The sequence below is a fragment of the Populus euphratica genome, unplaced genomic scaffold (genome assembly GCF_000495115.2).
Source record: "Populus euphratica unplaced genomic scaffold, PopEup_1.0 scaffold153.1, whole genome shotgun sequence".
NCBI classification, from domain to species: domain Eukaryota; kingdom Viridiplantae; phylum Streptophyta; class Magnoliopsida; order Malpighiales; family Salicaceae; genus Populus; species Populus euphratica.
In genome coordinates this window covers 200,049-271,638 of record NW_011499953.1, presented here as the reverse complement: position 1 = coordinate 271,638, position 71,590 = coordinate 200,049, and the positions used below count along the sequence as shown (strand labels likewise).

The 71,590-nt window shown below is 32.9% G+C and overlaps 5 protein-coding genes and 3 long non-coding RNA genes across 12 annotated transcripts; 6 read left to right on the top strand and 2 right to left on the bottom strand.

Annotated features, from left to right (window-relative positions):
- The first annotated feature begins 2,840 nt into the window (after positions 1–2,840).
- On the top strand, positions 2,841–3,769 carry LOC105138148 (dynein light chain 1, cytoplasmic-like). The gene is made up of 2 exons (XM_011044160.1): positions 2,841–3,234; positions 3,452–3,769. Exons 1-2 carry the CDS (start codon positions 2,923–2,925, stop codon positions 3,629–3,631), a joined length of 492 nt encoding a protein of 163 aa, XP_011042462.1. The 5' UTR covers positions 2,841–2,922; the 3' UTR covers positions 3,632–3,769.
- Positions 3,770–12,488: 8,719 nt separating this feature from the next.
- LOC105138141 (laccase-17-like) lies at positions 12,489–15,093 on the top strand. The gene is made up of 6 exons (XM_011044149.1): positions 12,489–12,675; positions 12,790–12,941; positions 13,045–13,289; positions 13,418–13,546; positions 13,638–14,609; positions 14,729–15,093. Exons 1-6 carry the CDS (start codon positions 12,559–12,561, stop codon positions 14,857–14,859), a joined length of 1,746 nt encoding a protein of 581 aa, XP_011042451.1. The 5' UTR covers positions 12,489–12,558; the 3' UTR covers positions 14,860–15,093.
- A 19,536-nt stretch (positions 15,094–34,629) lies between these two features.
- Positions 34,630–38,608, top strand: LOC105138140 (protein LONGIFOLIA 1-like). 2 transcript variants are annotated; one of them, XM_011044148.1, is made up of 4 exons: positions 34,630–34,958; positions 35,060–36,502; positions 36,606–36,792; positions 37,842–38,608. In XM_011044148.1, exons 1-4 carry the CDS (start codon positions 34,812–34,814, stop codon positions 38,390–38,392), a joined length of 2,328 nt encoding a protein of 775 aa, XP_011042450.1. In that variant the 5' UTR covers positions 34,630–34,811; the 3' UTR covers positions 38,393–38,608. The 2 variants fall into 2 exon arrangements, with proteins under 2 accessions (XP_011042450.1, XP_011042449.1); XM_011044147.1 differs by having other exon boundaries at positions 34,631–34,958; positions 36,600–36,792.
- A 3,769-nt stretch (positions 38,609–42,377) lies between these two features.
- Positions 42,378–46,431, top strand: LOC105138136 (uncharacterized). Of its 2 annotated transcripts, XR_844723.1 has the most exons (4): positions 42,378–43,193; positions 44,600–44,806; positions 45,312–45,425; positions 45,510–46,431. It is a non-coding gene; the product is annotated as an uncharacterized LOC105138136 (long non-coding RNA). The 2 variants fall into 2 exon arrangements; XR_844722.1 differs by having other exon boundaries at positions 45,312–46,431.
- A 175-nt stretch (positions 46,432–46,606) lies between these two features.
- On the bottom strand, positions 46,607–52,082 carry LOC105138138 (beta-carotene isomerase D27, chloroplastic-like). Of its 2 annotated transcripts, XM_011044146.1 has the most exons (7): positions 51,113–52,082; positions 50,884–51,023; positions 50,271–50,363; positions 48,351–48,412; positions 47,991–48,097; positions 47,129–47,221; positions 46,607–46,887 (listed from the first exon to the last, which is right to left on the bottom strand). In XM_011044146.1, the coding sequence occupies exons 1-7, from the start codon at positions 51,381–51,383 to the stop codon at positions 46,847–46,849; spliced, it is 807 nt and encodes a 268-aa protein (XP_011042448.1). In that variant the 5' UTR covers positions 51,384–52,082; the 3' UTR covers positions 46,607–46,846. The 2 variants fall into 2 exon arrangements, with proteins under 2 accessions (XP_011042448.1, XP_011042447.1); XM_011044145.1 differs by having other exon boundaries at positions 46,607–47,221; positions 51,113–51,761.
- On the top strand, positions 47,177–47,856 carry LOC105138137 (uncharacterized). The gene is made up of 2 exons (XR_844724.1): positions 47,177–47,527; positions 47,607–47,856. It is a non-coding gene; the product is annotated as an uncharacterized LOC105138137 (long non-coding RNA).
- A 3,259-nt stretch (positions 52,083–55,341) lies between the features above and the next one.
- On the bottom strand, positions 55,342–57,325 carry LOC105138134 (histone H2A variant 1-like). Of its 2 annotated transcripts, none has more exons than XM_011044143.1 (3): positions 57,220–57,325; positions 56,676–56,805; positions 55,342–55,996 (listed from the first exon to the last, which is right to left on the bottom strand). In XM_011044143.1, exons 2-3 carry the CDS (start codon positions 56,796–56,798, stop codon positions 55,700–55,702), a joined length of 420 nt encoding a protein of 139 aa, XP_011042445.1. In that variant the 5' UTR covers positions 56,799–56,805; positions 57,220–57,325; the 3' UTR covers positions 55,342–55,699. The 2 variants fall into 2 exon arrangements, with proteins under 2 accessions (XP_011042445.1, XP_011042446.1); XM_011044144.1 differs by having other exon boundaries at positions 56,676–56,810; positions 57,220–57,322.
- A 4,370-nt stretch (positions 57,326–61,695) lies between these two features.
- On the top strand, positions 61,696–62,735 carry LOC105138133 (uncharacterized). Its single transcript, XR_844721.1, has 2 exons — positions 61,696–61,820; positions 61,906–62,735. It is a non-coding gene; the product is annotated as an uncharacterized LOC105138133 (long non-coding RNA).
- The last annotated feature ends 8,855 nt before the right edge of the window (positions 62,736–71,590 follow it).

Genomic DNA, 71,590 nt, shown 5'->3' with positions numbered 1-71,590 from the left:
TTTTTCATGCGTTTTTCATTGTAGTCTCATATCTTTGAATATTGGCTTTTCTTAATAAATGTGCCTTAAGTAACCATTAATTTAGGCCTATAATGATGTAATAAAAACATAGAAAAAGAGTACTAAAAAAGAAAAATCATGTGGCAATCCACAATGATTTTTCATTGGTACACAGTGCCATAAGGAATAATATTTTCCTCCTATCTTTTAGAGTATTTCTTAATGAGGTTATTTCATGTGCTTTGTCGCATATCACTTAAAATTTATTTTTTTGCAAAAAAAAAAGTTAAAGGTGTAGGGAACTCTTAATATTATTAATAAACTCGATTAAAGAGCTTGTTTGTTACTGTGGTTTGACCATGTTTTTAATTTTTTATAATTTATTTATTTTTGTTATTATTAGATTATTTTGATGCGTTAATATCAAAAATAAATTAAAAAAAATATTATTTTGATACACTTCCAAAATAAATTTTTTTTTGAAAAGTAATCACTATCGCAATATCAAATACTATCTAAATAGGTTAAACTTGAAACTTTTTGACAAATTCTTTATCTAACCTAGGTTTTAAAGTGTTATAATACATTTTTCTCTCTCTACAATTAATGATAGATTATAGTATTTTGAGATGTATAAATTAAATAATTAAAATAAGAGGATGACAATGGTTATTCGAAGTGTGAGTATTTTTTTCTTATTCTATTGTGTTTGGTCGAGCTGCACTTGAGGCTAGCTAGGCCATTTTATTTTATTCTTTTTTCATATCATAATCAGGCTTTTATTGAGCTAAAATTTAGGATTAAATTGAAGAGTTATTAAAAAATCATGGACAAAATTGAACCAAAAGAAAAAAGATATTAAATAATCAACATTTAGATTGAAAAGATATTAAAAAATCAGGGACTTAGTTGAATGAAAGGAAAAAAATTATTTAGCATGTGTAACATATCCTCCATCATGTGAGAAAGGCCGCACATTATGGTGGCACATGGAGCTTACTCTAAGCTCTAACAGGGACCATCTTTAGTGCTATAGGAATTGTCTTGGCAAGGTCTTTACTTTATAGTGGCGTGTGGTAAAAGGAGTAGCTTCAATAACTATTTTTTTCTCTTTTTTCTTTCCTTATCTTTCTTCTTTTTTGTTGTCTTGGTTTCCGTTCTTGATCTATTAAAATTTCAAAGGATACTTTTCATTTTTTTGAAATATAAACTTTGAGTTTTATTTTTTTAATGGTTATTTTTACAATAATTATACTTTAATTTTGCAAAATTGATGTCTGATAAATAATGAAACGGTGTCCAAAACTATAAACATGCTAGAAAATATATAATGAAATAAATTCTTGAAATGAAAAAATTGAAAAATATAACATTGAATGATGAAATTGAAGAATAAAAACTTTAAAAGATAAAAGATAAAATAAAAAAATTAAAAAAATAAAAAATATCATAACAAAACAAAGATAAAAGATTGAGATAGAGATAATTTAATAAAAGAAAGTGGAATAAAAATTGAAGTCAATGACCTAATAACTAAATGTCAAATAATGAATTTAAAAATAATAATAATAAATGAACCCAAAAATAAGCCAAACTTAATCAAGTTTTAGTTATGAGATAAAAATTACCTCATAAATTTTTTTATAAAAAATGATAAAGTAAAATTTATAATCATAAAATAATTTTAAACTCAAACAATATGGTATAAAAACAAAATGAAAAAAAATAATTAGGGGCAAAAAAAAAAAAGGAATAACACAATGTAATTGAAAGAACGAGGACAAGAATCATATATATATATATATATATATATATATAATCAAATATAATGTTGATTTTATATAATAAATAAAAAAAGATAAATCAAGAAAAATGGTAAGAAAATAGCAATGAACCAAAATCAGATTAAAAAACAAATGCATTAAAATAATAAGGGGTAGAATTAAAAAGATAATTATAAAAACTATGTAAAACATTAAAAAAATAGAGAAATCAAAAGAAAAAAAAGCAAAATACTTACAAATAAAATTAAAATAAATAAATTAAACTTTTAAAAATATCAAAAGTAAAATAAACAAGTATTAACAAAATAAGAGCTAAAACTGATAAAATTATAAATTGAATGATATAATTTATTTTTCATGATAAAATTAAATATAAAAATTCTTAAAAATATTTTCTTAGCATCATTAACCTCGATCTTATATATCATAATTAAATTGATACAAGTCCAATTTGATGAAACTCTTAATTAAAATTAGTGACATATAATAGCTTGAAATAAATTTAAAATCAGATGCCACTTGAAAATTACCCTCATCCTTTCTTCAAAATTGTTTCAAACCTAATTTTGACAGAATTTCTAAGGCAACTTTCCCATCGATTTCTACAGGCAAAAACATCAGCATAGAAAGATTCGTGATTAATATGATTGATTTTGTTCAACGGTGGTCAACAAAGAACTTCAAACCTTTCGCCGTACCCTTTCCATGCCTTCCCCGTGTCGGCATGCATACCCAGACTGGTACAGTGACCTTGACTACAACCACGCCCTGTGACTCACATGAAAGAACTGTCCAATCACACAACTCGAACGTACCTAAACTTCAACACTTGTACACGTACTATTGGCCAATGCTCAACTAAACTCTGCTCATGACATTCACAATCAATCATTATTGTCTGGATCTGACGTTTTATTAAATTTTAATTTTCTTATTTTAAATTATAATATTTTTGTATTATTTTAATATATTAATATAACAAATAAAATTGTGAAAAATAAAAAATATTATTTTAATATATTTTTAAATAAAAAAACCTTTTAAACACCAGCACTGCAAGCAAGCTAGCACAGCTTATTTATTCTCTCCGCAGAGCTCCATTCTTTGTCTTCACACATATTCTCTTTGTTTATTATTCATGGATATCATTAAATCCCAAAGACAGAAAGAGGAGCGAGCTACTGGCTTGAAACAACATTTTTTCACTGCTCAAAACAGGCAAGAAGAAGAGACATTAATAATGGCCCAAGATAGGTCTCCGACAGAGGAAGTCATGAAGCTAGCTGCCATTGCATTAAGCTTAAATGTAAGGCTAAGATCTTCCGACATGCCAGTCGACATGCAAGAACGTGCCCTTCGCTATGCAAGATCATTTCTCGACGACCCATCAATATCATCAGCTCCCAAACACCGCCCCAATCCTACCCTCCTTGCTCGAGCCCTCAAGAAGGTCTATCTCATCTCTCCATCTCCTAATAGCACTTATTTATGTTTAGTTCAATAGCTCTTTGGTACTCTTACAGCATCAGAAGATTAATTATTGATTAATTAGATTATCAATTGCTAATAGCTAATAAGTACTGATTACAGTGGTTATATTTATTTATAAACTGGTTTTAGCCAATGTGTTTTGAGTCTCCAGAACTGAGATGGGTTAATTTGGACAGGAATTTGACTCGGTATATGGGGTGGCCTGGCACTGTGTGGTGGGGAAGAGTTTTGGGTCGTTTGTGACTCACTCACCTGGTGGGTTCATGTACTTCTCTATCGACTCGCTGTTTATTGTTCTCTTCAAAACAGAGGTGAAGTTGGTCACGGAAATGGAACCTTCTTCCCAGATCAGCTGACTCGATTTGAAGGCTGAAAATGCTGTGTAGTTGCTGACTTTGACTGCCACGGGCCATCTCTTGAGAAACGATACCTGTCTTGAATTTTTGCTTGTTTTTGCCACCTAATTAGAAAGAAACAAGAACACCATTTTCTTTTCTTGTGTGTTTTCCCTCTTCTTTTCAATGGAAAAGATGGATTCTTTAATACAACTCGATGCTATTAATCCTCTTGATTAAGTTAGACCCCCACTTAATAGTGAGAGATGTAAGAAAACACACAAAATGGTATTAATAGATATTTTAATTTGGAATAATAATGAGTATTCTCAAGATAGATTTTTTAAAATTCATATTCTATCTATTATTTTATAAATAAAAAAAATAGATATATATAAATTATGTCACTGGATCTCAAACGGGTATCCATTTTTTACTGTTATTTATTAATCAATAAAAAATAGTTATATATATATATATTAAATAATAAAATGATAAATATTAATTGTATGTGTGTTTTATGTCAATATAAAAGGATATATATATATCATATTGTATTAAAAAAATCTAAATATTTCATAAATATATTTATATAATATAAATATATATTTGGGATGAGTTTCGAATCAGTTTTAATAATATTTATATTTTATTTATAAATCTAAAAAACTTACTCATTTAAAACAAATTCATCAACTTCCGATTCATCAACTTCAGAATTAAAAATCTCTAATTTTAATCAGGTGGTTATTTTTTCTCCGTTAATATCTCTATAGCAAGATACCACATAAAAAAAACTTCAAATTTATAGATTATTAATAAAAAAATAAGTGGTAGAAAACATAACTTCAACATCATGTCTTAAATAATGTTTTCAAACTTCTGGATGTCAATTTTATCCAGATAGCTATCCATTTCGATAGAGTAACCGACAATCTATTTCAACTTCGAGTCCAGCTTTTGCATATGAACAACAAATCCATTTCATTTGTTTAGAGCCACGAGTTATGCTAAGTGGAATTCCTCTAATTAAAAAAAACTTGGACTTAATAATGTTTTTTTCAATTCAGCCCTTCCCTTTTATTTTCAATCCCTCGTTATTTTTTGAATTGCATTATTTTATTTTCAATTTTATTATTAATTTGTTTTTAATAGTCTGTTGAGTTGTTTTTTAACAGACCAAGTTAATTAAATTATCTCAAAACAACTTTCATATATTTTAATTTCAAATCTAGACTAATTAATGTATTAGGTCAATAAGTTTTTTTTGTCATTTTTTTTTGTAAATTTTGTTCTCAATTGTTTTTTAATTTATCATTTTTAGATCAATCAAGTTAATTATATTTTAGAAAACTCTCATAGAATTTGATTTTAAACCCGAGTTACATATCAAGCTGTGTTTTTATTAATTTTATCTTTAGAATTCCTAAGTTGCTTTTGCAAAGATAAAATTAGTTTGAGTTTAAAACAATTAAGGAACCGGAAAATATCCTTATAAATATATAATTTTGATAATGAAAGAGAATTTTTTTTAATCTTAATGTACAAAAACTGATATAAGAATATTCATTATTAAAAACAAAAAAGTTATTTTTTCTCTTGTATTTTTTTTTATGTTAGCATTAAGCTGATAAAGGTAGTATTTAAATCATGTTCGTAATTAATTATTTTTTTTACTTCCGGATGATCTTGTCATGATACTTGAATCCTGATATAAGAAAAGACACCCTGCTTAAATTCTGAAATGGAAACACGAACAAAAAGAGAGAGAAAGAAAATTTCAAGAACACTCTCAATAACCACAATTACCTTGTGGTTTACCGACATTCTGATATATCCAATCATTGATGATTTTGTCTTGCAGAAACAGATCAAAATGATGTGAACACCTTGCATAGATACAAGATTATGTTGGGAATCCATTGAAAAGCCTCACCGAACAAGTTTTCCTTGGCAGCCACTTCTTGTTTGTTCCATCCATGAAGACACGCAAACATATATGGACATCAAGGCATTGATGAACACAGATGGTTTTGTCTATTGGGTAGCATTTCAGACCTGTCTTATATGTTCTTCCAGATCTTGATATCTCGGCTTCTTTGTTGATATCTTCAATGTGGGGCAGGTGAGTTTCATTGAGCCCGTTTTAGCCTTTCTTCTTCTTCTTATCGTGTCTCCTTCACCACCATCCATACATATTCTTCTACTACTGTCATTTTTCTTCTTTCCATTTTGTTAATTTCTCTTCAAAGCTGGCAATGTGACTGTGGGCAATGGAGGATATGCAGCGAAGCTCTTGTCCCTACATGACTGATACAAATTTAAATGACTATCACGATCAAGTGAGCTCCTATCTTCCCTGTGTTTGTGATTTTTTTTTCAAGCCACTTATATGCTGAATTGATAGTGTCAAGGAAGAAAATGACGTTTTTTTTGCGAAGGTTTTTTGAAATTGTCTTAAAAAATTTCCTATTTATTTAGTTAAATGTTTTTTTTTCAATAGTTTTTAAAACCTGGTTGGAACCAAAAAATGACCTTCTGACCTGGTATTTAACTTAGATATTGTTTATTCACTATAAATTTGTTTTATTTTGAAAAATAATTTTTTTAAAAAATAATTCTTAAAAAGTGAATTACTTTTTGATATGGGATAGTATTATGAAAAATAAGTTAAAATCACTTTCTATTATTTAGTTATGTCATGAAAAATAAACTAGAAAATAACTTATTAATGTTTTATTTTTTTAAGTTTATTAAAATAATGAGAAACAAATTTTATAAATTAAAAGTTGTATGAGAATGAAATTAAAAAACTAATTTCATATTTTATCTCAAATAAAATAAATAACAATTAAAATAATAGAGATTAAATCTAGTAGATAAAACAAAGTAGAAAAATGATGAGATTAAAGGAATTATAATTTCATAAATTATTTTGAATAAAATAAATAACATTCAAAAGATTAAGAACTAAATTTGATAGATAAAAAATTCAATTACAAATGATAAGACAAAATCAAATAACAATTATAAAAATAAAGACCAAAGTTGATATAAAAATCAAATTAAATCAAATTCTAAGGGATAAAATTAAAGAAAAAAATTCAAAATAAAATATATAGTAATCAAAAGTTTAAAAATCAAATTTGATATAATCAACACATAATGTGATATTTCTAATATTTTTATAATTTCTCTAATGTGTTTTCTATCCAAAATAAAGAAAACCACTTTTTGTGGAAACTAAGTCATTTTTTTACTGAAAAATGCTTTCTATTAAATAAATTTTCTATTGACTATTTTTTTATTAAAAAAATAGAAAACATTTAAAAAATAATTTTTTAAAAACTATTTTTCAAAAAAATAAATGAGATATTAAACTATATTTTATTTTGAGTTATTTTTTATATTAAACTGGTTAAATTTGAAAGAGTTATAAATAACATGATAGAACTCAGCTACAAAATTAATAATTTTTTTTTAAATAACATAATTTTAAACAAAAATAAAAAGACTAAGTAACCATTATGAAAAAAATAAATATTTTCCTTTGGATGCAAAACCTTTTGAAACCATTCAGTAGTGCAATAGCAGCCCATTAGTATTGTTTAGTATTAAGATTAGATCTTGTTTTATTTTTTAAAAAATATTTTTAGCTTTAAATTAATTATTTTTGGTATTTTAGGATTGTTTTGATGTGATGATATCAAAAATAATTTTTTTAAAAATAAAAAAAATATTATTTTGATAAATTTTTAAGCTAAAAATACTTTTAAAAGTAACTTTTACCACACTTTTAAACACATGATTAATAGTCTGGTTGAGAGTATGATTATGATTGCTTTTCACAGTACTTTTCATGTCAAAATATATTAAAATATTTTTTTTTTATAAATTATTTTTAAGATCAGCACATCATAACAATTCAAAATCATAAAAAAATTAATTTTTAGAGAACATAGTTTACACCACATTCCTAAATATTCTTAAATCTTTATGGTTCAATTGAATCATTCATACAATCATTGTGATTAAATTTCCTAATCATGAACTCATCACATTACAAATTAACGCATCATAACATTTTATTATGGTTCAATTGAATCATTCATATAATAATTCAAACATGATAACACATAATTTAAACTAAGAATCATTTACCTATGAAATTAAGAATTTAATACAAACATTATCAAAATAAAATCTATATAAGATAGTCATGGATTTAATTAATATTTAAGTGTAACATATCATAAGATCCTAGAATAGTAATTACAATAATTAATTAACATTCATATTATAATCCCCAAAATTACACATAATATGTAACATTATTAATATTGTTATCATAAAAAAAAACTATACATAATATGCAACTTCTTTAATATTCTTATAAATAAAAAATGCAAGGGTTATATTATCAACTAGTCCCGATGAAGCTACGAGGATCTTGAATTTATTTTATATGATTAATCAATTGATATGACATAAAGTTTTCAATGTAAAATAATAAATTTATTGAATTTATTTTATATCATTAATGAATTGATATGACATAAAGTTTTCAATGTAATATAATAAATTTATTGAATAACTTAAAGTATACACATCTATTGAAATCAAGTTAACAATTAACTTAGTTCCTCTTTATCTTTTTTCTCGTATTAATTAAAACAATCCATATTGACCTAGACACAAGTAATAAACCCCATTCAATGTAATCTTCATAGTACCTAGAAATATAACATTAATCTTATTTAAGATATCTAGATTTATAACACAAAACAAGGCATTAGAAGAATTAGTCATTCAACCTAGAATATGATAGCAATCCTTAAATCAAGAATTAGATAATACGACACTAGTTCTTAAATCAAGAATAAATTATCTAGATTAAAACATGACAACAATCTCATGTAATGTAATAATATCATTGAACAATCAAGAATTTTATTATAATGTTTTAACAATTTTAAATAAAATATAATTAATAAAGTGCTGGGCACTTACTAGACGTTTGAGTTCTATATTTAGGATTCTATATTAGTACCTGCACAATAATTTTTTCTGTAATTTTAAGAGCTCAACATTAAATGTCTCTTACCCTCGTATTAACTTTATTTCACACAAACAAGTTAATGCATAAATAATTATTACTATAATACAATTCATTTTATCTTTTAACTGAATATACCAAAAGTAGAAGGATATGTTTTCTTTGAATTTTCTTTTTCATTAATCCTTCACCCATTCTTTTTATTGTTTTGGCTGAAACCTTATAAAAATAAATGATAATTTTTCTTATATTAAAATCTTAATAATTTCTTATTCATCCAATTAACCACCAATTCCTCATCAATTATACATTTAGCCTATCACAATAACACTACAAGCATTAATACAACTAAAACCCACTTTAATTTCATTAATTTCCCATATAAACTATTATTCATGTATTTAGTTATCACAATTTCTATATAATTTACAAGAGTAACATAAATTCATCAAACCTCTTTTTTTGTCTTTTAATGGCCGGCCCTCGAGCTTCATTACCCATCCAAATTTCTTTATTAATTCAACATGTTTCCACCCCCACAACAACCTATAAGGATTTTAGAAACCTAATTTTTAAGAATTTCACTTTTCCCTAAAATTTCATCTTACAACCCTAACTTAATTTTGATCAATTTTTTTTTTAAATCACTAAAATATCGATCAAATTGATATAAATGGGTTTCAAACACCTTACTCGATTTCCAAATGTATTTTGAAAGTTGATTTGTCAAAATTTTCTCAAAGCTTCTCTCTTTTCATTTTCTTTCTTCACTTTTTCTCTTTATTTCAATATTTCATCTCATTAATCTTTCTAAATTTCTAGTATAGATGTGTTTTTTCTATCAGAAGACTCTCTTTTACTTCTAAATATCAATTTCTAGTCATTCAAGGTGAAATAAAAGAAGAAAAAATGAAATTGTCATTTCCTCTCTAACTACAGACCATTGAGTTATAATAAAGACAGTAGCTAAAATAGTCTAATCATTTTTAAAAACTAGTTTGACTAGTTTATATAAATTGGTCTAGCTATTTTTCAAAATAGCTACACCGTTTTCACTATTGGAAAAATAGGTGTTTTCAGCTATAAACTCTTTTTCTTTATCTCCTTTACACCATTTTCTTTTTCTTTTCTTATGATTTACACCTTAATTTTTATTATATTATTATTTTCAATTTATCCAAGATTTTATAGGTTGATTTGAATTATTTTTTTAAATTGTTTTTTTTTACTTCTTCCTTCGCTATTAGTAATGTTAAGGATTAAACTTTCTAATTTTGTTTTATTTTTTTCTATAGGACTAGTACAATCTCATGACCTAGATCATGATTTAATAAGTTTGACTGGGGTTTCACTCAAGTCTTTTTTTTTTTTATCATTCTTTTAAAATCTTTTTTTATTTTATCCTTCAAATTTGGTTTGGTTGGAAATTTTGCTTTTTTTTTTTAAATTTATTTTTTATAAGATTATCACATTCCTATAATTTGAGTTGTGAGCTAACAGGTTTACTCATGTTGATTTTATTTTTTTCTATCCTTTCAAATATATATATATATATATATATTATCATTTTTGTGCTTTGACATTTGAGTTGATTAAATATTTGACTTTATAATTTGTTTGAATTTGTTTTTTTAAATATAGCGGAGTAAAATATTTTTATTACTATAAAATAAAATAAATTAGAGCTCAAATATGATCAAATATTTTAATATATATTTTTATCTTAGTTTATTGACTTAATCTTTGATTTTCTTTAAAAGAATATTTATTTTCCTGTGATGTAGTGGTGAGGGCATATAGCCACTCCTCATTCTGTCAATTTATCCCTTACATAAATAATTTGCTCAATCGACCCCATGTTTTCCAATTATAGTCAATCGAGTACAATACATAATTTCCTTCGAATTACTATGTGAAATGAGCTGGAGTTGGGGATCTTTAAGGTCAAACAGAGCAAACATAAAAATAGAAATACAAAAGCAAAATTGAAGAAGGTAGTTTCATGTTAAGAGATAAAACTTGAAAAAGAAAAAAAAAAATTTAAGTCCATACCAAGGTCCCGTACAAATAGAGAAACATGCCCCACAGTCCACTTAACGGACCAATCAGATTAAGTTGAGTATTTGACTCAATTGACTGCTATTTTAAAATGTGGGATTCAATTGAACTAATTATATACAAGAGCTGAATTGCCTAATTGACTAGGTATTTAGGACTTGATTGATAGTGTAATTAAATTTATTTTTTAAAGTGTATTTTATTGGAAATATATTAAAACAATATATTTTTTTTATTATTTTTAAAAAATTATTTTTCATATAACCACATCAAAACAATTAAAAAAATAAAAATTTATAAAAATATAATTCCGAAAACACACCATTAACAGGTTAGTGTAACTATTTGGGTCGGTGAAGCATGGAGACAGAACCAGCCACGGAACAGTGTCGGGTTTTTTTACACATTTGTAGAACACCAGAAATGCGAGGCTGTGTTTTTTTAATCGAATTAAAATGCATCCCTTTAAAGAGAGAGAACATTTGTCAGGGTATTGATGCTTTTCAACAACCACAGCTCCAACAGAAGGTGATTTTTATTGTATATTAATTTCATAATTGCTTTTGAGAATGTTGGGATGTACCCATCAAAGAACAACTCATTCAAGATACTCTATGGTTGATATCGATATCTTTACAAAAATATATTTTAAATTTGAAGATTTAGTATTTTTTTCAGTTATGTCTTAAGATGGTTTTGACATTCTTATATCAAAATCAACATAAATATCAATTTATTTATTTTTTCAGTCCAAATAGCTGCAATATACGCTTCCATGGCTGTGGAGGCCAACGAATATTTAAAAAATCACGACCCAGAGAGATCAAGGGTAGTTTGACATAATTGTGAAGATGAAATTCTCAGCTATAGGCTCGATTTATGCCCATCACAATCAAACATCATTTTCCACCTCAAAATGTAGAAATTCTCTGGGAATTATATTTATATATTCCCACGGTAGTTAGTGTGTTTGCTTGAGATAAAATTGCTTCAGGTGCGGTCTCCCCCCTGTTCATCTGTAGCCTGTACTTCATTACACACATCTAACACTGAAATAGACTTTCTTTGATAGAAACACCAATCTTGGTTAGCTTTGTCAGCAAGCACTGCGCTGTTATCTTACATACGTGGTTAAACTTAGTTTTTTTTTTTCTTTTCCCTCGGTAACCGTGCCAGCAAGTTTTAATGGCTATGAGAGATTTATGATACTTGAAATGATTATCTCTAAGTACTAGAATCTCAACAGGATTATAGTTAAACTTTCTTGATGTTGGCTAAGATTGCTCTTTCAAAAACTGAATGCAATTAGTATTTCGACCAACTGAAAATACCATCTTAAGTTTTGATGATGGCGGGGAGCTAGCTAATCAATGCATTGCTGTTATGGTACGTAGCAGGATTGATACGCAACAAAAAATGGAAACCCTATCACTGTTACACCAGTATGACCATGGATGGGTGGAATGCTTGTTGCTGAAAATGGAAGTCTTTTTTACCCAAGACAGAAAATGCATGTAAGAAATCTGGAAAATGGCATGCCAGTAAAATTGGGATAATATTATTTAAGTAGGGAAGACAGGTTTTTTACTTCAAAAGGAAGGACACAAAGGCAATTGGCTTTGACTGCACTCTAAAGCTGTTAATAAACTGAAAATTATGCATAGTTTCATGTAGCTTGTTCTGGTTTTCTTTTCAATTTTAAACTATACAATTTCTGTCACCTAATCAACGAAACACCCTGCCTTCAACTCTCTATATATACTGGTTTCTAAGCTTTGATGTACATTCAGTCCCAAAAGAGCAGCTCCTCTCGAAAAGAACGAAACAGATAAAAATGGGTGCTTCATTTCTTCCATCACCAGCATTTCTTGCAGTTTTTCTCATCTCATTTGTCACCTTGTCTATCCATCCAGAGCCCGCACTTGCCATTACTAGGCACTACAAATTTGATGTATGTGTGTGTTACATGCATATCATTGTCTATAAGTACCTAAAACTGCTCAAATTTTTTATCCTCTGTTTTTAACTTGATTCCTAACAGTCTAAAGAAAATGAAATTTTGCAGGTTATGTTACAAAATGTGACCCGCCTTTGCCACACCAAGAGCATTGTAACAGTCAACGGCAAGTTCCCGGGGCCTCGCATTGTTGCTAGGGAGGGTGATCGTCTTATTATTAAAGTGGTTAACCATGTCCAAAACAATATCTCTATTCACTGGTACATATATGTGGACTGGTCTCCTTCAATTCCCTCCAAATATAGTGAACCTTATATAGAAAAAGCTGAGTCTAAATCTCTGTCGACGATTTCATTGATACAGGCATGGAATTCGGCAGCTTCGAAGTGGGTGGGCTGATGGACCGGCATACATAACTCAGTGCCCTATACAAACTGGACAGAGCTATGTGTACAACTACACCACTGTAGGGCAAAGAGGCACTCTTTGGTGGCATGCCCATATATCATGGTTAAGATCAACTCTCCACGGTCCACTTATCATTCTTCCCAAACTCGGCACTACTTATCCATTTGCTAAACCTCACAAGGAAGTTCCGATCATCTTTGGTAATCTATTATAAGAAACTAATTAAGCTACTTTGAATAAGAGCTCGTTAAAACTTGAATCAATTTTTTTCCCTGTTGATGTAGTATTATGTCTGCTAACACAAACGATAATGCAAAATAAATTGCAGGAGAGTGGTTCAATGCAGATCCAGAGGCAATCATTACGCAGGCAATGCAAACGGGTGGAGGCCCAAATGTCTCTGATGCCTACACTATCAATGGATTTCCAGGGCCATTGTATAACTGCTCTGCCAAAGGTATAACATGTTAGCGCAGTAGGCCTTCTACAACCATGCAGAGCATTTTTTTTTTTTCTCTCATTGACCTTGTATGCATGGTGCTTGGCAGATACTTTCAAGCTGAAGGTAAAGCCAGGAAAGACTTACCTTCTTCGCATGATCAACGCCGCACTCAATGACGAGCTCTTCTTCAGCATAGCAAACCATACACTCACCGTTGTTGATGTTGATGCTATTTATGTGAAACCATTTGATACCGAGACACTTCTCATTGCTCCTGGACAAACCACAAACGTTCTTCTAAAGACCAAGCCCCACCACCCAAACGCCAGTTTTTTCATGTCTGCGAGACCTTACGTGACTGGTCAAGGAACTTTTGATAATTCAACTGTTGCTGGAATCTTAGAATATGAAGAATCAAACAAAACCATTAAATCAAGCCACTCCCCTAAGAAACTGCCGCTCTATAAACCAAATCTACCACCTCTAACTGACACTTCATTTGCTACAAATTTCACCAGCAAACTCCGCAGCCTAGCAAGTGCAGAATTCCCTGCCAATGTGCCGCGAAAGGTTGACAGACAATTTTTCTTCAGTGTAGGCCTTGGAACAAACCCATGCTCCAAAAACCAAACCTGCCAGGGACCAAATGGAACAATGTTTGCAGCTTCAGTTAATAATGTATCATTTGTGATGCCAACCAAAGCTCTACTCCAAGCCCATCATTTTGGTCAATCAAAGGGCGTTTACAGCCCTAACTTTCCAATCAATCCACCAATCCCTTTTAATTATACCGGCACCCCACCAAACAATACTATGGTGAACAATGGAACAAAGCTAGTTGTGCTTCCTTTTAACGCCAGCGTGGAGCTCATTATGCAGGACACCAGCATCCTTGGTGCTGAGAGCCATCCTCTTCATTTGCATGGTTTCAATTTCTTTGTTGTTGGTCAAGGATTTGGGAACTTTGATGCAAAAAAGGATCCTGCAAATTTCAATCTTGTTGACCCCGTTGAAAGGAATACCGTGGGAGTGCCCTCTGGAGGCTGGGTTGCTATTCGTTTTCTAGCCGACAACCCAGGTTGGTAATTAATTATAAGTAGTGCTAAGTAATATCCTGGCTTAGATAATTATATTTATGCAAGTACGCAGCACCATGTTTTGCTGAGTTGTATCATTTGTGGACGATGGCATCATCAGGTGTATGGTTCATGCATTGCCATCTAGAAGTGCACACAAGCTGGGGCTTGAAGATGGCTTGGGTTGTCCTGGATGGAAAGCTTCCCAATCAGAAGCTGCTTCCCCCCCCAGCCGATCTTCCCAAGTGTTGACATTCAAGGCTTCGAGCTGCTTCTTCACTACACTGAGACCAGTAACTGCCCTGATGATTTTTTTTCTTCGGATTTTCTTTGCAACTAGTCAATTTATTTCCTTTAAACAATTGTTTTTTTGAGCATTAGTCTGCCGAGATTATCTTTATTACCCATGTCGGAGTTGAGGAAGGAAACGAATGTACTATCTTTTTTTTAACCTATTAATTATTTAATTTGCAAGGAAGATTTTGCCAAGGGTTAAGAACAAAGAACAAAGAACAAAACAATAAACGTGAGCCAGTGAACAAAGAGCAAAGAATAAAACAATAAAAGTGAGCCAGTGAACTGATCAAAACTAACAAAGCGCAAGAGAAAATGATGAGTGAGCCTGTCCAAAACCAGCGCAGAAGACTCATTTAACCACAACTTTTAACTTTGAAAATGTACAATTTGGCCAGTGATTCAAATCCCCCATCTCTAAAATCCACACTAGCATTATCACCAGAAGGCACTTTCGAACAAACTTAGCTACTTGTTGAAAAAGATTGTAAGGAAACAAACATAAACTAATCAATTTAGGCAATCGACAACAAGACATTATGAACTCTACTAATCCATTCAAGGAATTAGAAGAAAAACCACCATCGCATTGCTTATGCTCAATTCAAACTTCTGCTTCAAGTCCACTGCTATCTGCCTCATCTCCCCCACTTCTTTGTCCACCATTAGTTTTCTTACAGCTCTTTCTATCTTCTCTCTCTCCACTTCAGGCTCAAACTCGAAGCCTACTCTCCATACATGACTCACATATCTTGCATCCACTCTTTGATCCCCAAAGTATGTTAGTTTTGCATATCGCTGGAACTCATTCGGATAAACTTTCCTTTGTGGGATTCCAGCCACCATCCAACTGCAGAGTGTGCTAACACCTCCATTTGTGCTTTTCATTTCACAATGCAATCTCTATCCCCTACAGTGTTTTTTTTTTTTTTCCTTATACCTACCATCAGGAAAGTCAGTCCTAATGCACCACAAGAAAGGCTGCTTGCTGCTGGCTAGGCCCCAAGCCATTCCTACTAGCTCTTTCTCCTGCATGGAAACTACACTTCCCACGCTTACATAGATAACTGATTTAGGAGTTTGCTTGTCACGCCATGCTATGCAGCTATTATCCTCCTTGAGTACGCTGCCAGCGGAGGGTGGAATTTTTCATAAAAATTGCAATTGTTTAGTGTAAAGTGAAATAACCAGAACTAATAATTAGAAAATAAACGAAAGGAAAAAAAATTGAAGAATTATTATAAGCATAAGACATCCAAACACAACCAGGAACACAACCAGAATTTTTTGATTTATCGATGAAATTCTATGTTGATATTTATGCTCACCAATAAACTCCCAGATAGAGATAATCCGTTGAATAAACTTTCATCGGTGACTTATGATCTATTAATAATAATTTTATTGATAGATTTACAAACAAAAAAAAAAACAGGCCAAAATGTTTTTTACTTGTTTCATTCCGTTAGTATTTCCATCGATGAATATAATATATCATTGAGAAAAATTATATGTCATTTAATCGATGCTTTTTTTTTTCTTTCTTTGGTATTTTCTTATGTGAATTTGACATATAAATGTTAAACAAGCTATCTGTTATTCCATCGGTAAGTAAATAGTGGCAATAACATTTACAATAATTCTTTTTTAACTCTTTGAATATATTGACAAACTATGTCATTTTTATTGCAATCTTCTTCTATGTTGATTTTATCTTTATCATCATCTCTATCAACTTCTATATGTTCATTGGTTTTCAAAATATCATTTAAATCCTCAATATCAACATCAATCAAAATATTCTCGGTGACATAAAAATTTGATTTTTTTTTAAATCATTAGATAGAACAACTCGATATGAATCAACTAACTAATTAATTTGAAAAACATCATCTCCCACAATTAATTCATCATTGTCATCCTGAATAACCTAGACATGACCTTTAGGTTTTGATTTTCACTATAGATAACTAATCATCTCTTGAACAAATCTTTTTAGAGGAAGGAGTGAATGTGTAATAAACTTATTAGCATTACTTGGTAAAAACAAAGACATCATTGACATTGCAAAGTCTAGTCTTTGTATTAATTTCGATCAAACCATGATGGAGATCTATTCTGATTTCTTTATCGGTGGTATCATACCAATAATATTTGAATAAAAAAATTATATTTTGCTCGCTATGATATTGTAATTCAATGATCTTTTATGACCTTTTCTAACTTCTTATAGTAGTCAACTTCAAACTCATTAAAAATCAATCATTTAACATAGACCCCACTATTATATATCTTTTTACCCTAACCATTCTCTTCAGTATGAAACACAAGTCTATTAACGAAATACCTGTTACAACATTTAACCTTTCTTTCATAATCCAAACTTATTAAATTCAAAGTAATATTAGCATTCCCTTCCAATTGATAAATCTAGTACATGGATAACACCTTCATCATAGTTAATGAGAAATGTGTAATGAAATTAAATATCTTGAAAGATAAGAATAATTAAATAGTCTTTACATGTGTTCTAAACCACATGAAAATTTTATCACCTTATAAATGAAAGATTTGAGATTCGGTTAACTATAAATTTTTGGAATGTAAAAATTAATGTTGTTGCCTACGAGAAATTCAACACTCTATCAATTTGATAGTATAAGAGATAAATTGTTCAAAAGTAACAATAATTGGATTATTACACTTACTGAATAAAATATCTCAGTTCATCATAGTTAAATAACACATAATTATGTGCTTGTTTGAATTATATTTTTATTAATTATATTTTCCTCACAACATGTTTTGGCACGGGCCATCCATGATAGAAAAGTATAGACATGTTCCCCCTTAAAGTCACTTCCCCACCATCATTATGTCTTGGATCACGATTGATTTTTATTGTTAAATACGGCTCAAAATAGTGTGATTAATGTTTAAAAATATATTTTTATCAAGGTTTTATATTATATTATCATTTTGCACTTGAAGTATCAATAACTCTTTAAGTTAAACATGTTTTATAATAATAAGTTTGATAATATAAGATAGCTTTAATTTATCGTAAATGTTCATCTAAAATGCAGGCCTATCACATAAATCAAAAGATTGATTGATGAGTTCAACTAATGAAATTGAGAAGACAATGAGAGGGTTAAGCTTAGAAAAGAGATGCTGGTTTAGTCTAAACTAGAACATTGTTCAGTCATTGGGCATATCCAGAGCTGTAGAACTTGGATTTGGGTATGCTCTATATGGATGGAAAGCTAAAGCACAGGCCTAAAACTTTCATGCAGAGTCCAAATTCAAAAAGGTGGTTTTCAAGTTCAAATTGTAGCAACAACGAAGAAGTCAAAATTTGTCCTGCAGCCCAGATATTATTTAGTGTTTAACTTATATCTCGAGTTCTAGAAGTCTAAATGACCTCAATTCTTTTTTTGAAAAGTTGAGATAATTTCCTTGAACTCTCATGATGCAAGTTTGTTTAAATTTTGATGTTAGCAATGATGTTTTGTTCATACAAGAAGATAAGAATTGTCACCAAGTTAAGATCTGGCCACCCACTCAACAATTAGTCAACAAATCAATAGTTTCTAATTTTATCCTATAAAATGAGGTATTTACCATACATTTAGGCATCTTAATTTTTAGATCAAGATTATGTTCTTGCTCTTTCTCTCTTTATATTTTTGTAATGCTTAAATTTTACTTATATTAATCTCTTGTTTATGATTCTCATTTCCTTTCCTTTACTTAGTTAACTTATATCTTATTTATGTTTTTATCTTGTTTATTTATGTTTCTCTCTTTCATTATGTTTAGTTAAGTTTATCATGTCAAGGTGAAAAAGGTTACACTAACGGTGTAAGAATAAGTATAGTGTAAACTTAACATGAAATTTAATGTTTAATACTAACATGTTTTGTATTTGTTATCTTGTTCACTTTTAATACTTTACTTGTTAAATGATTAATCTAGATTTATGTTGTATAACATTTGGTACAACAAATACTTGACACTTTTATAGTCCAACCATATGGTATAACCTACACTTGTGCTATGAAAGAAACTTGATTTGTTGTTAACATAAGTTATGATTATGAATATCTAACAACATTTACAAGTATTAGCATTATTCGAATAAGATAACTAATGTAATCATATTAATCATTTATAATCTGATTGGAACCTCTTTTATGTGTGGTTTCCAGTTGAGTCATAAAAAGAATTTATATTATACTTGTTTGAAATACCATTAGTGGATCCTCTAACCTTGACATTTGTTTTTATCATTGTTTAATCCTCACATTAATCTTATATCTTAAAATTCTTTTTAGCTTATTATTATTATTATTATTGTTATTGTTATTATTATTGTTATTGTTGTTGTTGTTGTTATTGTTGTATTATTTATAATTTATATTGATAATCTCCTTATGGTTCGACCGTAGTCTTACTGGGTTATTTATTATTTCAACATTCCTATACTTGGAAAAAGATATCAATTTTTTGGTCGTATCAAGTTTTTGGTGCCGTTATCAGGGAGGTAAATTTTTGTATAAATTATAATATTTATTTTATTTTATCTTTTCACTTTTCTTATATCTAACTTTGTTTCTTTTGTATTGTTTTTTTTTTCTTCCTTTTATTCTCTTCCTATATGTGCATGAGAATGTGGTCACGTATATTAAATGCTAGAGTTTATAAGGTATCCTCATTATTTTCAAAAAATATGCCCGAAGAAGATAATCAGTCACTTCATAATAAGAACAATCTAGTTAGAATACTTAAAGACTACATGAATCTCACAAAAACAAATGCACTATCATGCATAGTTTTTTCCTCTTGATACATCTCATTTTAATTTTAAGCAATATATTATCCAACTTTTATCTTATTTTCATAGCTTAAATCTAGAAAATCCATACTTACATTTGAGAGAATTTGAGGAGGTTTGTAACACTTATAATAACTCAAATTATAGTATGAACACAATCAGATTAAAGCCTTTTTCTTCTTCATTTAAAGATAAAGCTAAAACATGGCTATAAAATTTGAGACTAGAATCCATTTGTGTTTGGGATGAAATGCAATAATAATTTTTAAAAAAGTTTTTTCTATCTCACAGAACAAACTCTTTCGAAAGATAAGTCACCATTTTCACTCAAAAACCAGAAGAAACATTTTATCAAGTTTGGTATAGGTATCGAGACATGCTTAATACTTGGCCTCATCATGATTTTAAAATATAGAGATTAGTTCACATGTTTATGAAAGGCTAACACCTAGAGATAGACAAATGGTTGAATTGATGTGTAATAGAACTTTTGAAGATAAAGACCCTAATGAAACAATGAAAGTACCTAGATTTCTTGGTTGAAAATGCTCAAAATTAGGACACTGCAAGTACTTATAAGGCATCGAATAAAACTCAACCTTATATATCTAGTAGAGGTATGTACAACCTTAGAAAATATCATGACCTCGAAGCCAAGTTTGTATCTTTAACTAGAAAAATTGAGGCACTAGAATTAAAAATGAGTGGTCAATTAAATTATGTTCAAAGCATTGTATGTTAAATTTGTGAAACTAATAAACACTAAACCAATGACTGTTCAACTTTGCCTTCTTTTAAGGAATGCCTCTATAAACAAATTCATGTTTTAAACAGTTTCCAAAGCCCCAATCATAACTCGTACTTGCAAACATACAATCCTGATTGGAGAAATCACCCAAAATTCAATTGAAAGAGTAATAACAATAATGCATAAACTTTAAAGTCATTGTTTAAAACGCACTATAATTTTCATTAAAAAAATCCTCTTTAACTTCTTCTTATTGTTATTATTTATAATTTATATAGATAATCTTCCTGTGGTTCGACCCCGGTCTTGCCGAGTTATTTATTACTTCGACACTCTTATACTTGGAAAAAGACATCAATTTTTTGGTCGTGTCATAGTACGAGATAAATATTGAGATTTCTTTAACAATATAAGCCTACTATATAACAGTCTTAACATGCACCTTGTTTTTTTTTTTTTTACTTTTATTTTAAGGTTGAATAAGTACGTGCATGGAATTAAATGAATGTTTTGAATTTAATAAAAAAAACTAGAATTTTAATTATAAGACATGTGTAATCCTTAACCCCTTAAATGGATACATCTATCTATATTGGACTAGGCCTCCAACGTTTGCCTCAAATGGTATATATATGTGTAGATGCTCTATTAAGTTAAAGAACGATGCAACAAATATAATCTCAAGTTTGTAAATTGTCAAGACAATATTCATTTCAAGTCTCTCTATGTGTTGTGTTTACAACTAGTTAGAGCATATATCTCTAAAGAAGTAATTGATCTCTATGAGTGTATCCTATGTTCTTTTTAGCAATAAATCTCAGTAAGCTAGTAGAATGAGTAAGTCATATATGGACACGTAGTGTAATAGGACATCAAGATCAAGTAATCACCACCTAGACATACTTCATGCTATAATGTCTAAATTAAAACATTCTTGATGAATGATAATAATTACACTGAGAAACTAGTTAATAAAAAGTCAAGTCGAATCACCTATGACTTTATAAATACTTAAGGGATCGTGACAAGTTACTAGACTTTATATTTATTCTTCAAATATAAATCAATCAATTGTTGAACTGATAATAAATTAAATTATTTAATTTATCTAATCATATTTTATTTAGGATTATAATTTATATTTGAGTCATCTTTAATGGGTCACACATAAAATAATTATTAGTCAAAAAATAAAATAGGATGATTAATCAAGTGTGATTTGATTGTAATTATGTTTTAAAAATTAAAAACTATAATGTAATGAATACAAAAGATTACAATTCTAATCTTAGAAAAAAAAAATCAAATAGGAACTTGATTGAACAAATTTTTAAAATTATTCTCAAATAATATATGTGATATTATTTAAAGGGTGAAATGATATTTTTTGCATTTACAGGGTTTTTAGGTTTCCCTATAAATATAATATTATGCTACTTATTTTCTATATAAGATAGCACAATAAAAAAATATTTAAACATGAAAGAAAAGAGTTAACACCCAAACATATAGAAATTCCTCTCTGATAATTTATATGGATTACCATTAAAGGCGAGACACTTGAATAACTTGTGGTTTGCAACAACTCAACCTTGAAGAAATTATTTAAAGCCAAAAAAACATATGATCTTTATATAAACCTTAAACATACACATATGAGAATCATTATAGTTTGAAAAAATCAAACCCTTTCTTAATGTAGTGTATGATCAATTATATCATTTATAAAGGTGATGTATTAGGATCTTTTTTTTTTAACACAAATTCTTATTCTTATAAATTCAGTATTAATATTTATATTTTTCTAAATAGTGATATAAATAATACAATTTTTGTATTATATTTATAAAGGGTACCTTTAAGAATGTGAAATTTTACAATTTTATAATCTAATCATGTGCAAAAGTTATTTTAAACAAGTTTTAAGGAAGTACAAAGATTATATTAAAAAACCAATTTAACTCAAAAATTTAAGCTATTAAGTGAAGTCTCAAGTTATGATTTATATTATTTTCTAATACAATCTCTTAAGTGAAAGTTTTTTAAATTTAAAACTTGCTTCAACTCACACTACCTTATGCTTATTTTTTATTAAATAAGTAAGAATAATGAGATTTAAACTCGTGATTGTTTGGTTATCAAGACTATGATATTATGCCAAAAAATTAATTTAACTCAAAAACTTAAATTGTTATGTAAGATCTTAACCTATAATTTATATTATTTTCTAACACAACGTCATCTTAACATTCATACTTTCTTAACCTTTCAAGCAATAACCTACCTTTCACTTGCACATCGGAGGTTTTGTATAATTACAATGAGGTATAGAATACTTTAATAAATAAAAATTATATATTTTTTTGTCTTTATAATTGTGGTATTTTTAATGTTTGAACGATTTAACTGGTAACAAATCTTTGATTTCTGACTGGTAACAAATCTTGTTTATCCTTTGATTTCTGACTGTGACAACACTTGTTAGATTGTAACAAAGCATGTGTAACGAGGAGATCAAGGATTTTAATAAGACTTTCAAATAAAAACTAGATAGATAAAACATTATTGCAAAAATTAAAATTTTCTCAATCAAAATAATACTTGGACATTCATTGTACACGAGTATAAGAAGTATTATTGCTAAATTTATCTCAAGGAGTAGGTTGCCATCTTTGCAGCAAGATTGGTGATTCTAGAAATAAATGTCATTAAGTATGAATTTAATAGCTTACGACAAGTGTGGATTCGCCATTCAATATCACAATCTGATTCCTTAATAATATATGCTACTCTCTAAGATTCGATGAACATATAGCTAAAAACAGCATTCAAGGATTACAAATTGGTGCATCATCTAGCCTTATTGGAAAGTAAAATCTGACAAGAAAAATGGGTGTCTATCTTCTTCCATCACCAGCATCTCTGGCGGTTTTTCTCTCCTCTTTAGTCACTTTGTTTGTCCATCCTCAGCCTGCAATTGCCATTACCAGGCACTACAAATTTGATGTATGTATTACATACATGACTCTGTCGAAAGTACTTAAAATTGTTCAAATTTTCTCTCTTCTTCTTCTTCTTTTTTACCCTCGTTTTTAACGGTCTATAGAAAATGAAATTTTGCAGGTTATGTTACAAAATGTGACACGCCTTTGCCACACCAAGAGCATGGTAACAGTCAATGGCAAGTTCTCTAGGCCTTGTATTGTTGCTAGGGAAGGTGATCGTCTTCTTATTAAAGTGGTTAACTGTTAAGGCTCTAGACGCGGGGATGCGCGACTCTTCTAGTGGGGGTGGTTTGTTAAGGCTCTAGGCGCGGGGATGCGCCAACGAAGGCACATTGCCTAGAATTCGGCAGCGATGGACAGCGGCAGCCTTGCGTAGGCAGAAACGAATTCGGCAGGCAGCGTGCAATGGTCTATGCGAGTCGTTGAGCTTGCGACTTGGCATGGACGTGGGAGCTTTGGTGATGGACCTTCTAAGTCAGCAGCTGACGCAGCAGAATAGGCAGTAGGGACTGCCATGCGGATAGGCAGAATATGGTTGTATCATTGGGGGAAAATGTGGGGAAGTGGCAGCTGAGTGGGGAAGGAAGTGCTCCACTATGTAAGCCACTAAGTTAATGGGAGAGCAAATGCTCCACTATGCCCCGAAAATGAGAGATCATGGAGATCATGGGGAGTAAGTGCCCCATTATGGCCTGAAAAATAGGGATTATGGGTGAGCCTAGCAACTCACACTTGTCTATAAATAGGCTGCCAAGCCTCTGCTGTGTAGCATGCGATTTTGTGCATAGCACACACACTTGTATTGTGTAATCCTTTGTTGATGAGATAAATAAAGGTTGAGAGGTATTCTTGTAAACTTGTGTGCTTGCTTGTGTTTGTTCCTTATTATACGACTTGGCAATTGTGGGAACTTCGTTGGGTGAGCGAAACACATAGTCGTAGGAAACACGAGCGAAAAGGGGAGGCAAGGCTGAGTTTAGTTGGGACTAGACTGCCGCATTGGGTTGAATTGTGTTGCGAAAAATTTAACCCTGTGACAATTGGTATCAGAGCACGGTTGATTTTAACGTGCAGCAGAAGTCATGGAAAGTATTCGGGAACGGTTGATGCGTCTTGAAACCTTGATAGGGTTGAATGAGGAAGAAGACGAGGAACGTTCCATCATGGATCGCTTGAAGGATGCTATGGAATGCGCTGAAAGGGCTGAGAGCTTGTACATCTCTCTTGCGGCAGAATCAAGTGAAAGATTGGAAGCTGCCGAAGAGGCGATTGCTCTTCTGAAAAGGGCAGTGCGAAACACTCCGATTGGGGTAAGTACATCTAAACCTAAGTTGCCTGAACCGAAGTCTTTTGGTGGGGCAAGAAGTTCCAAAGAACTTGAGAATTTCTTATGGGACATGGAGCAATACTTTAGTGTTGCTAAGATCAGTGTGGCTGAACAAGTGGATCTTACCGTGATGTATCTCACGGGTGATGCGAAACTTTGGTGGCGGACGAGAACCAAAGATGACTTAAGTGCTGGACGTCCAAAGATTTAGACATGGGATCGTCTCAAGCAGGAGCTAAAGGAGCAATTCCTTCCCAACAATGCATCGTGGATGGCACGGGAGGAATTGAAAAGGCTCAAACATGAAAGGTCAGTTCGTGAATATGTTAAATCTTTCAGTTCTTTGATTCTCGACATTGAGAATATGTCCGAGGAGGACAGGCTGTTCAACTTCATGTCTGGGTTGCAAACTTGGGCGCAAGCGGAACTAAGACGATAGAACGTGAAAGATCTGTCCTCCGCTATTGCTGCTGCGGACAGTTTGGTTGATTTCAAATCAACCACTAGAGAGGGCTATACATCTGCCTCCTTCAAGGCTAAGGGAAGGAACAAGGAGGATAAGATGAAGAAGAAATTTGGTGGGGGTGCATCGAAGACTGCTGCCGTAGAGAAGGGCAAGGCCAAGTTTATGGGTGCACAAGGTAAGAGTCCGAAACCAAACTTTAGTTGCTTCATTTGTGATGGACCTCACTTTGCGAGGGAATGCCCGAAGCGGGAGAAGTTGAATGCTATCCGGGCTGGGGGTAGCGATGAGGATGAGGGGGTAGTTACGCATGTCAATCCCATGCGTGTGATAAACTGCCTGGTAGCTGAATCGGGGGATGCGGCTGCCGAAACCTGCCCTGTCGAGGAAGACTTGGCGAGGATTGATACACTGCGGAAGGGAAAGTCAGGGGCTACGGATAACCTGATGTATATGAGGATTGGGATAAACGGCAAAAACGTGAATGCTATGCTGGATTCAGGAGCAACCCACACGTTTGTGGCAGATCGGCTGGTGAAGGAACTTGGCTTGCGGCTGAGTGATAGCCATACATCCATGAAGGCAGTAAACTCGAAGGCACAGAGAATTGCTGGGATGTCTTATGATGTGCCGATAATACTGGATCAGTGGAGAGGTAAGCATGATGTGTTGGTCGTAAATCTTGACGATTACGATATTATTCTTGGTCTAGATTTCTTACGAAAAGCCAAGATAGTGTTGATGCCATATCTCAATGGAGTCATGATTGCAAGTGAGGGATGCCCATGTTTCATCCCATGTTGCAATATCACAGCTGTGAAAGCGGTGAAAGGGGGGAAGAGCTTGGTCTCGGCAATTGCTCTTGACAAAGCATTGCGGAAAGGAGGGGAAGTGTTTCTTGCGACAATAGTTGATGAGAAGGCAGACTATTGTGGGGAGGTGCCAAACGAAATTGCTAGCATGCTGCAGCAATTCGAGGATGTGATGCCGCCTCAGCTACCGAAGAAACTCCCACCTAGGAGAAACATCGACCATCGAATTGAGTTGGTGCCGGGGACAAAGCCACCATCTCAAGCCCCTTATCGAATGTCGCCAATGGAATTGGCAGAACTGAGGAAACAATTGGAAGAGCTGATTGACTCGGGATTTATCCGCCCTTCCAAGGCTCCATATGGTGCTCCTGTGCTGTTTCAAAAGAAGGCGGATGGAAGCCTTCGCATGTGTGTGGACTACCGAGCACTCAATAAGGTAACAATCAAAAACAAATATCCTATCCCTTTAATTCAGGATTTGATGGATAGATTGTGCGGAGCCTCTATCTTCACGAAATTGGACTTGCGGTCGGGGTATTAGCAAGTGCGGGTTGCTGATGGGGATGAGCATAAAACTACTTGTGTGACGAGGTATGGCTCATACGAGTTTCTAGTTATGCCATTTGGCCTAACAAATGCTCCAGCAACATTTTGTAATCTAATGAATGATGTGCTATATGATTTCTTAGATAATTTTGTTGTAGTCTACTTAGATGACATTGTAATCTATAGTAGAAGCATTGAAGAACATGTAACTCATCTCTCTAAAGTCTTAAGTAGATTGAGAGAACATGAATTGTATGTAAAGAGGGAAAAGTGTGAGTTTGCAAAAGAGGAAATTATGTTCTTAGGCCATTTAATTGGCGAAGGACAGGTGAAGATGGATCCACGGAAGATTCAAGCCATCGTTGAATGGACAGCACCAAAATCAGTCCCGGAATTGAGGTCATTTTTGGGGCTTGCAAACTACTACAGACGATTCATTAAGGGCTATAGCAAGAAAACAACTCCTCTCTCGGATCTTCTCAAGAAGAATCGGAGTTGGGAATGGACGATTGACTGCCAACTAGCTTTTGAGAAGCTGAAAACAGCGGTAGCGTCAGCTCCAGTTTTGGGGCTGCCTGATTTTGAGAAGCCATTTGAAGTGCATACGAATGCTTCGGATAGGGCCATTGGGGGAGTGCTAGTACAAGAGGGACATCCAGTTGCTTTTGAGAGTCGGAAGCTAACTGATGCGGAACAGAATTACTCGACGCATGAGAAAGAGATGACGGCAGTGGTGCACTGCCTAGGCATATGGAGAGTATATCTGTTGGGGCCAAAATTTGTGGTCAAGACTGATAATGTGGCGAACACATTTTCCAGGACACAGAAGAAATTGTCACAGAGACAGGCTCGGTGGCAGGAATTCTTGGCCGAATATGACTTTGTATGGGAGCACAAACCGGGGAGCCATAATCAGGTTGCGGATGCACTCAGCAGACGCGAGGTAATTGCTACTGTTCTTGCCATTGTTCAGGTGGAGTCGGACATGCTGGGACGACTTCGTCTAGCTGCTGGGGAAGATGCAGCGTACAAGAAAATGGTTGAGCTTGTACGAGAAGGGACAATACGGAGGTATTGGCTGGAACAAGACCTACTCTATGCAAAGGGGGGTCGAATCTTTGTGCCAAAGGGGGAGCTGCGAAAACACTTAATGACGGAGACTCATGATCCGCAATGGGCAGGACATCCAGGTAGAGAAAGGATGGTTGCTCTCTTGTCGCAGACTTATTATTGGCCGAAGATGGAAGACGATGTAGAACTTTACGTCAGGACTTGTCTTGTGTGCCAACAAGACAAGATTTTGCGGCAGCGAGAAGCAGGCTTATTACAGCCGCTGCCGATTCCAGAGAAGCCTTGGGTGTCAGTTTCGATGGACTTCATTGTTGGCTTTCCAAAGGTGGATGGCATGAACACAATCATGGTTGTCGTGGACAGATTCACCAAGTATGCGGTGTTTGTAGCTGCCCCTATGGTGTGTACAGCCGAAGTGGCCGCTAATTTATTCTACCGCAACGTGGTGAAATACTTTGGAGTACCCTCAGACATTGTAAGCGATCGCGATGTGCGATTCACGGGTAGATTCTGGACAGCATTGTTCAACATGATGGGAACAAGGCTGAAGTTTTCGACTGCCAACCATCCGCAGACTGATGGGCAGACGGAAAGGATAAATGCTTTGCTAGAGGAATATTTGAGACACTACGTGACAGCAATGCAGCGAAACTGGTTGGAGTTGCTAGATAGTGCGCAGTTTTGCTATAATCTTCAAAAATCCTCGGCAACGGAAGCAAGTCCATTTGAGCTGGTTTTGGGGGCACAACCCCAAACTCCTGCCGAGATTGCAGTGCAGATATCTGGTGGGAAGAGTCCAGCAGCATACAGATTTGCGATGGAGCAACAGGAGCTGGTTGAGCAAGCTCAAGATAGTTTGCGAAAGGCCAGGAAGCGGATGCTCAAATATGCAAATCAAAAGCGAAGAATGCTGGAATTCAGTGTGGGTGACAAGGTGTTGCTCAAGTTAACTCCTCAAATTTGGAAGAAAATTGTGGGGACGTCAAAGCACCGAGGGTTGGTGCCAAGATATGATGGGCCTTTTGAAGTCATCGAAAAGGTTGGGGCTGTTGCCTATAGATTGAAGCTGCCCGAACGGCTGAAGCTTCATCCCACTTTTCATGTAAGTTACTTACGGCCATTTTATGAAGACAATGAGGATCCTAAAAGAAGTAAGTCGCAACGAGCCCCTCCTACGATTCACAAGCAATTTGACGATGGTATCGTCAAGATCATGGATCATCGTCGACTTGGCCAACACAAAAAGAATCGGCGGACAGAATTCTTAGTGAAATGGAAGACGAATGAAGAGGTTTCGTGGGAGAAGGACACAGATTTGTGGCAATTTGAGGATCAAGTGCAAAACTACCTCACATCTATTCCGACGAGGACGTCGGACTCTTCTAGTGGGGGTGGTTTGTTAAGGCTCTAGGCGCGGGGATGCGTCAACGAAGGCACATTGCCTAGAATTCGGCAGCGATGGACAGCGGCAGCCTTGCGTAGGCAGAAACGAATTCGGCAGGCAGCGTGCAATGGTCTATGCGAGTCGTTGAGCTTGCGACTTGGCATGGACGTGGGAGCTTAGGGGATGGACCTTCTAAGTCAGCAGCTGACGCAGCAAAATAGGCAGTAGGGACTGCCATGCGGATAGGCAGAATATGGCTGTATCATTGGGGCAAAATATGGGGAAGTGGCAGCTGAGTGGGGAAGGAAGTGCTCCACTATGTAAGCCACTAAGTTAATAGGAGAGCAAGTGCTCCACTATGCCCCGAAAATGAGAGATCATGGGGAGTAAGTGCCCCATTATGGCCTGAAAAATAGGGATTATGGGTGAGCCTAGCAACTCACACTTGTCTATAAATAGGCTGCCAAGCCTCTGCTGTGTAGCATGCGATTTTGTGCATAGCACACACACTTGTATTGTGTAATCCTTTGTTGATGAGATAAATAAAGGTTGAGAGGTATTCTTGTAAACTTGTGTGCTTGCTTGTGTTTGTTCCTTTTATACGACTTGGCAATTGTGGGAACTTCGTTGGGTGAGCGAAACACATAGTCGTAGGAAACACGAGCGAAAAGGGGAGGCAAGGCTGAGTTTAGTTGGGACTAGACTGCCGCATTGGGTTGAATTGTGTTGCGAAAAATTTAACCCCGTGATCGTCTTCTTATTAAAGTGGTTAACCATGTCCAAAACAATATCTCTAGTCACTGGTACACCGTAGGCCTCGGAACAAATCCGTGCTCTAAAAACCAAACCTGCCAGGGACCAAATGGAACAAGGTTTGCAGCTTCTGTTAATAATGTATCATTGGTGATGCCGACCAAAGCTTTACTCGAAGCCCATCATTTTGGTCAATCAAATGGCGCTTACAGCCCCAACTTTCCAATCAATCCACTAATCCCTTTTAATTATACCGGCACCCCACCAAACAATACTATGGTGAGCAATGGAACAAAGCTAGTTGTGCTTCCTTTTAACTCCAGCGTGGAGCTTATTATGCAGGACACCAGCATCCTTCGTGCTGAGAGCCACCCTCTTCATTTGCATGGCTTCAATTTCTTTGTTGTTGGTCAAGGTTTTGGGAACTTTGATCCAAAAAAGGATCCTGCAAATTTCAATCTTGTCGATCCTCTGGAGGCTGGGTTGCCATACGGTTTTTAGCAGACAATCCAGGTTGGTAATTAATTAAAAGTATATAATGCTAAGTAATATCCTAGCTTAGATAATTAAATTCATGTAGTAATACCATGGTTTCCTGACTTTGTTCCATGTGGATGATGGCTGTCATCAGGTGTATGGTTCATGCATTGTCATGTAGAATTGCACATGAGCTGGGGCTTAATGATGGCTTGGGTTGTCTTGGATGGAAAGCTTCCCAATCACGAGCTGCTTCCTCCACCAGTTGATCTTCCTAGGTGTTGACATTCAAGGCTTTGGGCTACTTCTTAACTACAATAAGACCAGAAAATCCTTGATGACTTCTCTTTTTATCCTTATTTCCTTGCCCATTTCTGAGCACTAATGCTCTGAAATTATTCTGATTACCCATGTTGGAGTTGAGGAAAGGAACCGAACGTATCTGTTTCTTTTTAATGCAAGGAAACATTTCTCTATTCTTTTCCTTTTTTTTTCAAAAAAGGATTGAGCTAACACCACAATAACTCCAGATATCACAATGGAGGACAAGCAAGACTAATTTCTATGTAGAAAGCAGGTTTCGCTCATTTCAGAAATGTTTATCACTGGGATCGTTTGCCTTTCTTCCACTAGAAATCTCGAAGGCCACCACTCCAAAGCTACATAAATCAGATCCCTTTTGTTTCTCCTATCCAAATCCTATAAAAAATTAAATTATGAAAAAAAAATTAAAAACATTTGACAAAGGGAGATACATTTACTTTCAAGTTTTCACCACTAGAAACACAATCACCAATAATTTTTTTTATTTATTTTTAACGTTAAGACATTGCAGTCATAAATCAACATTAAAAAAAATATCAATATTTTTCAAACCAAAATAACACTTTAAAACAAAAATAAAAACAAAATTCCTGCAAAACACCACCATGCCTCTCGTGATTCGCGTTAAAATGAGCACCCTGCTGTCTCTCTCTTGGCGGCATTAGAGTGCTTTGAAATACACGTGCACTCCACCAGTGATTGGTCAGAAGTTCTCAAATCCATATAGACCGTCGGATCCCTGCACCAGGCTCAATTCGGGAGAAGGATCCTTAATTAAATTTCAACTGCACTTGAAAAAAAAAAAAAAAAGGAGCTCTTGTTGTTTCTGTATTCTGCAGTTCACATGAATTGAAGTCCTGAGAGGTTAAAAAGATAGCAAGTGAATAATAATTGCAAGGGGACAAAAATTTATTACTTTCTTTCAGCCGACATCCTATATAAGTAGTGAATCGCCTAGGTTTTCTTATATTATTTTAAGTTTTTTATCTATAATTGAATCTTTTTATAATTTAATTAGATAATTGGGTGGAATTAAGCTTGAAATTATAAAAAAATATTAAATTAAAAAATATAGGACTGTCATGTTAATATGTATATATATAATCCTAAATTCTCAAGAGTTTTTATTTTAATAAAAAAAATATTTTTTTTTGTTTTTCAGTCTTCACTTTGAGAAAACAATAAAAAAAATTAATCTAATAAAATAATCTTAGATATTTAAGTTTAGATTGTTCAAGTTTAATTCATTATACTGAATTTAATAATAATATTTAAGAAACTTTACAGTATAAATATTATTTAATTACATTAAAAGATTTTTTTAGTTCAAGTTGCATAGTAGCGCATGAGGTAACCTATTGATACCCAACAATAGGTTAAATTGATATCAATATATACTGTATAGTTTATAAGAGTTTTATGAAAAACATACGAGATACATGAAAATAATTAAAGTGAGAGAATAAAACAAGTGATGTATAAAAAAGAAGTGTAAAATTTTCCATTTATAGAAGTGATTCCGAATACAAAAACCAATATGAGATTTTGTTTACAATCCAACTTAGACGGACGACTTCTTGATATATTTACTCTATTATTTATTGTATAAAGTATAATCGAACAAATTTTAGATTTAAGCATTTTAAATTAATGAATTATTTATTGCTCCACGTTTTGTTTTAAGAGCTGATATTTGAAGTCCAAATTTGAGTAATAAATTCCAATCTCAGCTTAAAAAATCATATTTTTAAAATAATTATTTTAATATATTTTATGCACCAAACAGTCAAATGAACTAAGATGTCACGGAGTTCTCCATGAATTTAAAAGGGTAGTTAAGCTACTTTTTTTAATATTTTTTATTTAGAAATATATTAAAATAAATTTTTTTAATTTTTAAATATTTATTTTTAATATTAACAAAATATCAAAAAAATATTAATTTAATAAACTAAAAAAATTAAAAATTTTAAATATTTTTAAAATATAAAAACAAACCCGATAAAATATACGGATTGAATTCATGATGATGAATACTTAACAGTCTCGTTTTGGTGAGACGATGGGAGGATGATAGGTTATTTTCCATTGTTCATGGGCTGCTTTTTTACTTTCAAGTTTTCACCACTAGAAACACAATCACTATGATAAATAAAAGTTAAAACCACTTGCAAACGAGTACTTGACCTAGTGATCCATTCCATTATATCTGGATTCGAGCCCTAGCATGTATATTTATCATCTCCGTGGTGCCTTACATGTCTACTGGGTTTGCAGGATATTCAGTGGGTCATGAGAATTAGTCGTGGTGCGTGCAAGTTAGTCCGGACACCCCCACATAAATCATAAAAAAAAAAAAAGTTAAAACCACCTGTATTTTTACTTTCTAGGGGGATGTTTCCAATTTTGCTACAAGTAATTTTTTATTAGAAAATATATTAGAATATCTTTTATTTTAATATTGATATGTCAAAAATATAAAACATTAACAAAATTCAATACTTTTCAAGTCATAAGTATTTTTAAAAAGCAACTAAAAAAAACATATAAAATACATGAACATGATTAAAGTGAAGGAATAAAATAAGTGATGTACAAAAAAGAGATATAGTTTCCCATTTATAGAAGTGAATCGAAATAGAAAAACCAACATGAAATTCTATTTACAGCCAAACTTAAACGGATGACTTCTTTGATGTACTTATACCGTTATTTATTCTAAACAAATAAATTCGATCAAATTTTAGACTTTAGAATTTTAAATTAATAACTTATTTATTAGTCTAAATTATTTTAAAAGCTGATTATTGAAACTTAAATTCAAGTCATAAATTTATAAAAAAATGTTAATAAGATGCGAAAGTCTTAAAACCAACTAATTTTATTTCATGGGTTCAAAAATCATAGTCCTAGTCAAGAAAAAACAAACCGTTATAAAAAGAAGAAGCATGTACAATAGTCGAATGGATACTTAGTAAAGCGATGTAAAATATTTTTTACTTAAAAATATATTAAAATAATATTTTTTTTTAATTTTAATATATTTAAATTTAATAAAAATAATTAAATATTCTTTCAAAAAATATTTTAAAAACAAATTATATCATAATACCTAATACACCGAAAGGGTCTAAGATTATACAATACACACACAAGTGTCGTTAGATACGGTAAAACCTCAGCGAAAACGTTGTCTCAAGCATTAAAAGGAGGAACGAACTAAGTTGGGGTTAGTTTAGGGGAAAAGGGAGTCAATCTATGAGTCATCGTTCAAACTCTCGATGCTCTAGACAATGGGTTATCTGACACGTAGAGTACATTGCCGACGGAAGCTGACCAGCTTATTGCTGGGGGATACAAGTGGAAATAATAGTAATAATTGCTAATCCCGCTCAAATTCATTACCAATCCGAAGGCTCTGGTTTTAGGTTACTCGTACTAACTTAAATTAATTAAAAAGGCATGTTTTAAGATTTTTATTTTAATAAAAAGTAAAAAAGTTTTTTTTTTTAAATCAAACCCATTAATTGAATTGGTTAAGTTATGAATGGATATGTTACGCTAACAAAATCCAACAGAATCAATTTTAATTTGGTTTTTTTAAAAATAAAACATGATTTATAAGCTAAACCATCAAATTAACCATAAAGCTGGCATCTTGAGTATGAGTATACTTGTTTTTCTGTTAAAAATATTGGTAAATTATTTTTTTATAATTTTAAATAATTCTAATATTCAAAATAAATTCGAAAAAATAAAAAATTTAATATATTTATAAATAAAAAAACCTTTTAAAAAACAATTCGATGCTGAGTTGCATTGCCAAGAATTGAAAACGCCAATTTCAAGCCCCGTTCTTATTAGAGGACCCAAGTGCCATTTCATGATAAGGCACAAACGGCTAAAAACCAATTTGGCCTTTCTAGTAATTAAAGGGTAAATCTTGTCATTTTGTCTTGCCCTTCCTTTTAACTTTACCCACTCTTTTAAAGACCAGAAAAGCGGGAGACGATGATATAGGCGCAGTCTCAGAGAGAAATACGCACGGGAAATAGAGAGAGAGAGAGAGAGAGAGAGATGAAGTCTTGAGAGTGAAATGTTTTCTTGAGAAAGAAGAGAGTTAACGAGAAAGTGAGTCAATATTCAAAGAAGGGAAAAACAAAATGATGGGAATGGTACAAGAGCAAAATATGGAGAAGCACATAGAGAAGCAGATGGGTTGCATGGCGGGCTTCCTACAGATCTTTGATCGTCAGCAGATTATCACCGGAAAGCGCCTCAATGCCACCAAACGTCTCCCTTTATCTACGGTAAGTTTTAATAATCCTTTTCAATCTTCATTCTCTGTTCTGTTGATATGTCTCTGTTTAGTTCTTAATTTTAGTGTGTAATTATTTGTTGGAATTTTCAGGGTGTTGATTCTACACCGGATCCAGAGAATTCAATTGGATCACCAGCTATGCCAAGGGAATTGGAGAAACCGGAGCATACAAGATCAATGCCTTCTCCGGACAGGTTTAAGCAATCTCCGGTGACGGAGCTCAGTTCACCGGCAGCACCGCAGTCTCTATTATCGGTTGATATTCAATCAAAATCGCCTCCTCTTCTTCCTGTTCTGGAATTAAAACAAGGCACTAAATCATCTTGGAAATTCTGCAAAGAAGCTCCAAGATTGTCTCTTGATAGTAGAGCAACATTTGATGCAAAAGGTAGCCTTAAGCCGAGAGAAAATCGTACAAACGCTGCAATCTTGTCAGTCAATCGATACAACGAAGAGCGAACGGACGATAATGACAAACAACGCCGATCGCCAAGTGTGATTGCGAGGCTTATGGGCCTGGAGTCATTGCAGGATTCGAGTCCGGATCCTTCTGAACAAGTGAACAAACCTGAACTCAGAAGATCTGCTTCTGAGTCTAGAGCCTCCAGAGATCTGTTTCAGTATCGATTCATTGATGGAGTCAATTTTCAGTTGAAGCAAACGCTGCAGCAAAACACTCAAACCAGTGTTTCAAGAAACGGAGGTAAGAATCTGAATCCAAATGGCAGAGCAGTAGATCCAAAAGCGTACAATGCGGTGCGGAACTTGAGAGCTGAACCAGCTAGAGCTCAAAACAAAGGCGTTGGACAGAGAAAGAGCTTCTTCGATTCAGCTGATTTCTTTCCCGAGCCAAAACAGACTATTTCTATATGCGGTGAGATTGAGAAGAGGCTGAAAATGAGAGGAATTGATGAACCATCGAAAGATCTTGAAACCCTTAAGCATATCCTTGAAGCTCTCCAACTCAAAGGCCTTTTGCATTCTAAGAAACCAAGAAATCAAAATAACCAAAGAAACTTCGTTTATGAAGAAACTCCAGTAGTCCTGATGAAGCCAGCAAAATCACCAGCTTCAATGAACAGGCCAGATGTAAGAATCATTAGCAATTCGCCTCCTTCAAGTTTTAGACAAAGACCAGGTGTTCGTCGAGATCCATACTACTCCGCTGAGACATTGTCTGGTATGAGCCCAAGGCGCGAGCGACCGGAGATTGAAAGGAATGTGAGGGGCCAAGTCAGAGGTAAGAATACGAGTTCGCCAATGGCAAATGAGAATGGTGGTAGAAGTCCCAATAGAAGGAGACCTATGAGTGTTGAAACGCAGAGGAGAGTTAGTAATGATTCATTGGAGCAGAGAAGAGAGTCTCCGGTTCAGTCTCCAAAAATTAGTTCGAAGACGACAAATCGGTCACCAAGAAGAAAACCAACGGTTGAGATTTATCACAAGGATGATAAAGTGGCGGTCCCTGCTGAGGATGAATTATCCACTGTCTCTGAGAGTAGTCTCAGCACCTCTACTCGCGCAGATATAGAGGTGAATTTTCAGTATTTTTTTTAAATAATTAAGGGATTAATTTAATTTAATTTGTTGATTAATTTGTGCTAAATGTAATAACATTAAGAATTTGCAGTTGCAGAGGTTGAAACTGGAGGATTATAACGAAGGAAGAAATCTCTTGGAGAGGTGTGATAAGCTGCTTCATAGCATAGCAGAGATAACTGCAAACGAGCTGCAACCTAGTCCAGTATCAGTGCTTGATTCCTCGTTTTACAAGGAGGAATCTTCTCCTTCACCTGTCATGAAACGTTGCGTTGATTTTAAAGGTAAGGGGACTCCCTGTCTTTGTCGCATTTTGTTCTAATTTTTTTCTTGCTTGGTAAAAAAGTTCCAGAGGAAGCTTCAAAAGCAGGTGACGTAGTTTCTGATCCCTTACTTTAGGGCTGGAATTTGAGGCCAGTAGATTCTAGGCCTGCTTGTAGTTAGCGTAGGAGTCCTCCGCTCCTCCTCCTACAGTGCAGCAGTCAAGTAAGATCCATTAAAAACTTGCCATGTCAGTGGCTAATAGGATGCCTAAAATCTGGATGTCGAATTAATAGATGACGTGGGTTGGTTAACATGGTAAGTTATGCTATATTATTGTTACGGGTAGCAACCTAAAACCAGGTGATGGGGCCGGTTGGTTCATCTAAAAACGACGTAGGAGCTTGCAAAATGGAACACGCACCGGTTGTGTAATCACGTGGAAGATGGGAGAACTTCAAAGTTAAAAGTGATGATGATCATTGGATTCAAGAAAACGACTGCGTATCTTGGACAGTCCTTATTGAGGAGTGTTAAATGCCAGAGTAACTCAGTAACTGTGACGTGTAATATGCTGCAAAATTAAGTGTCGAAGAGGTACTCCTGCTGCAAAATTACTGGAATAAGAAAAAAATATATATATCCCCGAACCCCGTACTCTTCTTTTTCTTTACTTCGAAAAGAATATGCTTCCGGAGGTGACTGGCAGATGTCCGTTCAGGACTTCCATGAGAAATTAGAATGCTTCATGCTTGTCTTGGTTACTTTTAATAATGGCCCACTGTGTTAAACAAAGTGCCCTGCCTTCCTGTTATAGAGAGCTAGCACAGTGGGTGTCTGTGGATGTGCATTTCCTTATTTTTATGACCAGTAGCTCTCTCTGTCAGTTCTATTAAGACTTTGTTGCTATCATGTCCGTACTGTATGGACACTGTTTACCTTGTGTTAAAAGTAGAGGAACATTTTAATGGGAACAGTGCTGCCTATGAATAATGATGTTGTTCTGTTAATTTATCGTGACTCTGGACATCGATGTCTTGTAACCCTTTTGATTTTTCCAATCCATTGGCAGAACTAGAGGATGATATGTGGAGCACAGCAATCTCTCATGCCGAGTCAAATTCAGACGACTGGGACTTTATGTACGTATCTGATATCCTCCGCGCTTCAAATTATTTGCCCGAAGACTCAGATATATTCCAGTTTCTAGAGAGGCAGCGGCATCTCAAAGGAAAGGACACTTCCCAAGTGCCAGCACTGCAAAGAAAGCTTGTTTTTGATACAATCACGGAAATTCTGAATCGAAAGAGACATTTGCCTCCTTGGAAGGGAGGACAGATTTCGTTGCAACAAGTTTGGTCAGAGTTTCAAAAAATTAGGGAGAGAGACGCATCGGATGACTTGGTTGAGGTGATCTGTGGTATGCTTAGAAAGGACCTCGCGGGTGATACTGTTACTGGATGGGGAGACTGCCCAGTTGAGATGTCTGAAGCTGTTTTAGATATCGAGAGGCTGGTATTCAAGGATTTAATTGGCGAAACCATCCGAGATCTCGCTGCCTTTTGCCGGAAGGGGAAATGCAATCAAGTAGTCCCCGTGCCTAGAAGGAAATTGTTATTCTAAAATTGAAAGAACAAAAAAATAAAGTGGCCTTTGTTTCTTTTTTTCCTTCTTTGGTTCGAGGAGGGGGGTGGTATTTAACGATTTGGGACGGAATTTTTAGTTTAATTCACCAGAAAACCAGGGAAACCTAACGTTCAGTTTTGCAATTTGTAAAGAGAATTGAGGGGCGAGCTACGAATGAAAATGTTAAATTTGGTGTGGGTAAGCTTTCAAGCACGCATTATGTTTGGTATTTTAAAATATTGGTAAGTTAAAAAGTGCAATTATTTTACCAGTCAAGTATGGTTAAGTACACAAGTCTTCTCTAATAAGCAATGAATAATCATTCCACCTGCTGCTCCGAAATTCTGGTCAGAAGTGCTTCATGTCAATGACGACTGTCGCTAGAGGGTGTTGGTCGGTGGTCATCATATTCATAACGTCCCCCGCCCACCGTGAGCTCAAATTTTCTAGAGAGATTCACAAGTGTTTTGACTGTTAGATAGTCCCTTCTTCGGATCACGAATGTTCATATGATGTAATGAGAATCCTCGGAAATGTAAGTTCTAGTTGGTTGGGAAAATGGATTTATACAGGAGAGGGAAGATGGACAGTATCTCTCCTACAACAGGTAATGGTTAGTGAAACTGGAGGAGTAACTCATAACTGCCTCACTCTTTACTTGCATTTTTTCCTTCTTAATGCAAGATGCAGAAGATAAGGGACTGCCCAAATGTCTCACTGGCCAGCAAGTAGCATGGGCAAGGGCTTGGAGTGACAAATGACTGAGCTGTGGCAAACCGTCCAGGGTAATCCATGAGCTGCCTCGTGGAAGTGCTGTCAATTTAGATTTGGTTTGACTGGTTGGTTAACTGAAGTTTTCCAAATCTTTGCTTGGAGCTGGCTATAATTTCCTGTTTCTTCACATTTTAGTTGCCGGAGCTGCAGGAGATTTGACTGCTTCCATTATTTGCTTGTTTGCAATCTTTCTGAAGTTGGTTGACACTTGCCCTTTTAACTTATAGAAGCAAAATTTGCTCTATCATAAGGTCCCAAGAACAATCCTTTCGTGCGGAAAAATATTACAAGAAGAACTCGAGTATGAGAGATTATGACCTGGGGACCCTTTGGCCCCGGTTATATAATACCATAGGCAGAGAGAATTTAAAGCTTGTCTTCAAAAGTACCGATAGAAAGCTGCTTAATGGTTAATGCATTAACTAAATAGAAGGCACCTAGTTTTCTTAGACACGACTACTTCTCCTTCTCCCGCATCATAAGCATGCCATGTGATGATTTTTAATGTTTTTCAAAGGTCCAGAAAAACCTGTTCTCATCTCATCTTTCCGGCAATTAATTAGTCCTTAGTCCATGGAGCTTGGCCCTCAGAAGTTCATGGGTACTGCTCGCTATAATTCGCGCCTGAACACTCACACCAATCTAACCAAATCATGGGTTTCTTGGGTCCTTCTGTAGGGCTTGTTCGGTCGCTTAGGCTTCCTGCTGTGATTAAATGAAATAGTTCGTGGTTGTTACATTATTCAAACCAGTCATAACACCTGTAAGTATAACCATTTGATGCAAAACGTTTTAGGCTGCCTTTTGTTTTCTATTAGTTTTTGTATTTGCGGTGAAATAAATATAGTAAATTATTGGGTAATAAATTAAATTGTTCGTGGGACTTTTTTAAGTTTGAAATATGGTTTTGTGCATTAATCTTTATATGATTTTTTAATTGAATCTTGTAAATTTTTTTTAAAACTCTATTTGTTTTTATGTTCTAAAAATACTTTTAAAAAAATTTTATTTTTTTATTTTTTTGTTTCAAATTAATATTTTTTAAGTATTTTCATATTATTTTGATACGCTAATATAAAAAATAATTTTTTAAAAATAAAAAATATTATTTTAATAAATTTTAAAGTAAAAAAACACTTTAAAAAACAACCATAATTATATTTCTAATACAATTAACAAACATTTTATAAATGTTTTGTTGATATATATAAACTTTAATTATAATTTTTACTAATTAACAACAACTAATTATATTTTTTATGGTATTTAAATTTAATTAACAACAACTAATTATATTTTTTAAAATTACAACAATAAAAACTATCTTAATAAAACAAACACGTAGTCGGATATTGACACCTTGTTGATGCATACCTTATAGGGTTTTACCAGTCTGATAAGTCTACGAGTAATTTTTCACGAACCAAGGTCATTTAGCCAAAGCCCCAGACGGACGACAAGAGCCAAGCATATCCTGAACGGTTGGACTAATTCATCCACATTTATCCCCACCAACTTTAAGGACAAGGCATGCGTACATTAAATGCATTGCATCTCCAAGACCATCTTGCAGATTAGAAAATTCCAATGATATCATCATTCGCTTTCAATAGTAATTTGTCACTTTTGTTTAGGGTTGCCGTCAAAGCACACGTCAGTTAAAATACAATATTTTTTTTGAAATTACTATTACACATTTAAACTCCCCAGAGACCGAGCGGCGAGGAAATCAACATGTTAAACCTTCTTTTTATCGTATATTTTCGCTTTTTAATACTTTTTTACTTTTTTTCCCCTCCAAAATGCTAACCAGAATACTTGGTGTCCAGTCGATGAAAGCAAAGATACAAATGCAGTGTGGGGTTATAAAGCGATAGGCAACACAACTCGCTGCCCTCTTTAGTTGTGGGCCTTGATCCCTTCTTACATATCACTTTTCCATTACAGGCCTGGTGGCCCATATGTCCCAGTCGGCTGGTCCCTCTTCGTTATTTGTCCAGACCAATTTCTCCTCTCACTCGCAGATATTAACGGGTATTCCTACGTAACCTGGGGCTTCATTTTTTTTTGCCACTTTCCTTTATTCCGCCACTTCTAAGCGGAAATCTGCGATAGCAAGAAGAAGCTATGACCGTGAATCTCTAAACATGGGAAAGTTGGGGTCGCTGTTATCCAAATTGTGCACAAGCTTATCCATTTATACGTTGAAAGATGCTAATGGTGCGCCGGCATGGGCACATGCGACTGCTATGGACTTGACGTTAATTTGAGAGGTACATGTGTTCTGGGGCAACGCGCAGTTGATTGGTTTCATGAACTTGGACTGCAAAAGAAGTCTTCGATCTTGTCTTAATCTGTGCAGTGACTGCATTTCTTTGTCACCTCTATGGGGCCTCTGCATATGACAATCTCACTGGGCATTGCCGGAGTATTATTTGCCAAGCTAAAGCTCAAGGATATATATACGTGGAGTTCAAATATGATTGGATACTTTAGGGCACTGAGCTTTTAACCAAGGGCAAACAATGGCCCCGGAACTCAGGATGTGATGAATGTCAGCTGACATTTTTCTTTGATCACCGATGGATGCGGATCATCTCTTGTTCGCTGACGGTCTTTATTGCGAAAAAAGGATGGACAGATAAATTCTATCAAACTTGTATTTATTTATTTATTTATTTATTTATATCGCTATCTCTCTTACAACTTGCAATTTACTCTACTCTTGAACTGTGTAACACACTAATTTTTCCTTAAGAGCTACAGACAAACATTATTCTCGTAATAAATGAGAATGATGTCCTGCTTCAGTAGCAAGCAAGTGTTCTTTCACAAACGACAATCTTTGCTTACAGCCCTTATCTTCCCATCCCTCGTGCCAAGAATCACAGTAAGCCGTGTTTTTCCCCTTTTGTATTGGAGATGGTTTTTCACTTGTGATAACTCCATTTTTTATCCTTTTATTTTAATAATAATAATAATAATAATAATAATAATTATTATTATTATATTGAAAAATGATAAATAAATAAATAAATAAAAATTTGAGTTAAGAGCAACATTATTGGAAGTTTTAGGGTTTAATTGAACTTTATATTAGTTTTAGCAGTCAAATAAAGAACTTAATTCAAGAATTGATAAGTTTTGAGACTTGATTGAACTTGAATTTGGTTTAATTAATGAAATCAAGGGTTTAATTAAAATAATATCAAAGTATAGGGCTAATTATGGTCAAATGTACAAGAAATTAAAATTCAAGGATTATTTTGTAAATGAAACTAAAAAACAGAGTTCCAATTATAATTTACCAAGGGGCTTGATTACAGAAGTTTCTACACTTCAAGGACCAACATGAAAATGTCCATTAACATTTTCCTGTTCATCTCCTCCATCCCGATTCAACAGAAACGGCATAGAACGTGGCCACGTCTTTCGCCCATGATGTGCCATTAATAGATGCTATCCCAGCAGCTGCACGATCGTTCTAGAAGGTGCAAGGGCTTTCTCTTGCCTATAAATATCGAGCACAGCAGCAGATGAACAAGGAGGGGGGAAACAGCGGAGACACAGAGAACAAAAGCAAAAATAAAAAACCCAGGAGCAGAGGGAATAAAAGGAAGAAAACAGAGAGCTAAACCTAGCTTTGGTTTAGTCCCATAATTCAAGCCTAATATACAAATAAAAAAAATGGAGTAAAGACGAAGAAAAACAGGGGATTGCAGAGTATTTAGAGAGAGACCAGAGAAAAAAAAAAGGGGAACAGAGGGAAAAAATAGAAAAGGGAACAAACCGGAGGAAACAGAGGTTGAAACCCAAAAAAAAGTATACAGAAAAGAACCAGCATTTCATCATCGTCTTCGTTCCTTCATCTCAATAACCGGGGCGACGAACAAAGTTAGAAGCGAAGGAAGAAACTGAAAACAGAAAGACAGGGGAAACAAAAGGAAAACACAAGCAGAAGACACAGAGGCCAGCATCAACATCACCATCGTCATTATCGCCTCCAGCAACGCCTGCAGATCAGGTAAGTGTTTTTTGTTCCCTCCTCTTCCATGTTTCATTACAAAGTCACAGTGCAGCTTGAATTTAATTAGCCCTTCGCTGTGTACGCACGCGTGGTGCGTGCCTTTGCCTAGCAGTATATTTAGGCTAAACTAGACCCAAAAAAATAAAAAAAATAAATATATTGATTTAAATTTATTTTATTTTATTATGTTTTATTTAGTTACATGAAAATAAAAAATATATATATACGTAAAAATATATATTTTTTTATTTATGGATGTTAGAGTTAAAAATAAAAATAATAATTTAAATTTATTTTATTTTATTATATTTAATAAATATGTATGCCTAAAAATATATTTATTTTATTTGTTTATTTACTGACATTAAAGTCGAGAATAAAAATACTGATTTAAATTTATTTTATTTTTATAACTACGTAATATTCACCAGCGCTAAGTTCAGTAATATTACACGCAAATTATCATATCATAAACCAATAAAATGTTGATAATTTATGATAAAATTAAAAATACAGCATCGCACCAAATCAAATGCGTGAGAGTTTTGGAATTCGGTTCCAGGCAGGACGCTTAAATGATAATAATTTTTTTTTGTTAGCTAATCTCGTACCGTATAATCTTTCCCTACTTCAAGACAGGATGCTTAAAGAATAATAATTTTTTTTTTGTTTAGCTAATCTCGTACCGTATAATCTTTCATGATTAATTAAGGTTTCTAGTAATTATAATACTAGATAATAACTCTTTAAATAAAACCATTTCTTGTAAAAAAAATAAAATATCAAAAATATATTATTTTCAAATAGTTATTTTTAAGACTGTCATGGTGTCAAGTGTAACATTACTCACGGTTTGTTTTTTTCCATGCTAATTTTTTTTATTAACAATGAGAATCCAAATAAATTTATATATATTTTAATTAATTTTTTAATATCTTAAAATTAATTATATAGGTTGGGGCAGGTATAAGCGTAGAAATCTACTTTTTCTAGTACCTCAAATACTGTGAAACTCAAGCAGCAGGAATGTTGAAACTTATAAGGTGGTGTTTTTTTTATTCAAATGTGTTTTTTAAAAAATTATAATGTTTTTATTTTAAATTAATATTTTTTGTTGTTTTTATATTATTTTTATATATTAAAAATATTTAAAAATAAAATAAAATAATATTATTTTAATATATTTTTAAATAAAAAATACTTTAAAAAAACAATGTTATTACACCTTCACATCCTTCTACTAAATTTTTTAATTGTTACTTAGATTTAATTATTAGCCCAAAACCCCAACCCATTTACTAAGCCCATTCGAAACTCCTCACTCAAGCAATATAATCGGGCCAACTCAAGCCCACGACTAGAAGCCCTATCTGAAAGAGCGATAACAATTTCTCTCCTGCCAGAGCCTGTTCGTTTGGAAATTGGAACTGAACATATCAATGAAGGCACTTGACATGATGCGCTGATCCTAGGAAATCACAGTGCCGATTCCACTCAAGAAACTTGTACAACGATGATAATTTAGTAACGGTTTTTGCTACAAATCTGAAAATCGGATCTCCAAGTTCCTTCATTTGAGCTCTCTTTGCTCAGTCGTGCTGCAATGAATGGTACCTTCTCGTTTTCTTGTATATGTTTTTGGTTGATTGACAGTTTTTTTAATCCGTTTTTGATTATTTTCGTTAGCTTGGCTTGGCCTTTGATTACTGATGTAGCTCAGCGTTAAGATTATTTACTGAAATTGAATTTTCTTTTCACGATTTCATGGGTTGAAAATTATGCTGTTTTGAAGGATATTTGGCATCAGTTTATGATGCTTTTACTCCATAATCAGACTCTAAAGACTTGAAATCAATCAATTAATTATACCTAGTTGATACAGATGGAAGCAATTAGCTATAATTGAGTGCAATTATGTTGTGCAACACTGTGGAACTCACTGTTTATGACCCCTTTTGTTTGTGGATTGGATGTTGAAGGTGGAAGTCCTGCTCCACCAATGTCTGAAGTAGAAGAAAATATTAGACTTGTGTGCTTTACTTCAATTCTATGGATTGTTAGTTTCGTTTAGTTTTTGCATTTTGTGGATTCTTAGTTTCGTTTAGTTTTTGGCAGCTTTGTTTAGGTTGATAAGATATCGAGGTGACATAAAACCTCTGTCCATGGTCGTGAAGTTTTGGCAAGAATAGGCATGGTGATGAAATTCTTGTTATTGCCAACATCGCCCAGGTATTCGTCCTTCTTTATCCTTTTAAATTTGAGATGCTTCTCTACGCATTTTCCATTGTGCTTATTGTTTAGATCCAAACACAGTCTTTGTAGAATGAAATGATACCTCTTCCAAGGTTGGCCCCAGGTGTGCCCTGTCTCTCCACTGAGTCTCATATTTGAACACTTGCAAAGAGATTATTATGAAGGGTATCCACTTTCAGCTAAATTTTTTATAATGGGTGGCAGTAGTCAGTCACTCTCTCAACTAGACAGAAAAGACAGCAGAAAAATCTTTAGTTTGATCATTTGACAGAGCATAAAAGGTGGGAAACAATCTTGGTCCACCATGCTGATTCTAAACCCTACAATAAATCCTTCGTCAAAGCACTTTTCATAATAAAAGGTTAATTGGCTTTGCTATGAGCATGATTAAGAAAGTAGGGGCTTAGCACCTAGTCATAGCCTCACCAAATGTTGTGATGAAATCAGCGTGGTGGTAATTCTATTTAGAGGGGAGGAACAATGTTTCAAAATTTTATCAATCTGTTGAGGATCTGTCTAATCAAAACTGTGACCTTAGTGTATGGCTTCATTTAAATGGTGCCCACCATGATGGTTTCATCTGAATGAAGGGGTGAAAAGAGAGTTGATGCTAATAGCCTCTTTGATTTTGAATGACCTTTCATGTTTAGTATATGATGCAAGCATTTATATTAGAGGTAATCATGATTTGCTACCAGCTCTTCAATTTTTCAAACATTCTTGTCTCAGATATGTGTGACCATTATTAGTGAGTTTCATCCAAATCCACAAATATTCCTTCCCCATTGACACCACAACATCTGAGTTGCTTGTTATAGCAGCAAGTTCCATTTATGACTGGCATCCATTACTGATCTCCAAAAAAGGAAAAAAAAAAACTATGGAATTATCTTGGAGTCATGATTAGTAGAGTGTCATTTCTACCCAAAGCCATCCTGGGTTTGAGATCTTGGGCCCTGTGACATCTATCATAAATTGGCCACAAAAAAAATAATTTCAGATCTTTCCAATAAGTTAAAGTTACACATTTGCGTAGTTCAATGTATGGTTAATCATCATATTTTTGTATTTACTGCCATAGCACTGTGAAATCTAAATAACCCTAGTTACAGGCCAACAATTATATACCTACAAGGAATGCATCAAAATTCTTGAAGAAACAGAGCAAAACTACAGTAGATACAATATTACCGTTTCTTTACCAGTGCGGAACAAGTTGTCTCTCATATCTTAAGTGGTATATTGAATAAGTAAAAAATCATTACAATATTGTGACTTAGTACAAGTGGTCATGAACTTCTGGATTGTATACCGTATGAAAGAAATATCTCTCAATTAGTTGTCAGGATAAAAGGTTCAGATTGTAAAACGAACTCCTCCTTCCTTGCATCTTCATGTTAATTTGAGCATTTCATAATGTGCTTTCGGTTTGCTTTACCTGCAAAATACACAAGGATTGTGTGAGTGTGAAACGACTTTCCTTCTTTATTTTCTGAACTTTGATATTATTGTTTTCAATTAGTAGACTGCCTTTTAGAACACTCAAAAGTTCTTCTGATCCACATATGGCCAATCTGCTGCCAGATTGGATGTGTTAGTTTTGTTCATTAAGCCAAAACATATGGTCGAATTAAAGATGCACGAACATGTGCTTATGTGAGGGTGACTTGAATTATTACATAGTTTATAGCATGGCTGTTTGAATGCTGGATCTTCAGTTATTACCGGAGGCTCCTGACCAAATATCATCTCACAGCTCATATCATCAAAATCTACAAAAGCAGACAGCAAACCATTAGTAACTTAGCTGCAGTAGACAGATCCCCTTCATTTAAATCATCTTGTGTTGATTGCAAAATTTTAACAGCGGTGGCCTTGCACTCAGCTAATGATTGGCTCGTGGGAATGTGACTAACGTTCAACTTAGGTGCTTGTTGTCATGATATATGGGAGCAGGTTAAGGATCATGATTGGTTTCATGGGAAACAGGTGAAAATTAGCGGATTGTATTGAATTTGGACGACTTGGTGGCATCAATCATGGAATCATATATTTTTAATTAATGTTCACTAATTCAGGTAATTTTGACTTGATATATTAGCAGTATTCTTCTATATGCTGAAATTCACACCTTAGATTGGATGGGTTTACTTGCAGTTTTGCACCCTTAGTGGCTATGCTTGGGGCCCCTTGGGGCCCTCCATTGACATGATGAGCATGGCTTCCACATTCTCTAGTGCAGGTACTATTACTCCTTGAAGTATATCCCTTTTTATTTTGTTCCTTTTCAATTGCCGTGAGAGGAAAACTGGAAAAATCGTTGTTCTATTGGCAACTTTCTATTCCAATGTTCTGCACATTATACGCCTTTCGCAGTGCAAAACAAAATTTGAGTATTGATTTCTTATGCAGTAGTGTTCTGTGTTTGTCCTTTCTTTCTTTTTGCCCTCAAATGCCGTCTCTTATGATTGTGCCACATACAGTGATTTGGTTCTTATGCCTGTGTGGCCATGCATATAGTTGCTGAATGAGAATACTTACTAGGAACCATGTCAACTGGCATTCCAAGGGAGTGCTTGATAAATGTTTGACTCGGAATCTTACACAGATTGGTACACATCCCAACACAGTTTGTCTCCTCTAAAAACCTGCAAGGTGTAGGATTGATGGCTAAGATACCAAGTGCAATAAAAACTTTAATGATGATTTGAAAATGATGATGATTATTGCCATTATGATCTCCATGATGGAAATGGAGAAGGAGAGAGCCTTGAAGCATCATGCTTATTGGAGCTGATAGATTTACCGAGGAAAGTGTCTTAGGCTGGTGACATGTATGGGATAGTGGGACCCCCGTAGGTTATAATAATTGAGTTTGGAATTGCAGGGAAGTTATTTTACCTGCACTTTTTTATGTGGACTACATTCTTTTCCTTTTTTCCGTTGAACTCAGATTCCCGCACCTTGTTTTGTAAAATCCATGAAATCACTCTCGTTAGGGTATAATCACAGTTTAATAGAAATATCTTAATTCGCAAAATGCTTTGTGGGGGTGTGTGCTTGTGCTTTATTGAGTGATTAATCTGCAAAATGTTCCCATAATTGTGGACATCAATGATTGTCATGACCTAACGTAGAGCTAGCTATTGAGAGGAATTTTGGGTCAAAGAAAAATATCAAACCGTGCACAAGGGAGAATAAGCATGAGTAAACAGATTCAGTATAGATGAATTTAATTGGGAATGTGAATATTGAATGAATAGCCCGACCTTTACGGTTATGATTTTGACGACATATTCAATATATTTTTGTTTTAGGAAGCTTAGATAATGTTTAACATGTAATCAGACTAATTATTTAAAAAAATAATTTTGTATTTACCAATTACGATTTAAAATATTGGGTTGCTGAAGTTTGATTAATTAAAACAATAGAGGACTAATACTTTTAAATTTGATTAATCATTTATTTGAAGGAGTATTTCTTGTTACACGATAAGGGTGGTGCTATGGGCACAATTATAAGTCCTTTCACATAAGAATTAACAATATAACACTTTTATATATTATATAAAACAGTTCTTATGCATTTATTATCCTCCGTCAAGCAATTTATTAGAGCCTATTTAGGAATATGATTATGAATGTTTTTTAAAGTATTTTTGGTGTTAAAATATATTAAAATAATTTTTTTTTTCAAAAAATTAATTTTGAGATGAATATATTAAAATGATCTAAAATATATAAAAAAATTAAATTTTTAAATAACATGAATTGCATGAATGCATTTGTCTGGGATTGCCAAATGTATAATTCGTTCAATCATGGCGGTGCTTGCCGAACAAATTATCATGTAATCAAAGACTTGCTATCACCCGGCTATGTTGTAATTTAAGTTTGGGGTAATATCTGAAAATAATGCTTAGTATGACTTATAAATTAAGTTATTTTTAATTTTTAACTTATAAATTATAACTTGCACTCTATTCCTTATTAAAAAAAAAATGCTTTGAGTGATTTTTACTAAACATATTTCTATTTAAAGTTATTTTTTACCACAAGTTATATATGAAAATAATTTTTCAACTATGAATCATAATTCAAAAGCCATGCTAAATGCACTCTTAAAAATGTGGTTCTAACCCTTGTATTTAATAAATCAACTGTTTTTCTTTTAATTAGTTACTTGGAGGTTAAATGCATTAATTTTGTATTGAGCACTAATTTTCTTTTAATATGCACCTCCCATGTTGATTTACAACTTAGGAAGTTAAATTGTAAACCCAGACTACCACCGTATAAATTAGAAGTCACAACGTGCGAGTTAATTTTTGTCCTAGTTGAAGGAAAGCCATATCTGGGGGAGGCTAATTCTCCACTATTCAAGGTTTTAGTTTTTTTCCGGGTGGACTTGATACTTAATTTTTCAGTATGCAATGCCAAACTATTCCTTACTGGCTTTGTTCTGCTACTGGCATGGTTTTTCCCCGAGGCAAAGGATCCTAGGCCCACTAACCTCCCAGATCACACCCCTCGGGTTTCAGATGAGAAAAAAAAACAAACAAAGCAAGCATGCCCACAACTATAGTTAAGAAAACAAATTGAAAGCTTTAATTTTTGGAGTAATGTTAAAGCACATGTAAAATCAACAAATCATGTTTGTTTTTATGTCGTATTTTTAAAAGAAATTAAAATTTTCTTATTTTTTTATTTTTAATTATTTTTTTAACATTTTCAAATTGTTCTAAAATGAAGGGCTTATGTTATATATATATATTAAAAAATAACCACTATCCACATTAAAAAAGACAAAATTCCTTACCTCACTGGGTCCGACTAGCCAAGCAAAGAACAAGGTGGTGAAGGCAGCGAAGTATTCTCTTTTAAACGTGGACTCTGGTAGCATTATCTTTATCTGCCACAAATTGAAACATCAACGCTGATTCATTATAATATTGGAGGATGCTATGAAGAATTTAGGAATTACACCTTAGATGACATAGGTTAGTAGAAAGATAATTTAAGAGTTCCATATAATCTAAAAAATAATTTTTGCTTTTAATTTGTAATCTCCAAACAAACCGTCTTGTAGTGACTCTTGAGCGTCTGCCTCAAACAATTCCGAATCAATTCTACATGAGGGATTGAAGGAATTAGAGGAAATGTTATCTTCTTTTGATAAATTATGTAAAGAAGATTAAAAGGATGGATCATAATACATGTGTAACAGTTAAAAAATCCAGTCAGAATGCTTTATTTTGGCACATGGTTCCACTATAATTCACTCTATTCAACTTGTTCTCAAAGAAATAAAGATGAGAATTTGGAAGGCCTAGGAGTTTTCATGCATTTCTCCATGGCATGTGTGCATGAAAACCAGAATAATTAATACTCTTATACAAAGGTTAAACCAGGAAGGAAAATATCGAACTTGCCATGTTCAAGATCAGTCTGGGGATGGCTCGATTAAGAGATTGAAGCACAAGCCCGTGCTGTTGAATTGGACTGAATTTCTGCCATGTATCTGTAGCTGTCTGCGCCAAGCTCTCATAACCTCTCTTGCTGTTTCTTAACCCTGCACATGTTTTCATGGTCTGATTTTCTCTCCTCGAAAAGGAAATGAAGAAAAGCCCATGAATAATCAATATTAGAAATTAACTAAACCTGTAGCATCTTGAAATTGCTGTGATAGATAGTTTATCGCTAGCTCGGCAAACCAGCTATCATTATAGATAGTCTTTTTCGTAAGTCCTGCTAATTTGTCTGTCCGATTTGAAGCTTTCCTTTTCTCTGTTACTCCAGTCATGTTATTATCCGGTGCTCTTGTAAGAACTGCAAGAATAGCAGGAGAGTGATATTTGATCTTACAACCACGCGGCTGTCGCGGCAGGGATGGCGTAGGACTTCTAGTTTGCCAAAGAATCCCTGCTTCCATGTCTCTGGTTGATCAGAAAGAGATGGAGAGGTTAAAGGGCCTAGACTTTGTATTGTATCTTCGGATCTAGTTTTTGGCAGAAGTAGAGCGTATGACAACAAAGAGAGCATACGTAGATAGCAATTTAAACAAAACTCCTAGTTAAGAAGATCCTGTAGTTTTTGTTTCAGGTTTTTGGGAATCTTGCAACCTTAATTTGTGTTATTGCATTTCTTGTTCGCACTAGCATATATCTATATATATATATTTATATAATGGCAAGTACAAGTGGACGTTTACTCGGTGCATTGATTATCGTCACCTTATTGAGTGATCAGCGTAGGTTCTTGTGGCAGCACCCTGTCTTTCATTCAACTTGCATCACATCAAGACATCATGGATCAAACAAAACACAATCCAAAGAATCTTTCATTGGGAAGTTGCAAATTATGCTTTTATTTTTTCTTAAGGTAAATTGAGTACGTATCCTCATTGGACTCGGTTCATGAAACTTTAGACCAGAGCCAGGGATGTTTGGATCTCTTTGAAACCTGTGGTTTATGACCATTTCAGAAAGAAATTCGTGGTGAATGGAAAACGAACATGAGAATTCCGTGAGCAAGTATTGCACGGTAGCTTAAAAAACCTCTTTTTTATAAAAAAAAAAAAAAAGAACAGAGATTTGAGAAAGAAATGCAAGCCGGTGTCTGTTATTTTGGTTCATGTTAAGAATGTGAAAGCTCCTGCCCGTGGGACAAGCATAAGTGCTGATTTTCGTTAGACACTGAGTTAGGACTTGGGACTCCTTTTTTTATGCGTTATTAACATTAAACCGTGCAAGATTATAGTAAGTTCAGCCCCTCCAAATTAAATTTTGTGTGAGGCTCCACCGCTGAGCCACCATTTAATGTTTATTTGATGTCTAGCTTAATCGAGACCATCTCACTATCAACTGACGATTGAGGATGTAAGAGGGCACGATCATGTATTTGGATTTGGATCCCACCAGAGTGTAGAATAACATAAAATAATATACCAACCTCCACGGACCAAGATTGGATAAAGATCGAATAACTGGTTATGGAGGAGGCTGCTGATGGCATATATGCTTGCTCATCAACAGTTTGTCAAGCATTTTGTTAATGATAAACTAATAAAAGAAGATTTCCAAATCTGTCATCTCAAAAATCTAAAAATTATACAGACAATACATGAACAAACGAAACTGTGAGTCATTAAGGCGTGTATAGGTTATGGATCCCTGATCATTTTCAGAATCAGAATGTCGTTTTCCTGGAAAACACAACTTTCCTGAGCTGCCATGCCTCTTTTAGGAGCCACAAAGTAGTTTTTCCTGATAAAGCCAGTTCTCTCTATTGCATGACAACATTGGGGGCCGCTGGCATGATGTATTCCTCCAAATTTCGAGTTGATTGGAGGTGATCGATATTGTAGACTATTAAAGATAATTTTAATGCATCATGTTGATCATTGATCAATTTATGCTACTAAAATCAGTACTTTTCGTTGCTCTTTGAGCCTCAAGATTTTCTTTCTCGTCCAAAAGTGATTGGTTTTCATCAAAAAATTGTGTAAGAAGGTGATGATACATCTTGATCACATGTTACATGACATACAACACAAGTTTCACGATCGATACATGCAAATTCAAAGCTCTCTAATCGTTCAAGACTTTAGCACGAGTCACCTTTTTCCGCGTCTAGACACTCCATGTGATCCATTTCTGTATGGGATCCAAGAACGATGGCTCAACCTCCAAGAAGTCCTTGTTAACCCAATAGACTCACGGCACCCATCGTTAAACTTTGGGTAGAAGGCTAGCTATGATCTCTTAAAAAGTCAAGATGGAACCACGCAGCAAACTACACCAACTGTTCACCTTCGAGTTCATTCCACTTGGGTCAAATTTGATCTACCCGCTAAGAACCATGACAAGAGATACATGTATTAAATGAAATAGTTATCGTCAACAGCACACAGCTCGTGAAATTCATAATTTAAACAGCTTTCTCAAATACATTTTATCATTTCTAGCACGTGTTTCCATGCAGTTCAAAATTATACTTGTCGAGTATATTCATAAGTATTCCCTTTGTTTGGACACACGAACAAAGGTTTAAAGCTGTATAATCTCGAGATAAATCATCTTCAACCCTGCCGTCTTCCCTCTGATCTTACCAGATATATTTCTCGCTACAATCATTTTCTTTAAATTCCATAAGCAAGCACACAACACTCATTGAACACACGACACTCTTTTAAGAATTTATTTCTCCTACACCAACGCTTGCCTAACCTGTTTGGGTTCAGTCTTCTCAACTTTCAGTCCATCAATCAATCTCAGAAAGAATCTTCTCTCAGTGGGATTTTCCGTAAACCTCGCCAAATGTTCCATGTCTGGCATTGGTTTTTATGTTAAAAGTGTTTTTTAAATTTTTTTATTTTTTATTTTAAATTAGTATTTTTTTTCATATTTTCATATTATTTTGATTTTAATGTATTAATATTAAAAATGATTTTTAAAAATTAGAAAAATATTATTTTAATATATTTTAAAAAATAATTACAATTATATTTTTAAACAGTCTCTTGTACATTATCAAAACCTGTTCGAGCCTCCCTCGTATGAAAAGGACGGAGAGGGTCTAGGTGTGTTGGGCTGTTAAAGCTCATGGGTAACCTATCGGAAGTGAGCCCATATGAAGCTGCGGAAATATGTTGCCCCGGGAAGAATGATCATTTGTAAGAGTAACTATTGCTTAATACCTGTTATTTAAGTAAAATAATTGGTTAACCCCTTTGTTTTAAAAAATTAATATGGACTCCCTTTATTTTCCTACTTGTTTGTAACTTGATTATTTTTACCCTGGAATGTATTTTATTTCTAATTAAAATTTGCATTCTCACCTACTAAATAAAATATTAAAAATGCATTTAAAAAGAGCAATTTAGAAGCTTGTTAAAAAAAACAAAATCCAGCTTTAATCAAGGGACTATCTCACAATATCGTGAAATTGACAAGGCTAAATCATAATTACTCTTTGAAAAATGAGAATTATGCATTCTGAAATCTTTGTTCGCCGTCTAAAATTGACAATCTCGATACGTTCAAGTTTTCTTACATAGATTTTTTTTTTTTTCTAATCTCTGCTCTCTAGCAGCACGACTCCGGCTACTTTCCTGCCATGAGGTCAGCCTCAACACAACTGACATAAAGCTCTTCTTCAGAAATTGTTTAGTATGCCCGACTTCATTGACACCCAAAATGTTTTGCAATACAGTCTCTCATCCATCCTCCACAGCCGGGAAAATGAAGAGCTGGTTACATAGCACCCAAGCCGCATCAATAACCCCGCCTGTTTTAACCTGTCTCGTCTTAGTGTTTGGCCTTCTCAAAAACTATATTTGGGCACATGCATGGGATCTTCGATAAATCGAACCAATCTGCCATGTTTCCCTTCTCTGAAATAATCCAAAAACCTCTGCAATACCGCCATTTAGATGAGCTTGCCAAGAAACGTGATCATCGACCATTTCCCAAGTTTCTTGATTAGCTAGAAGTGCACTCGTGCTTCAATTTTATTTTTTTTCTCATTTTTTCCTGCTGATGAAACTCAACTCTGTTTTTCTCTCGTCTTTCTTATGGAAAGAGAGGAAACTTCTATTGCAGGATAAGGCTATCCGATTTACATTTTTAATGACACTATGCTATACAGTGAATTTAGGACAACAATTTGTAAAATCGAAGAGACCTTTCTAATCGGTTTCATAAATAATTCACGGATGCATTGTTCAACAACCTTCACCCTTCACCTCAAAACCTGGAACTCAACGGATCTAAATCACAACCGAGAAAATCTTGTTGCTGGTAAGTAGTGAATTGCCTGGAGTACTAAACTGGGATGCAACAGACCAACAACTGGCATAATCTTCATGCCAGAAAGTGGCTAAGCCGTCGCAGAATACCCTTTTCCATTAATGATAAATTCAAAAGCAATTTACCTTCATCACCTTTTAGTTTCTAGTAGCATGATTATAAAACACAGCATTTAGAAGCACAGAAACTTTGAAAGAAATTTAAGGTACCGATCCAACAAACAACATTCCTATTCTAAACGAAGGAACTAGTTCTAGAGGACAAACCTAGAAGTCAAACGATATGTACTTAACCAAGATGTCCTACACAAACGCAAGCACAACATTAATACCGAACAAGTCTAACTTAACCTTAACCTAAACCTAAACCCAGATACAGTCACTAAATTAAACACATGATTGTCCAGCTGAAAGCAACTTGAGATCAGATGCCAAAAACTTTATTCTTTGGTGGTTTTGTTGATGAGAGACTTGTGAATGTGAGGGATGACACCACCACCAGCAATGGTTCCCTTGATGAGGGTATCCAGCTCCTCATCTCCTCTAATGGCCAGCTGAAGATGCCTTGGTGTGATTCTTTTCACTTTCAGATCCTTGCTAGCATTTCCAGCAAGCTCAAGAACCTCTGCCGTCAGATATTCAAGGATTGAAGCCAGGTAGACAGCAGCGGTGGCCCCAACTCGCCCGTGAGCTGATATCCTTTGCTTTAGATGCCGGTGGATACGACCCACAGGGAACTACACCCATCGATCATGGACATAAGAAAATCATGTCAAATGAATCCAAACATCGTCAATAAATCTAAACAGTCTTGAACAAATGCCACTGTGATAGAAAAAAAAAACTTCTTGAACACTATAACCAAAATCTTACTCTATAAACTAAAGTAATGTCAATATCAGTTAGAATACATGCAGCACTATAACCAAAATCTTACTATATAAACTAAAGTAATGTCAATATCAGTTCTTTCTACCCAAAACAAAAGTACTTCAAATAAATTTTAAAACAAGATGGACTACCATTCTTCTGATTAGGTCAAGTCAGATACTACCTATATTAACACACACTAGCAAGCTTAGGGATCTTTAAAATTACACGTTTCATTTCGTTAACTCCTAATTATTTTCTTAAAATTATGTGCTTGTAATTTCATATGCCTAAAATTGTGATTCTATTTAAGCAGAAGAAGACCCACTTCCTTAAAATCACAGCTGTTTTTGTACAAAACCAGGAAGAAAAGAACAAACACTGGCAATTATAAGACAGTTTTTGCAAGACATGACAATCCCAAACAAGCTGTAACATGTAATAAAAACTATCAAAGCAACGACCTTTGATTTACTGCTAGAATCAGTCAAATTAGCAATGATAAATGAACGCATGAAAATTAATTTGATTGGGTATACATTTTACCTGAATGCCAGCACGAGAAGAACGAGAGACGGGCCTCTTCTTGTCCTTGTCCTTATCTTTGTCCTTGTTAGCCGCTGCAGTTGTTTTCGTTGCCAGAAGCCCTTTTCCTCCTTTCCCAGCCATCTTTCACCTTTTGTTTAAAAAATTCAAATTCTCAGATTGATAAATAGTTAACAAATAAAACAAGAGGCACAAAAAAAATACAAAGATGAAGAAAATTTGTAAAAGGCTGTGCCTCTAGGAGGCTGTTAGCAAAACATAGTTCGAAATTATTAGCAAAATCAGAGTAAAGATATAGGTAACCCCCAGAAATGAGAGCAACTGACAGAGATTTGTAGTTGAGAGAGAGAGAGAGAGAGATCTGGGCTGGACTTTTTAGGCAAACGAGAAATTTGGAATTTGGAATATCTAAAAGCAAAGATCTTGATAGAATTCAAAAGAATTTGAACGTAAAGGGGCAGAGTAAAGAAAATATGGAAGACCCAAGATTCCAATTTAAAAGAAAACGAAAAAAAAATCGAGAGAGTTAGAGAGAGAGAGAGACCTGAGGAGCTTTGAATCTGGAGAGGAGAGGAAAGGGAACTGTAGAGATTGAGTGAAAATGAGTGGCTAGCGTTTGATGTTGAGGATTATAATAAATTTAATAAGGAAGGTGGGAATTTGAATGCGCAAAAACCCAGGGGGGCGGCTTCTTTTGGTGGGAAATAATTCTCCAAATTTTCGATTTCGAAATTTTTGGCTTTGTTTTCCTTTCTAATTCTGTTCTATGGGTTTTACCCTTGGAGTATGTTTGTTTTCCTGTTTAAAAAGCGTTTCTGATTTTTTTTTGTTTTAAATTAATTTATTTTATAATTTTAAATTATTTGGATGAAATGATATTAAAATAAATTTGAAAAAAATATTTTTAAATAAAATTACTTTAAAAAACAATTATTATTCATTACCTTAATAGTTAAAGGTATATATCTGATCTAATATTTTGTAATTATTAGATTAATAGATTAATTTATAGGTCATTGGCTTAATTTACAGGTCATGGTTAAACTAACTTAATTATTTTTTATGTGAATAATATTATTTTAAGTTTTTAATTTTTTATTGGTTATCCAACTGTGTTGACAAGGGTTAATTCAATTAACCAATTTAATTTAATAAGGTTAGTATTTTTTAATTAAAATTAAAATATAATGCTTGTTACGTTTTGAATTACAAATCTCTTGAGTGACAGCATCTAAGCATGTCAGGTTTAATAAACATTCTAATTTCCTTTGCATTTGCATTTTATTGCGAGAGCTACCCTTACCTTCTGCTGTAGCGTGACCCCGTAAAGTGAAAGCCCAGTGCTCTACTGTCCTACTCACCTAGTGGGCGCTTGGGATTATGTTTGAAAAGTATTTTAAAAAAAAAATAATTTTTTTAATTAATATATTTTTAATATTTTTAAATTATTTTAATGTGATAATTTTAAAAATAATTTTTTTAAAAAAAAATATTATTAACATATTTTTATAAATAAAAATACTTTAAAAAACAAAGCAATAACTCTCTGCTTCCTCCATTGCTCCTGAGTGAATCGCCCATTTAGACCGTTTATATGTTTTGTTTTAGTATATTTCTGGTATGACAGGTAAAAAGGTTGTCTCCTGTAGATACATGTCCACGCCCAGGACAGCAACTTGCATATGTTTTTCCCAGCAATTTGAATATTTTCAATTCTGAAAAAATACTAACATGTACATTTTACTTATTATATGCATGGAGATTAGTGGTGAACGTGGCCTTTTTTTTTTTAATGGACAAACTACTTACCAGAGCTCGAAGTAGAACAATTCATTTTGCGGTTAATCATTTGATTTGAATGTTGAGATAAATGTTAACGGGATAGATAGATAGATATTTAGGGGTTATAATTGTTAAATACAGTCTGATTTGATTAATTGATTTGAAAACTTCAGGATCCAGATTACGGTGAGGATAGAGTTTTAAGTTAAATGATTTAGTTAATATGTTTTAAGATGTTGATTAAGTAAAACTGAAGCTTGAGAATGTATTTACGAATATGCAAAAGATGATCCGAGGTTAAAAAAGAGAGTCCAGGCTTTCGAGTATTTGTCAATGAGTTGATGGGATAAGACACGTGCATGTTAATCATGGGATCCTTGTATACCCATAAATCTAGTATTTCTGTAGGGGCAAAGATGCAAATAAAATATGTGATCTAATTTTATGTTTGATTATTTTAAATAATTATTGATTGTAAAATAAGATATTTGGATGATTATAGACATGAGCATGTCATAATTTCATGTTTGTAAGCTTAAAAAATAACAATATATTTAAAAAATAATATAAATTATATCTCAAGATATTGTTTATAAGTTTAAGTTGTGATTTGAGATAGATTATCGATACAATGTTAGAATTTTGATAGCTAAGTGATCATAAATTTTATTCTTACTATTTTTATTTACTTAATAAAAATTAAGTACAAAATAGTATAGATATATATAAATTTGAAATTAAATTTTTTTTTATCTGATGAGACATGTTAGATTATAAATTTTATTCTTACTGTTTTTAATTAAGTATAAAATAGTATAGATATATATAAATTTAAAATTAATTTTTTTTTTATCTGATGAGACATGTTAGATAATAATATAAATTATATTAAAAGATTTTATCTGATGAGATATGTTAAATAATAATATAAATTATATTAAAAGATTTTATCTAAAAATTTAAATTATTGAATTAATATGATTCCATGACAACATAAAATTAAATTACTGAATTAATATGATTTTATGATAACGTTGATTATCACTAGTTAACTCAATGTAGAATTTATTTTTTTAAAAAAAAAAAAAACTAGGTTTTTTAAGATCTCATAAAAAAAAAAAAAACTAGGTTTTTTAAGATCTCATCCCAGTCCACACCACTAACAAGTGGCTAATCCCAATTTATTAAAGATGGAATGGATTCAAGTTTTGAGATCTAGCTCTCATTGAGCTCCTGTGGAATCAGGTTGATGGGTTTACTAGGAGCTAGCCCGAGCTCAAACCAGTTATTGGATGATGGGTTCATGTAAGTCAAACCGAGCACAAAAATATAGATCGGGTTCAGGGACCTAAACCTACTCTTGAGCTCTCATGGGCTCGAGTTGGTGGGTTTCCAAGGGTTAATCTAAAACCAAACCCTTTGATAGGTGGGCTTGGACAGATTGAGCCCAAACCCACCATGAAAATGGTTTTAGGGTAAGAGCTCGGAAGGCCCATTCCCGTAAAAAAAGCTAAAGCACCACAAGCCTAGCATGCGACATTCATCAAGCCTAGCACTGATATTCATATTATAAAAGGTATTGAAAGCATCCCTTTAGAAATGGATTTGCAGACATATCTCAGATTTCGATTTTGCGAAGTTGCTACTCGGAAGAAACTACGTTATGATGGTGAAATAATGAATTTTTCTTTGTTAAACTGGAATATGGATGGATGACATGTCAGCTACTTTTCACACTGTCGTTTCTGGAAACTTTCCATGTACAGGAATTCTTCAAAGCACAAATTTATACCAGCTCTAGTGCAGAATGGCATTGTAAACACGACTCTAGGAACAAAATGGTCATGCTGGAATTTTATTTTGAAAGCAAAGACGTCATTTTTTTCCAATCGAAATGGTCAAAATATTAAATTTTGGTTATGAACATGCTTTATTTGGAACCATGATGTGTATCTTGGTAATGAGTTCATTGCCGAGGGGATGTTGCAGTCGACGCAAATATGGAGAGCACTGACTCTTAGAAGAATTTGGAAGGAATCATTCACGTATCAGATGGAGCCATGGTAGCCAGAAGAGATTTAGTTGCACAAATTACACTAGAACAGGTCCCATCAGCACAAAAGCAGATTTCTCTGCTATGCAGATGGCAAAATAAGCCTGTTGTTGTTACACCACAGCTGTTTGAATCCACGGTCGATCCTATACCAACCAGAGCTGAAGTTCCTGGCGCATCTGAAGCAGTTCGAAAGCGGGCGAATGGATAATTAGTGCTTTCTGATGGGTCAGCCATGGTTCAATTTCCTTAGAAGGCATTAGCTGTGCTAAGAAGTGTTGGTTTTCAGAATTGTGAGGTGGTGGAAGGAGGAGAAACTCCACGGAACCTCTAGTTATCTCACCTGTTGGTATTTCAGAACAGAGATGCAGTTCAGCTGCCAAATTGGGTACATTCCCGTAAATTGGGCATGGCCAAATTTTGCATTTAATTTGCAGGGTAATATCTAGGGTCTTTTGTCATTCTTACATGGATTAATAAAATTTTTGTAAAAATAATACGTGTAATAAAAAAATAGCAAGTATGAACACAATTGTTTCAAAATTCATATTGCCTACAAATTAATTAACACTTACAAAAATTAACCTAAAATTTATTTTATAAATATTCAAAAATCAAGAGATGAGATTTAAAATTTAATAGCTCAGAGAGAAGCTAATTTGACAAATAAAAAATAGTAAAGGAAAAAATGAAGAATTCATCATTACGAATACAGCATAGCTTACTTTTTGATATACTTAATATTATTAAAAAAATCACAACTAGATGATTTTAACCATATATTAAAAGATCACTATATAATATCATAATTGATTAAAAGTTTTATTCACAATTAATTTAGAACTACCAGATAATATCGTAATTGAATAGGAATTTTGTTTGCTGTTAATTTAGAATTAATCACAAATCTTTTAAAATATAATAATAATTATCTCATTAATATTTTTTTAATTTTATCTTTTTTTTTTCATTAGATGTTCATAAAATTTTAAGTTAGTTTTGATTAAGATTAATTAATTTGCAACATGTTTTTTGAAACAGGACTAAATAACCGTTACTAGATTAGTAACAATGTATAAACTGTTCTATTTTTCAAATATGATTTTCAATCTATATCGTCCTTCCGAAAATTTTGACAAACTGTGTCATTTTTTATTATTTTTAAATCCGGTTATAAAAGGTTATTTCCCTGGGGGTCTACGTCACGAGAAGACATTAACACCAGTTTTCTCATCTTAAAGTCCTGTTTCTACAACTCATCATTGATCTCATTGGTGCTTCTTAGAGATCTTCCAGGATTTCTTTTTCCTGTATGCATTTGTTCTTGTGAGTCATGCTAAACCGTTGAAATTTTTCTCTTTGTTGATAACAAGGCAATCTTTTTTGGAATTTCAGAATCTCCCAAATTGGAAGACGATGCATTTTTGGTTTTATATGAAAAATGGGCAAATGGCATCTCTTCTCTCCCATTCTCGTCCTGACCTACCACTCCTCGCATTTACATCGCCATTTTCTGTGCACAGGCGCTTTCACTTGCAGGGGGGTTTGATACTATTCTACCTTCTCTCTTTTTTTCCCTGTGATGTCAAGGCAAGCAATCTAAAAGGAACTTTTTTGGCTTCTTAATTCAAGCGAGGGATCATTGTGTCTGGTGAACTTATCATTGTTGCCTGTCCTTCAGTCTGTTTGAAGTGATTGATGTCCCTGAGCGTAATGTTCTTCTGGTTATACTTATACGGTTTCCCTCTAAAGACCCATCTCATTTTAGGTCAGGTATTTCTTAATTTATGCACACTAATCAATCAAGATACCCAATAAAGCGAGTTATGAACATGACAAATTCTGATCGTCCAAGGATGTGAAGGAGATCAATATTGATACCACCTGCTATTCCTTTTCAGCTTCATCGAGGCGAAACTCTAGCTAGAGAAATGCGCCTTCAGAGTCAGTACATGCTTTACTTCATTTCTTTTTCCCTGTACGCTGACAGTATCAACAGATGCAAGTATATTTTTGCTAGTTGTGAACTTGTAGTTTAGCTCTGGCAGTGGTCGTGGTAGGAAGGAATTTTGGACAGGCAATAAGATTGGCCTGTACGCTCGCTTGTCACTCTGTTTCTGGTCAGCACTTAGCAATCTTGTAATCTAGTATACATCAAGGACCATTACTCTTGTTTTGATTTGCAGAGATCAAATTGATTGGAATCAATTGTACAGATTTTTTTTATAGATTTTTTGTTATTTGAATTAACAAGGGCATATGTTCTTGTTTTCTTTTTTCGTTTACCTCCCAGTTCAGTTTAGTAGAATGCAGTCTGTGAATTGCAACATTGCTTGTTGCTATGCATGTTACTACCATACATCATCGCCTTTCTTACTAGTTCCGCAGTAATATCTTTGCTTGCCTGGCTCTACGCACCATTAATGGCGCAGTGAAATCTTTATCCCATGCCGTATAGGCGTCAACAATATCAAGAACAAAGAGGACTTTGTGCCCGTATGGTGCTCGGTGACATGGTTCCTCTTGGCGCTGGGCTCTTTATTGACCATCGTGACTCCATCTCTGGGCTCTGGTATACTCTTTTACCATGAGTTTAAATGAAAGTGATCATATAGCCGTTCATGAGAATTACTTTTTGGTGTATATATGATATAGTTTGCGACAGAAAATCTTAAGATACTCTCTAGGAGTAACTAGTATTTCTTTTTAGCAGGAAGAATTATGATGCTCTTCAGATTTTATGATTGCTCCATTGAAAAGTTGGATGACTATAGGATACATGTATTTCTTTCTATAAAAAAGTGAAGCTGTGCGTGCTAAATTGGTTTGATTTTTGAGAAACTCTCATGCACATCTGATTTACGAAATCATCACCGTCCATGATCATTAAAACTTGAACGTTCCCGATTCCAGGTAGAGAACTGGCGATAGCCATATAGGATGGGTGGCAAAACCAAGCCCTTGCTGGCCCATTTTCTTGAACCCCGCCATTGATCGATCATCCAGTGTCCGTATGTTCTTTCGCAGATAGCACTCACAATGCATCATGCGTAGTTGATTGATGGCTCTGTGAAAATTGCCACCCTCGGACGCGTTAAGAGGTACAAGGTAGTGTGGTAGAAGGGAAATCTAACAGGTGTTGACAAAAAAAGGAGACAAGAATAAAGCAAATCCCAAATGTGGAGAAAACGAGGAGATTGTGTTGTGTTCCCCTGAGATCAATTTGTCGTCATGTTGATCATTAAGAATTCAAGGTAAAGAATGGAGCCGTTGATCAATGGACCAAAAAGAAAGGCAGCCAATGGGTCCGAGCCCTAAAGCATTCTCGGAAAACATCATTAACTTTGCCCCGAGTCAAGAAAACTTGTGCTTTTGTAGTTGGCAAGCTAATTGAGTAGCTTGCTGCCAAAAACCTTTTTGCTTTACTCATTAAAAATAGTTTAGCCAATGAAAACTTCCCACATGTTCGTTCTTGTATCTTTAAATCTTATCTTATCTTCCTTTTTTTTATTATTTCTTTGAAAATGTTTGTTTTTAAGCTACAGCCATGTTTTCAAAGACTTTCCAATTTTTTTAAAATTATAAAAAATAATAAGATTTTGTTTTAATATATTTATAAATAAAAACCACCGGTATTCAAATCCTGCTGTCAACAGGTTAAATAAAGGGTATCATTGTTCTTTCAATAAGACAAAGATATGTGTGGTTTCGCTTGAACTGCAAGACATAAAAGCCACCGGAAATGTAAAACCAGGGGCCACAAATTTTAAATAACCATGGATTGATGTTGCAGAAAGGACATGCCTGACTGTGACTCATCATCACGTACTTCACAGCCCACAGAAAGAGGCACCGCGTGGCTCATCAAGAAAGGAATAATTGCGAAACTAGGTATATAACTCTAAAAAAAAAGACGATGATTACCGAACTATAAATTGCACGACCTTATTATGTTTTTTTATTAAAAAAATAATATTCATCCTTAAGTATTTTTTGCATTTAAAAAATATTTAAAAAAAATTTAAATTTTTATTTAAAATTAATATTTTTAAATCATTTTGATAAACTAATTTTAAAAGTAATTTTTAAAAAATAAAAAATATTATTTTAATATGTTTATAAATAAAAAATATTTTTAAAAACAATCATAGATAAATATTTAATATAAGTTTTTTTAAAATAATATTAATAATTAATAAATCCCACGTAACTCCAAACATCAAATGATGGGTTTAATTCAAAATACTTATCCAGCATAGTCGAAGCGAATAAATAAATTATAAAAAAAAACCATTATTGTTTAAGGGGCCTAGCAGGGTTAATATAGCATGAAAACCAATTTTAACACGAGCTCTTCGGCTTTTGAGATGAACTCAAGGGTTCAAACCATGCTTTTAAAATGAGTTTTAAGAAAATATGTAATAATATCAGAATTTTTTTTATTATTTTTATAGTCAAATCTAATAGTATGTTCTACTAGTATAAACTTGAAAATTTTATTTTTAAAAAATATTATCTTTTTTTAATTTTCAAATTGTTTTAATATACTAATATTAAAAAAAATATATTTTTTAATATTAAAAAAAAAAAACATTTTATATCACATCTACTACTTACACTTTCAAGCAACGCTGAAGCAGAATTAAAGGGCAGAAAAAGGATGCGGTTCGAATAAAGTCTAAAGGCTAGCCTATGTTTTTCCACCCTCTCCTCCGATATTTTTCCTCTTTATGACAGTTTGTTGTTATGCTAGTTTTTGTTTTTTTTGTTTAACTATAGAATTAATTGGTTGATTAATTAAATAGTTTCTGTTTTTGTATTGACTTATAATTCTGTTTCAAATTTTGGTTTTATAAAGGTTAAAATAATATATTTTGTAAAAAAAATCTTATTTTTTATCTATGTTGCAAACAATAACAATTTTTACTAAATTTTTAAGTAAATATATATTTATTCAAACTTATATTTTAAAAATTTTAACTAAAAGTATTTTTTTAGATTTATCTTTTTTATACAATAACATAAAATATGATATGAAACACATTAAAAAAATATTTGAAAATATAATTATGATTGTTTTATAAAATACCTTTTGCTTTGAAATTCATTAAAATAATATTTTTTTTTAAAATATTTTTAATATTGGTATGTTAAAATGATCTAAGAAAATAAAAAATATTAATTTAAAATAAAAAATAAAAAATTTTAATTTTTTTAAAAAGTTTTTAAAAACTAAAAATAAACAAAGCCCGTAGTATTTGTTTTATAGTGACACTGTAATTAATAAAAATATATTTTTTTAATATATTAATATAAAAATAAATTGTAAAAATAAAAAAATTATTTGAATATATTTCAAAATAAAAAAAATATTTCAAAAACTAACGACCTACATGATACCCATCATTACGTAAATCTTTGTTACGATGTTACGACCGTACCACCAAAAGGTAACGGGAGCAAAATAACTATGAAGGAAGAAGAGAGCACAGAATTGCATTTTCTCAGTTACTGTACCTGGTACGATCCTATAGTAGATTTGACAACTCATCTAAACTACCACGTCATTGTACAGTTGAGAAGGGCCCACAACTGATCAGATCTACAAAGTCTGGCCTCAAAGGAGCGGTGCTGATGCAAAATATTAATTCGTAGACTCATCAGACGGAACCAATTATTCATGGGCCCAGCTAAATTCTTGCCCAGTCTTTGACAAACAAACTCAAGTACAGGTAGTCTTTCTTGTGTAGCAACAAAGTAAATGGGTTTTCTTGTGCAGATACAATCATTCTCTGTGGACCATGAAGATGAAAACTACTGTCTCTCTGGGGTCCAATTTCAATCACTCGGTTGTCCTTCCATTGCTGGAGCCCACATAAACTATTCAGTCCAATTTGAGTGTGTACTAGCTTTTCATTTTTTAAAAATATCTTATTTGAAAAAATAAAAAATTAATATTTTTTTATTTACTTGTTGTAAAAAAAATAAAATAAAAACTAACATCACACATAAAATAGACATTATTTAGAAGTTCTTTCTATTATTATTATTATTATTATTATTAAAAAGGTAAAAAGTGACTATGAGGGAAGAATGCATCCCTGCTCTTGTAATGACAAGAAGGAAACTCTTAACCGTAATCGTGGAAATAAATATATATGAAAATGACACTATTACGAGGTGACGTGACAATAACCTTCAATCACATGAGATGGCTAGTTTTTATTATTATTATTATTGAAGGTGCCAGGACATTTTTTGATTATTTTTTACACATTAATCTGATAGAGTCTTAACAATCCACTCTGCATTTATGAAAAATTAATTTCTTACAAACTTAAGGTAAGGATACTAGTTTAATTATTATTTTTATTATTAATTATAATATCCGGATCAACTTTCATATATTTTAATTAATTTCTTAAGATAAATTTTGAAATTAATAATAATATAAATTTTTAATAACTTTAAAATTTATAATATTTAAATTAATAATTTATAAAAAATAAAAAAACAAACCTCTTAATTTAAAACCAATTTAATTAATTGCACATGGGATTCTTTGCTTTGTCCCATGTAAAATGTGAGTCTTGCTTCATCGAAAATCGATGTCGAGGGAGATGTGCGGCAAACATCCACACACATGGAGTCGTGCTGTGAACTCCTCAGCCACGAGTATGCCTGTGGTGAGTACTCTTTTGTTTTGATGTCCGAAGAACTTTGGCCATCTTCAGGTATCAGGAGTTGCAGGGCAGATGAGCCAATATCACAATCATATCAAAGATCGGTCGATACAGACAAATGTAAAAGATTACCTGTCCTCTCTATCATCATGCTTTCTTCAAACATACCATATGATATATTAAAGCTAGAGACTAGAATTAAACGTTACTCCATCCATTGTTCTGTAGAGAATGATACTGAACTTCCCACAAGAAATATCAAAGCCCATGACCCTTCCTTTTATGGGATGAATGCGTGCGTTAAATGGAAGAACAGTGTGATTTCTTCTTACAAATAAGAGGTTCGAACTCGAAACTTTTTTGGATGGAGAAGGGATATTAACACTAATTGAGTTATAGTTTATTAACAAAAGACATTAAAAAACTGTGCCTGATAAATACAATGGGAAAAATGTTGTCTCCATTAATTTTATCACAAGTTTGTTACCTTTTCTTCTACACAAGGTAAATCGTGACATGCAAGAAAAGAATAAGCAAATAGCGACAACGTCGAAGCTTGTCGTCGTCTAAAAGGGGCTAAACAGGAAGCCCGTCTTCAAAAGCTTTCAAGGGTTACTTGGTTGTGAGAAGAAAACCATGAAATATGTCCGATATAATATTAAGATTAAAAAGAAATATGAAGCGTGAGTAAACTACAACATTGAGTTTACGACAGGAGAGAGAGGGAGCCATGCCAGAAAATGACAGATAAGAGAGAAAATAGTGGATTAAAAAGGTGTAATTTGGTGTTGATGGCTTTTATTTGACAAAACGGGCTCCATTTCCATGTCTTTGACCCCTTTACTGTCGGCAGACTTAGATCAACGCTTGGCACAAAACATTGTCTTCTTCTTGTTTTATATATATATGTAAGAAAAGCGTGAATTACTTTTCTTATAAGAAATTTTTTTATTGCTACATAATTAAATAAAAAGATTTGAAGAACTACCTGTGTTATACATAATAAAATGTCTTCATATATATTTTTGTATCAATTTACCTACTTAATTGTTAATTAACATTGTAATAAATTTTAATATTATTATCACATATATATTATTTTAGATTTATTTTTCTAAAACACATGTAATCTTTTTAGATAAGAATTAAAATTTCCCTCGTCGCTGAAAAGTGCATTACCAGCTCCCGCAGTGTTTTTTTTTTTTTTTTTTTTTTTATTTGGGATTAAAAAACCCAATTGTGTAAAAACAAAATTCAGCCAACAAGGTGAAAATTTGAAAAAAAATCATTATTTCAATTTATAATGACTTGTAAGAGACTTACATAGTAAAAAATACTACCGTTGAAATGCCACACAATTTAGTTTCTTTTAATTAGATATATATTTAGTGTTACTCTTTTTCCTTTTTATTTATTTTTTAAATAGAACTCTTCATGAAAAATAATGTACGTAGACTACTTTCTTGGAGGAAAATACAACTAGGATAATCATATATTTATACATTTTTGAATAATTCCTAGATCTTATGAGGCAATGATATTATAAAGGTGAAAAATACTATCTTATCTAAAGGTGAGGTAGTATGGGTGGCAAAACGTTTTTTTTTTTTTTTGTATTTTAGAATATGAGAAAAAAATAAACCTGTGTTGGGCACGTGATTAATTCATCTACGATGGGATAATAAGCTTGTCTTGCAATTCTCTGAGTAGATGGATTGAAATTCCACACGTCATTATCAAAAGTACTCTTTTATTATGATCTTTAACAGAGATTATTAGTTCGTTGTAACGTGTTCCGCCGGCTATCGAGAAAAAAACAATTTATGGCGTCAGAAAATATGGTGTATTTTCTAGAAAGACAATAAAATAAAATAAAATAAAAACTCGCACATGTGGGTTTAGTGGATCAATGCATAGGCATTTTTAAAAAAAAAAAAAAAGTTTTGGCACGTGGGTTGCCAGCCTAATCCGCATGCTTAGTTCTCCGGCTTTCAATGTGACGTTTTATTCCAAAGAAATAAGCAGTTCTATATTAATTTGGGATTAAAAAACCCAATTGTGTAAAAACAAAATTCAGCCAACAAGGTGAAAATTTGAAAAAAAATCATTATTTCAATTTATAATGACTTGTAAGAGACTTACATAGTAAAAAATACTACCGTTGAAATGCTACACAATTTAGTTTCTTTTAATTAGATATATATTTAGTGTTACTCTTTTTCCTTTTTTTTTTTTTTAAATAGAACTCGTCATGAAAAATAATGTACGTAGACTTCTTTCTTGGAGGAAAATACAACTAGGATAGTCATATATTTATACATTTTTGAATAATTCCTAGATCTTATGAGGCAATGATATTATAAAGGTGAAAAACACTATCTTATCTAAAGGTGAGGTGGTATGGGTGGCAAAACTTTTTTTTTTTTTGTATTTTAGAATATGATAATAATTTATTTTTAAAATATTTTTTATTTAAAAATATATTATAATAATTTTTTTATTTTTTAAATTTATTTTTAATATCAGCATATTAAAAAAATTTAAAAACATTAAAAAAATTAAAATATATAAAATAAATTTTTTAATAAAAAACAGGTTAAAATTTAATACCAAATAACTTTAAAATTAATTTCTTTTGGAAGAAACTACTTGATAACAATTACGAGATACAATAAAGAGGAACAAAATCATAATATTTATTTGGATAAACTACTGAAAAATATTGGAGTTTGAGCACACGAATATTTTATATACCATTATTTATTTATTTATTTATTACATTACATAATAAAGTTAAAATAAAATAATAAAAGATCAAAATATCTCCATATATAATCAATCATCAATTCCCTCCTCGTTTTCTTATCTCTATCTTTCTAAATTAAGTTTTCTCTTCTTTTCTCTTGGATTGAGATGGAGAAATTAATATATCAGGTAAAACAACCTTCAATTTTGACCGAAACAAACCCGAAATTACTTCGAATATGTTATCAAATATATGTTATAATATTAATGGTATGAATCTGAATGTCAAAAGGTTGAATGAATTTGGTAGAACGAAAGCTTAATTAATTATTTTGTTGATTTTTCCGTTTAAATTCCTAATTGTCTTACAATTACAATTATTTTTGTAAAATCTTAATTATTCTGAACAAAACCCTTAGTATTTCGGAATAAGAAAGGGTTCTTTTATATGGGTTCTTTGACGAAGTGGAATTGGAACTCGAAATGAATTGTAGCATATAAAATTATATGGTTATTAATTACATCTTACAGTCGCGACTTAGCATAAGAGGACTTGAATTTCAGTTCAATTTTCCTAAGCTAATATATTGCACGAGAGTAGAATAATGATATTTGTTGCAGGACAAAACTCTTAGAAATCAAGAATATTATAATTATAAAAAGATATTTAAAATATTTATTTTTTATTCATTAAAATCTTTATTTATCAAAAAGTTATTACAACTTTTTTTATATATAAAAAAACTAAAAAATTCTAATAATACTAATAGAAAAAATAAATTAGAAAAACTATTTTTTTAATAAGAAAAAAAAACTAGAAAAATATAATAATACTAAATAAAAAAATATAAACTACCTAAAAAACATACTCATTTTACTAAAAAAAACTCATGCATGGGCGTTTTCAAGATTAAAGAAACTCTTTATTGAGTTCATACCTCATCAAAAAGTATCATCCATCACGAATATTTTTTTTATGTACAATTCATCTCATAATGAATTCCTAGCATTTCTATGTGGATCATCTCATCATAAGTTATTAACACAATATCTTTATATGAAAAACACTATTTTAGATCCTTAACTCAATATTTTTGTGCAAATTGTTTCATTATGAATTTTATTACTAGGATTTTCAATAACAATAACAACTGACATGGACACAAATAACACATTATTAACGAATATCTTTTTCAAGAGAGAACCTTCTCTCTCTCCTTACACAAGGATGTCTAATTTTATAATATCTTCCAACCATAATTATTTAATAACTAATCATTAGGAATCAACAAGTTTAAATACCTATTTTCTATAACATCTAATCACAACCACTGGTAATGATATAACTGACAGCAAAAGATAATGAGGTTCATTACAAATTAAAACTCTTAAACAACAAAAACATCAAACTACGAGGAGACAATAAGAAAATACACACGCACACACAAAGTCTCCATTTGTCAAATAGCTAACACAATTCTTTGCATAGAAAAAACTAGAAAATCTTGGCAATATCGAATATAAAAAATAAACTAGTAAAACTATTCATTTAATTAGAGAAGAAAAACTAGAAAGAAATAGTAATACTAAATAGGAAAATAAGAATAGAAAAGCATAAAACTAACCAAGAAAAACATTTATTTTTTCAAAAA

Excerpts from the sequence above, each read along its gene's own strand:
- LOC105138148 (XM_011044160.1), top strand. The coding sequence starts at position 2,923 with ATGGATATCATTAAATCCCAAAGACAGAAAGAGGAGCGAGCTACTGGC. Across the intron at positions 3,235-3,451 it reads TTGCTCGAGCCCTCAAGAAG|GAATTTGACTCGGTATATGG; the intron begins GTCTATCTCATC and ends TAATTTGGACAG.
- LOC105138141 (XM_011044149.1), top strand. The coding sequence starts at position 12,559 with ATGGGTGCTTCATTTCTTCCATCACCAGCATTTCTTGCAGTTTTTCTC. Across the intron at positions 12,942-13,044 it reads AACAATATCTCTATTCACTG|GCATGGAATTCGGCAGCTTC; the intron begins GTACATATATGT and ends TCATTGATACAG. Across the intron at positions 13,547-13,637 it reads GTATAACTGCTCTGCCAAAG|ATACTTTCAAGCTGAAGGTA; the intron begins GTATAACATGTT and ends GGTGCTTGGCAG.
- LOC105138140 (XM_011044147.1), top strand. The coding sequence starts at position 34,812 with ATGATGGGAATGGTACAAGAGCAAAATATGGAGAAGCACATAGAGAAG. Across the intron at positions 34,959-35,059 it reads AACGTCTCCCTTTATCTACG|GGTGTTGATTCTACACCGGA; the intron begins GTAAGTTTTAAT and ends TGGAATTTTCAG. Across the intron at positions 36,503-36,599 it reads CTACTCGCGCAGATATAGAG|TTGCAGAGGTTGAAACTGGA; the intron begins GTGAATTTTCAG and ends AAGAATTTGCAG.
- LOC105138138 (XM_011044145.1), bottom strand. The coding sequence starts at position 51,383 with ATGGAAGCAGGGATTCTTTGGCAAACTAGAAGTCCTACGCCATCCCTG. Across the intron at positions 51,024-51,112 it reads GCAATTTCAAGATGCTACAG|GGTTAAGAAACAGCAAGAGA; the intron begins GTTTAGTTAATT and ends AAACATGTGCAG. Across the intron at positions 48,098-48,350 it reads GTCCACATAAAAAAGTGCAG|GTTTTTAGAGGAGACAAACT; the intron begins GTAAAATAACTT and ends TACACCTTGCAG.
- LOC105138134 (XM_011044143.1), bottom strand. The coding sequence starts at position 56,798 with ATGGCTGGGAAAGGAGGAAAAGGGCTTCTGGCAACGAAAACAACTGCA. Across the intron at positions 55,997-56,675 it reads CTTCTCGTGCTGGCATTCAG|TTCCCTGTGGGTCGTATCCA; the intron begins GTAAAATGTATA and ends CGATGGGTGTAG.